At 52.4% G+C, this 71,089-nt stretch overlaps 1 protein-coding gene across 2 annotated transcripts; it reads right to left on the bottom strand.

The window, feature by feature from the left end:
• Window positions 1-10,850: 10,850 nt before the first annotated feature.
• Window positions 10,851-70,182, bottom strand: Fbln2 (fibulin 2). Of its 2 annotated transcripts, XM_052174326.1 has the most exons (18): window positions 70,087-70,182; window positions 48,403-49,688; window positions 32,859-32,970; window positions 31,257-31,386; window positions 29,252-29,435; window positions 26,455-26,664; window positions 25,853-25,966; window positions 25,097-25,198; window positions 23,128-23,268; window positions 19,440-19,574; window positions 18,175-18,312; window positions 17,083-17,226; window positions 16,841-16,969; window positions 16,509-16,634; window positions 14,948-15,064; window positions 14,402-14,530; window positions 13,179-13,302; window positions 10,851-11,769 (listed from the first exon to the last, which is right to left on the bottom strand). In XM_052174326.1, exons 2-18 carry the CDS (start codon window positions 49,673-49,675, stop codon window positions 11,412-11,414), a joined length of 3,666 nt encoding a protein of 1,221 aa, XP_052030286.1. In that variant the 5' UTR covers window positions 49,676-49,688; window positions 70,087-70,182; the 3' UTR covers window positions 10,851-11,411. The 2 variants fall into 2 exon arrangements, with proteins under 2 accessions (XP_052030286.1, XP_052030287.1); XM_052174327.1 differs by lacking the exon at window positions 23,128-23,268.
• Window positions 70,183-71,089: the final 907 nt, after the last annotated feature.

The raw sequence follows: 71,089 nt of genomic DNA, 5'->3' as shown, positions 1-71,089 counted from the left end.
CTGGCGGCTAGCAGCAGGAGAGGCAGGGCAGTGGTCAGTCAGGCCAGAGCAGCCAGGTCTGCACACAAGGATGACCTGCAGTTGGATGGTCTGGAATAGAGAAACTTACGTTACGGAGGAAAAGGGTCAAGTTTTGGAATGCCCTGAGAGTTCGTTCTACAGGACTCACTAGTAGTGTGCATGTTGGGAACAGAGAGGGAGGGGAGGTCAGGTTCTAGAATGTTCTGGGGTCCAACAGATAGAATATGGGAGTGAAAGAGGAGTCATATTTCTAGCCCAAGGCAACAGAGTTGCCAATGGGCTATCTCTCCTCCCTCCTGTTCCAGCTTGGACTACTGTACCCACACCTTTCTCATTCACCCCTCTCATGGTCACCCAGCCCACCCCTGCATGTTGCTCGGGCCCTAGCCTGAACATTTTGACAAACACAACTGTCTAACTAACTGGAAAAGATCTGCCTTTCCCCTGAGCTGTGCGTGCAAAGTTGTTTAAATTCTCTACAAACATTTCTTTGCTTTATGCCACACCTGGTGCCACTAACTGGGACTCAGTTTACCATCAGCATGCCCCCCACCCACCTCACTCCCCCTTCTCTTCCATGCAGAACCCCACCTTACTCCTACCTGTTTAGAGGCCTCATCTCTAGCACCCATGCCTGGAGCCACACGCGGGATATTGTACAAAGCCCATGTGGTCTGGAGGGGACTCCCCAAGAGGACTGGTTAGTCTGGGGCACACATTACAGTGAGTAGGCCAGGGCACGGCTACCAAGACTGTGCTGTTCACAGTGGACAACTGAGGCCTCCCAGCCTGAGCCACAGAAAGAATGGCCCAAACCTGGGTCATGGCATACCTTGCTTTCTTAGTGCTAGTGGGATTTCTCCAGGAGTTCTTGTCCCCCAGTGGTGACAAGATGACACTTATTCTCTTTGGGCCTGACCTTTGGAGGCAGAATGATGTTCAGAAAGCCTCAATCTCAACTACCACCCCTTGGCTTCTGCCAGCCTCCCACAGGGATGGCTCAGCTGGCCCACGGGCGTTGGCCTGGTGACTCGGCTATGGGTGGGAACTGCAGCATAAACCCTGACCCTGATGCCAAAGCCCTGGAGCCAGCACAGAAGCACTACTGTCCCTTCCTGTCCCCACCCTTCCTGAGCTTCAAAGGGTCAAAGTCCTAGAACAGGGAGGACAGAAACCTTAGTGTCAGCCAAGCAGAACTGGCCTTGAGCTTCCGATTTGATAAAATGGGCAGAAAGGAGGACAAGGCTGTCTCTGACTACCCTACCAGGCAGGGCACAGACAGTCTCAGAGGCTGAGCCCTGTACCTGGGGCCAGAGCGGAGTTTTCAGCAGCCCCTGCCAGGAGGGGCCAGGAGCACGTGCTTCAGGGGTGGGGAGAGGATACCTGGGCAACTCTTGTTCCAACTGCTCCACCAACCTGCCCCTTCCACCAGCCCTGGCCCACTCTGGATAGGCTGGCAAACTCTGAACAGTGGGAAAGAGCCGTCTCCTTCCTCCCAGCTAGTTTGTGTTCCAGCAAGAGCACGCCTGCGCTGTTGATTCGCTCAGCATTTATCTGTGCTTGCTCTGCTTTGTGCCTGGTGCTGGGTGATGGAGACTCAGAAGGGAGGCTCATTTGTACACACCCTGAGAAGTGCGACTAGCAGGCACCTAGAAGGCAGTTGGGGAAGCGCCAGCTCTGTGGAGGGTGGGCAGAGCTGGGCATTGCAGGACGTATAGGAGTTTCCAGGCTCTCCAAGCAAAAGGTCCAGAATGGGAAAGAAGAGTGGCCAAGGGGACCGATGCACAGGGGTCAGCAGGAGTGATGACTGAAGAGGGTGGGGCCAGGATGGTGGGCTGTGAAACTTGAAATTTGTATTGCAAGCAGTGGGGAGTCATGATGAGATTAACACAGGACTTGTCAGGAGCGTGCCCTGCTAGCACCTGACAACCCCTTCCTGAGGCAGCAGGCGTGACCAGATAGGCTCAGAAAGACCAGCCCCACCCCAGCCTCTCATCAGCCCTAGCTGAGGACCCTGTGTGATTCTGAGAAGGATATGCAACCTCTCTGAGCCTAGAAGACAGGCATAGAAGGGAGGATGGTTCTGGTGAGGTGTAAGGACACACGTGCAGCCACCTGTCCCTCTCAGGGCGGGGGGGGGGGGGGGTAAGTGGGCCAGGCCTGGATCACTTCCTACCCCTGGGAATGGCCGGGCAAGGGCCTGGGAACCACAAAGGCCAAACCGCACAGAGCTACAGGTTGGGTGCCACCAGCCAGGCCCCCCACGACCAGCATTTACTGAGAGACACACAGACACCAGGTCCTCCAGGCATCCAGTGTAGGACAGGCCCCATTTACTGCCACTGCCCCAGCCCAGCTGTCAGTCAGCACTGCCTGCTCTCACGTGGGTGGCCAGACCGACTTAGCAAATGCTACGGTCAGCACCCCATACTGGCCACACACAGGAGTCACCTTTCCAGAGGGCCTCTCCCCCAGCATGTACACACCCGTGCCCATGTCTGCGCATGTGGGCTGGCAGCTGGGCATACCTAGTATTTCTTAAATGCCAATTACATAGAAATTACAGCTACCAGAATACCAAGAAGGTCATGGTGGGTCTCCAGTGGGCCTCTTAAACCATACGGCGCTCTCCAGCAGCAGGTCTCAAACTAGTGTAATTTCCATAAACAGAGAGAGAAAATGGGGATTGGGGGCTCTGAAGAGCCAGGCAACCACAGCCAAAGCAACAGTGATTCCTCGCCTGAGGGAGGGGTGACATGTAAGTTAGCATGTCCATTAGTGTTTGGAAACAGGTAAAATGTGTCATCTGGGCTGTGCATACCCTTGATCATGTATGTACTCCTGGACTACTTCCCAGCCCTACAAAGGCTAGAATGATGGTTACCCTATCTGCACCAACTGCTAGCAATCCCTCTTTTGGCCACCAGGTGTCACCACACACTGCTTATGACTTGGAGAGGCCACAGTCATGGAGATAACAGGTTCCAAGCTACATGAGAGAGATTGTTGAAGCTCTGTGGCAGTCCTGCTGTTCCTGGGCAGCCAATAGGATCCTTCTTTACCCAGATATAGTCAGAGAAGACAAAGAGAAGCCTTCCAGTTTGAGAAGTCCCAGCCCTTGACTGCCGAGGCACTGGGAGCTGGACTGGCAGGTGTCAAAGCCAGAGGCTGCAGCTACAACACTGGAATCCAGGACTCTGGTGCTCCTAGACTTAGGAGCTAGAAGCTCAGAGCTCTGGGTGCTCATGCTGGAGGCCCATCACCCTGGGCTTTAACCTACAGTGGCCCTGGCACTGGGCTGCTATTGTAACACTAGGCAGCTACCTGGGGGTCACAGCTACCTTCTAGTGGCGTAGCTCCTGGGTGGGTCCCTCAGCTCCTGTAGTGGCTAATGTTACAGCTCTCAGGCACTGGGCAGCCCTGTGATGACCTCAGTAGGGGTGTCTCAGACCCTTGGCCCTGGAAGCTCAGTGGTACCCTGGACTCTCGCTGGGATGGAGACCACAGGTTCTGCCTCAACCTGAGATCTCCACCTTCTTCCACCAGCCTCATCCCTAGTTGTCTTAACCCCAGCTGTTCTTTGAACTTTTCAACAACCTGTATGGTCATTCTCCTGAGGGAAGTGACAGTCTCCCCTTGGTGAATTCACTCAGTCCTCACTCCAAGATCCCCACTAGGAACCCAACCCTGCAGGTAGCCCCGAGTCCCATGGATCTTGTGTTTTTGTTTTATATGCATGCCTATGATCATTTATTTATTAATGGAGCATGGTAAGATGTTATGACAGAAACAATACAAGGCAGTAGCAAGACCATGGAGCAAATGTTATGGGTGCTGTAATAAAAGCAAGGTGACTGCCCTCTCCCCCCTCCTCCCTACCCTACTTCCCCTCAGTCGTAGAGAGCACTTCTTCCTTCCATAAGGGAGCACTCATAGTTCTTCATATGAAGGGAGCACTTATGGATTTTCTTTGCCAGAAGGGAGCACATTTGGCTTCTCTTCCCTTGAGGAGAGCACTCCTAGGTCCTCTTCCCATGAAGAGTTCGATCAGTCACTGTACTGACTGATAAACTGATCAGTCACTGTTTGTATGATAAAATACCATGACTAAGGCAACTCATGGAATGAAAGGGGTTTTGGCTTATGGTTTCAGAGTGGTGAGAGTCCCTTAGGATAAGTATGGCAGCACTCAACAGACATGCTGACAGGAGCAGGAAGCTGAGTGATCTTATTTGCAAGCGCAAGCACAAAGCAGAGAGTGTGTAGAAGCAGAGAAAGGCAGTGTGCTCTCAAACCCCTTCCTCAGTGTAGCTCCTCCCACAAGGCCACACATAGAAACCTCCCCCAAACAGAGTTACCAACTAGGAACTACCTATTTAGATATTTGAGCCTATAGGGGCATTTCCCACCACACCCCCACAGGGGAGCACTCCCAACCCCTCTTCACACTGAGAGGAGCATTCCTGGCTTCTCTTCAGCATGTCCAGGTTCCCGGCATCACTACCCTTGCCCTCTGGAGCCATCTAAGAAAAAGAAAGGCCACTTTGCTGGGTATGGTGGCCGTGCCTGTAACCCTAGTGCTTTGGAAGTAGAGTCAGGAGTCTCTGCCAGCCATTGAGTTCAAGGTCAGCCTGAGCCACATGAGACTCTATCTTAAAACAGTAAGAAATTGAAATTAAACAACAAGGACAACAAAAAACCCAAGATTCATTTGAATGCCAGGACTGGGATGAGACAGTAGATTCCACAACCAAGATGTCAAATGATACCTGCTTGGATGCCATGGCAACTCACATTCCAAACATGACTGAGTGTGAAAGAATGGCATTATGTCACTCTGTTTGGAAGAGGTCTAAGCCAGAAAGTTATGAATTGCCTCTTTTAAATTTTTTATTTTTTTAAATCGATTCTCATTTTACAAATATGGGTGTTTTACGTACATGTATGTCTGTACACCACATGTGTGCCTGGTGCCCACAGAAGCCAGAAAACCTGGAACCAGAGTTGTGAGGTACTGTGTGGGTACTGGGAACTGAACCATCTTCCCTTGTGGGGAGCACTCCGGGCTCCTTTTCAAATGATGGGAGCACGTCCAGATTCTCTCCACCTGAAAGGCCTTTGCAAGTGCAGCGAGCACTCTCACCCGCTGAGCCATCTCACCATCTCACCATTCTTGTGTGTGTGTGCATGCTGTACGTAAATGTGTGCCCCCTGTGTGGGTCAGAGGTTACCCTGATAAAGTCAGGACTCTCCTTCTACCCACTGAGCGTCTCATCAATCCCTGGACTCTTTGTTTCTGGAACTTTCTCTTTAATGTTCTTGGGTGGCTGTTGGTCAAGGACAACTGGCCGGGAAGGCGAGATCTCACGTGAGGGGACTGTGGCAGCTGGGTCTCGCTGGCAGTTTCCTGATGACAGAAACAGGATCTCTTTTCACATGCATATCGGCCATCTGCACGCATGCTTGCTGAGGTGTCTGCTCAGCTTTTTGCCTGCGTTGTAATTGTGTCATTTTCTATTGTTACATTTTAAGAGTCCTTTGTATGTGTTGGACAATAGTCTTTTATCAGCTATGTCGTTTGCGATTATTTTCTGCCAGTCTGTGGCCTCTCTTATTCTTCCTCCTGCTTTGGCCACCCTCATAGAATTTGAATCCTTATATGACCCTTGGCAAGCCAGTACCCTCTCTGGCCATCTCTGGGAAATAGGGGCCGATCCCTCCACTAGGCTATGGTGGGTGATGTGAGACTAGAGCCCCCCTCACAGAGCTTGAAGCATGGGGCTTCTGGGAGGCCCTGGTGAATCTGCATCTCTTCGATTCTCTAGGAGGAGTATGTTGCCCACAGACCAAGGAAGCCCTGTGTCTTCACAAGGGGTTGTATACCAGGAAGACTCTCACGTGTAGATATCCATTAGTCCTAGGTGGAGCAGAGAAGTTGGCTTTAAGATGACTATGGGTCCAGACATATGGTTTAAGTAAGGACTGTTTGACCCAAAGCACTGTGGGTTCCCTCAAGGACCACCACTCCCCTTCCCCACGAGCTTCCCATTTAACCTCCAACTGTCCCCACAGACCTCTGTCCTTGGCTTACACTAAACCAATCCCAAGCCCATCCAGGTCACAATGTGAGGTTTCAAAACCTCCCACGGCACTGAAAACAAATACCTTTCTCCTGAACCTACCTGCCCAAATCCATCTGCTAGTTATCATTGGAGGATTGGCTGAGTTGGGATGCAGCCACGAGGGGGCGCGCTTGCTCCCCTGTGCACCGGAACTCTGCCGGATTGAAGACGCAGCCAACTCAATTTCAGGTCCCAGACCTCCTGCGAATCCCATTCACCGCCCCTAGAGGAAGGGCCGCCCTGCCCACATCTGGACAGTTCTCTTTGTTTCTGCACGTACACAAAGAGCTTTGTAATGACTCCAGGCTATCCTGCAGAAACCATGTGACCTTAAGAAGCCACCAAATCAGAAACTCTCAAGAAAACAGCTTGACCTAAGTAACTCAGGAGAAAGAGGCCTGGGGCTTCCAGAGAAGGTCAAGGCCTAGAAACGTGTGTAAATCTTCTCACTATTTACTTGTTGCTCCAAACTTCTCTAAATGTCGTGTGAAGAAGCCTGGGGCCACCTGCTACCTCTGCTGCAGGAGGAACCCTGGTTAATAGTGTACCCAAGTGGCTTAAGTAGAACACCCCAGGTATCCATGCCATGGGCACCCCTGAGCCCCTGCCGCCCCCCCCTCCCCAGGCCCCACAGTGAGCTAGCTCTGTGCCCCTCAGCCTGTCATAGGAAACACATTTGCAAGCTGCTGTGTACCACGTTTTGCAGGGAAGCCCTATGCAAGGACCTGTCAGAACGTGGACATCCACAGACAACATGTGCTCCTCTGTGGAGGAACCCTCCTACAAGCCTATGCCCACGGTCATGCTGCCCAGGACCCCACAGCTCCAGTCCAATCCTGAGGCTGACCCCTGGCAAACCCAAATCCTTTGATTCATTCCCAGTCCTCAAAGGTGCTGAGATCCGACCAAGATCACGCAGGATAGGCTGTGGTACCCGGAAGGGCTCTGTGATGTTCTAAAACAGGCATGTGGTTTTCATCCATGTTCCTCAGCATAAGATTCGAGCTAGCCTGGAGCTCACTCTAGCTGACAGTGTCTTTGATCCTGAGCCTTCTGCCTTCGTCTCCCAAGTACTGAGTGTGCATCACCCTGTCAACATTCCCAGCAGAGTTAGGGACTAGTCTGGCTCTCAAGGAGTTGTCTCCATGGAGTAGAGAAAAAAAAAACAAAACAAAACTGGGAGTAATGAAAATGTAACTCAAAATCCTCTGACAGGGCTTGGGCCAGTGTGGGCCAAGCGCCCAGCCTCCAACTGCTTGCACTGAGGGAGAACAGTTCCTGCCCTTGGAGCCTCTTCCCTAGGGGGGACAGAAAAATGCCTGCTGCCAGGAGCACAGTGAAGGTCACCATCAGAGCCTTCACATCCACAGGTGAGAGAGAGGGGCCAAGGGGTCACAGTGCAATAGGGGACATTTCTAAATCAGTGCAGAGAGGATGCACCGGGCAGCCCAGTACAGCGCTCTCTGGGACAAGTGAACCAATGGGGGTCCAGCTGCTCTCCAACACAGAGGAGCCCCAAACAATTCCACTTTACTCCAAGTGTAGAGGACAGCCACGTCGGGCATGGGAAGACAAGCAGTGTGTGATCTGTCACATAAGTTGAAAGTTGATCTCGGGGCTGGAGAGACGGCTCAGCCGTTAAGAGCACTGACTGCTCTTCCAGAGATCCTGAGTTCAATTCCCAGCAACCACATGGTAGCTCACAAACATCTGTAATGGGATCTGATGCCCTTTTCTGGTGCATCTGAAGACAGCGGCTGTGGAGTCGCATATATTAAATAAATAAATAAATAAATAAATAAATAAATAAATAAATAAATCTTTAAAAGAAAGAAAGTTGATCTCACAGAGGAAGAGCCTTCAGTGAGGGATGCAGTGTGGTTGAGGGGAAACTATTCTGGCCAGCCATAGCATAGCAGGAGGGAGTGGGGTGCAACTAATTTAGTGTCTCAAAGTAGCCAGAAGAGTTAGAATGTAGTCAGCGTAGAGAAACAATTAACCTAAGGTTGTATACACTGTAACAACCCTGTCTTGGTTACTCCTGTGGTGGTTTGAGTGGGGTGTCCCCCAGTCTCAGCATTTGTACACTTGGTCCCCAGCTGGTGGCGCTGTTCCGCTGTTCGGGCAGGCTTAGGAGGTGTGGCCTTGCTGGAGGCAGTGTCGATAGGAACTTAAAGACAAGGTGCTGTTCCGCTCTGCTCTCTGCTTTGTGCTCGCAGTCCAACACGTGAGCACCCAGGCTGCTGCTCGGGCCACTTCGCTTGCCCTTTGCTGCCACCCTCCCTGCCATGACGACCACCGCCTCTCTGGAAGTGTCATCCCAAAGAAACCTTCCTTTTGTAAGCTGCCTTTCTCATGTTTATACAGCAACAGAAAAGTAACAGGTACACACCCCAATGGGCACACCAAACAAATGATCATTCTGCTGTCTGGGGACAGAGCTCAGAGGTGGCGGCCTGGCCAGCACCTGTAGGGCTTCTTATGACAAATATTATGTGTTAATCAAAATTTTATTTTTAAATCAGGCCTGGTAATACAGTCATCTAATCCTAGCTACTCAGGAGTCTGAGACAGAAGGAAGTTAAGTTCAAAGCCCACCTAGTCAACTTAGATCTGAGGCTTAAAAAGAAAAAAAAAGGAAATAGCTTAATGGTGGAATACTAGTCTTGCATGCCCAAGACCCTAGATTCAATCCCACTTCTTTTTTTTTTTTTTTTCTTTCTTCTGAGACAGGGTTTCTCTGTATAGGCCTGGCTGTCCTGGAACTCACTCTGTAGACCAGGCTGGCCTCGAACTCAGAAATCCGCCTGCCTCTGCCTCCCAAGTGCTGGGATTACAGGCATGCGCCACCACGCCAGGCTTCAATCCCACTTTTATTTAAATAAATAGAGAAAAAATACACACACACACACAACCTCAGCTGTTATGACCTATGATGTATTTGTCAACGGAGCCCTGCAGATGGCTGTCACAACAGAACTGCTCCCTCTGGGAATTTGAAGGCCAAAGAAACAAGGGGTGAGGGGTGCGCCAGTGGCAAGGAAGCAACTTCTGCTCCACTCCTGGGAAGCGGGGGACAGTGAGGAGATGGAAGGGCAGAGAAAAACCACTGGTGATGACCCTCCCTGAGAGCTGTGACTGCGGGGCTTGCCTGGCGTGTGTCTGTTCTGTTTTGTTTCCTTAAGATTTATTTATTCTTTCTCATGTGTGTATGTGCTTTACCTGCATGTGTGCATGTGCACCACATGTGAATCTGGTGCCCACAGGGGCCATGAGAGGATGTTAGATCCTCTGGAACTAGAGTTCCAGATAGTTGTGAGCTGCCCTGTGGGTGCTATAACTCAACCAGGATCCTCTGTAAGAGTAATGAGCTAGACCACTATTATGGTTAAGGGTTACATAACTTTTCCTTTAAAAATAATTGTTTAGGAAGTGTGTGCATGTGTGTGTGTGTGTGTGTGTGTGTGTGTGTGTGTGTTTGAGCATGCGCAAAGAAGCAGGCATGTGCAAGCGCTCACACATGTGCACATGCGTGCTTGCGTGCACTTCTGTGTCTGTGTAACAGAGCACATGTGGTACAGAGAGATGTCAGAGAACAACTTGTGGGAGTCCATTCTCTCCCCCCACCATGTGAGCTCTGGAAACTGAAGCCGGGTCATCTGGTTTAGTAGCAGGCGCTGAACCATCTTGCTGGCCCTCACTCCTGACTTTTGTTTGTTTGCTTGCTTGTTTTGAAGTTTCCATCACAGCTTAAAAACAGAAGAATTTACATCCAAATGTGGTTTGCAAACATGTCTTGAAGAATGCATGGCTCCTGAAGGCTATGTGCCACTGTCCCCAGCAGGCCACTCCTTGGGTTCCACCTACCATTCAGAGCAAGAAAGAATGTCCTATTCCCACCAGAGTGGTGGCACAGACACAGTGTGCACAGACACCTACAGTGCTGTTGCCATGCGTGAAGCATACGGCTGTGTCTACTGTGTCCCCATCACTTGGTTTTCCTGGTGTGGTCCTGGGTGTGGTCCTGGGTGTGGTCCTGGGTGTAGCACTCACACAAACCAATCACATCCTCCACCACTAAGCTATATCCTCAGTGCCCCACCCCCTGTCTTTTGTAGCTCTTTGGGACAGAGTACCATTAACTCTCAATCCTCCTGCCTCAGTGTCCCAAGTAGTTGGGATTACAGACCTGCTCAGTCCAGTCCAGCTTCCTATCACAGTTAACATACTGGCTGTTACGCACCACATGTGACTGTTCCAGACTGCTCCTGGGAATCTGTCTTGGAGGACACCGAGGGCAGCTGTGTGGGCACGCCCACTCTGACCCTCACAGTAGACCTTAGGTATATCCCCTCTGCTCCCGGGGCCTCAGTTTCCACATTCTCATAGCTGCCTCTTTAACTGACATCAACAGAGCTGAAATTCATGCAGGCTCAAAGAAAACGTGGCTCCTTCAGTTCTGCCCACACCCACTCCAGGCCTGCTACTACCACATCCAAGGTGACCCACCAAGCAGCTCGTGTCCACATGGGGGAGAAGGAGGGAGCAGGGGGTAGCAAGTGTGAGCGGGAGGGAGAAGAGAAGGCCAGCTAGCTGAACTGTGGCTCTCACTCTGAGCTCATCTGGTAGGCTGCGGCCCCTGTGTCACTCAATCTTCAGTGTTTTACAAAAGAAAGAAGACAAAGAGGCTGGATAACCTTTCTCTGCTATTTGATCATTTTTAATAATGTGTATGTACTATTCTTATCATTAAACAACAACACCAAAAAAAAACTTTTAAAATGATTTCTTTCTTTCTTTTTTTTTTTTTTTCCTTTTTGAGACAGGGTCTCTCTATGTAGCTCTGGCTGGTTAGAACTCCCAGTGTAAACCAGGCTGGCCCGGAACTCACCAAGATCTGCCTCCCCCTGCCTCCCCAGTGCTGGGATTAAAGGTCTGTGCTACCATGCACAGCTGATTTTTTTTTTTTAATCGAGGAACACAGTGGAAGCAGGAATGAACTGTCAGCTTTAGCCATAGTTGAGGAGAGGAGTTCAGAAGCCCCCTATGGCTGTTTCCAGTTTGCAGGCCATCATCCAGCCTCGGGCGACCTTGGCCTGTACTCAGTGCCTGTTGGGGTGTATCTCCCTCCCTCTAGGGTAGAGACTCAAGACCAACCAGGTCAGCCCGATTAAGTTAAGTTACAGAGTCACAGCAAAAAGCCACTTAGGAGTGGCGCAGCTGCCCACGGCCCAGGCGTCACCTGGAGGGATTGCCTGACATGTCACCTCATGGGGCAAATGTGGTGAAGAAGATGAACATCTTGGCCAGGAAGGTAGTGACAGAGCCCTGACGCCACAGCTTCATCTCTACATCCAGGGCAAAGTCCCGTGGCTCCAGAACAGACCGCTGCAGGGATACCACGCCAGTGTAGGCATTGAGTCTGCGAGTGACAAAGTAGCCCTCCTCATTGCCCTTGGTGATGGTCAGGGAGATGGTGTCCCCAGCAAAGGCGGGAGCAGGGCCAATGCGGAAGATGTGCGCAGGTACCAGTAGGCCTGTCTGGAAGTTGAGCTGGTAGTGCGTAATACGAGCTGGTGAGTTTTGACATTCCGCGATATCCTGGCATGTGGTGCGCTCGCACTTCCTGTGAGGGAAGGATGCTTGGTCAGGGAAGGATGCAAGGACGCTGGGCACCTTCACTCCCATCCCAGATGCGAGACAGACCCCAGCAGCTGGCTCAGGAGAATGGACCAGGGAGCAAATGTGAGCTCTACCCAGAGGAATCCAGCAGCCACAGTAAGTTACTTTCCCCCTCTGGGCCTCATTCCCACAGCTGTGAGATGGTCTCCTGTGGGGGTGTGGCTGACAAGCCTGGCACAAGGTCCCAGCAGGCCTGTCAGCAGCTCTTTTCAGCCATATTTGTTCCTTTCTTTCTTCCCCTCCCTCTTGTCACAGCCCCCTGCCCAGCACAGCCTGCTGGCTGCCACACCCAACCTGTCTCCAGTTGTAGCTCTGGGTGCTCTCTCTTCCAGTTAAGTCCCTTTAAGTACTTCAGCTCACGCATCTGGTGTCCTGCATTAAGGAGGCCACAGCCCAGGCAGCCCTTGGAGAGGCTGAGGAGACACTAAGGTCTCTGTCTACAACATGGTGACTGGTTGCCTGGCTAGACCTTGCAAATGCAGGCCAGCAGCCAGATGATCGGGCAGGAGCAGGAATAGTGTCATGGTGGGCTCAGGAGGCCCTGACACAGCAGCTATCCCATGTCACTGCACTGGGGAGGCTACTGTGGCTGCTGGTCCCCACAAACCCTCAGGAAGTAAGGAGCATATATGGTAATGCTGGGAGTTTGTTACATAATATATAATGCATGTGATGTGTGTGTGTTATGTGTGTTTATGAGTGTGTGTGTGTATGTATGTGTGTGTGTGTGTGCACGCGCATAGGGAGTTCCCAGCAAACACTATGCCTGTGCCAAAGAATCTATAAGGCTGATTAGCTGGTTATGACTCTGGAGAGTTGGAATGTTACAGGTCCTCTAGACAGATTATCTTGAGCTATCTTCAGCTCCCTTAATAGCCACCCAGTGCCCATCTCTGTGTGTGACCTGTGTGTGTCATTAGGTAAATCCTTCGGGAATGCACAAATAGACTCCTAGCTTCTGCTAACCAGAAGGTTAAGAATGTTACCACACAATAGCCAAGAGATTTCCCCAGTTTGTGTAACCTGCACGTGTCCACCAGTGTTTTTTAAAGTGTATTCATTTATAAATCTTTGTTTTGTTATCCTAGAAACTTCATAAATTGTTCTCATGAACATGCTACTTGAGGCAGTCTGAATCCATGTTCCTGGGCCGTGGTCATTCATATCTGGCTGTATGTATCTTTCTCCCTTTGTGGTGACAGTCCTCTTTTTCGCATGGACAGTTCTCTATTTCTTTTCATAGCACTTTATGGAAAAGGGTAGGAGGTGGCCACAGCAGGGACCACCTGACTCTCAGCCTGTGGCCCAGAGGCAGTCCAGGGCCCTGCATCACACCAGGCTGAAGGCACTCACGTTTCTGAGACACGGACATAGTTTGGTGGGCAATCAAAGCGCAGGCAGCGGAAACTCCCCTGGATGTTGTGGCAGGTCTCCGCCTCAGAGCAGTTGTGGGTGCCCAGTGCACACTCATCCAGGTCTGGGAGAGGAGAGTAGGGCTGTTAAGAGAATCCTCATGGCCTAGGAACCCAGCCTGAACCACTTCCTCCAACACGGGAAGCCTGAGCCCCAGGCAGCTGTGCGGCCTAAGAGCACAGCTCATTCCTGTACAGAGCCGTCTGCCCCATCTCAGCATGGCACACAGCAGCAGGGTCCTGGCTCTGCTGGTTTCTCCAAATAAAGTTCATGACTGTCTGCTGCGTACAGAGTTTTTCCACCACAGCCTGGGATGCTGAGCTAACTGCCAGCAGGCACAGCCACTAACCTCAAAGCAGAGCCGCCTTCCTACCCTACCCAGGCCCTACACACTTTTCCTTCAAGACACACAGGGTTAGGGAGAGCTAGCCACCAAGACCCACAGACTCATGCTCACATGTCCATGCTCACGGGGCAAGGCCACCCAGGCTCCTAGTCCCAAGTGTCTCCCGAGGGGGAGTCAAGTCCCCTCCCACACCCACCTTGCCTTGCTGGCTGGCCAGGTCCCTTAGAATCATAGCTTAGAATCCAGTTCAAAGAAACAGTCAAAGTTGCAGATCTGGTCCATCCTGGGGCTGTCTCCTCTACAGCAAATCTGACAAGCTACTGAAGCTAGGGCTTGTGTCCCCAGTGCCAGGAGCCACCTCCCCCACTTCCTGACCTGCATAGCTGTGACAGGGAAATAGCAACCTGCACCAGACTAATGTTGGCCTCCCTAGGACTCCTTCCCCATACCCTGGCCTCTGGACAGCACACTTTCCTCTTCCAATAGGCCCCTGGACAGTTTGGCAGAGATTTGAGGACAGCAGCTCAGATTTCTGAGGCTATCCATCTAGTATGTTCATAGACAGTCCCCTGCCTCCTCACACCAGGGTGAGGTACAGATTCAAGGCCAAGCCTGGAAGATTCTGTGCAGGCCTGAATGGCAAGAAGCCCATCACCTTCCTCATCCCAGACCTGGACACAGCTGTTTGGAACCCTGAGCACAGCTGTTTGGAACACGTGGGCTTAGTGCTAAGCTGGAAGCCTGAGACGGTTCACAGCGCCTGATACATACACAGAGCTGCCTGACCGTGTCTGGCGGAGTGGAGGCTGTCACTCACCCTTGCAGGACCTCCCGTTGGCCATCATTGTGTATCCCTGCTCTGGGCACGCACACTGGTAGCTCCCAGGCACGTTGACACAGCGGAAGGTACAGAGAATGCCAGCGCCCTGGGCACACTCGTCGATGTCTGTCAGAAAGGGTCAGCTGGTGAGCCTCACCCATCCACAGGCTCAGCTGGGAAGCCCAGGGGCCATTAGCAAGGGAAGACAAGAAGGCTCCAGTGGTGGGAGCAGATTGCTCAAAGCCACACAGAAGATGGGGAGCAGAATTGCAAAGTGCTTCACGGGACTGCATACTACTACTAATGACAGCACCATTCAAGAGCTGTTTCGGTGCTGACCCGACTTGGGCGATGGACTCCTGTTGAGATCAGAGTATCATCTCACTACAGAGAAGGAACTTGAGGCCAGAGTGGAGAGACCCAAGGTCTCACAGCAGGAAAGCTGTGGGCTGGGATATGAACTCAGACCCCACACTAAATCACCTAGGATCCCGGCATAAGGGGAAGGGGCCCTATTTCATGTGAGTCCTGGGAGGGGCTTACCTGTGCAAGTGTGCCCATCCTCTGCCAGCTGGTAGCCCTGGCGGCAGTAGCACTGATAGGAGCCGTAGATGTTGGCACACTCCTGGCTGCAGCGCCGAGTCTCACACTCATTCACATCTGTGGGGACAGGATCGTCATCAGAGTGAGTCCTCCCAGACTATATACTGCACTGGGCTGGCTCACCAGTATCCTTGTTTGGAGAGACATTGCTTTTGGCCACCCTTTGGGGAAGGTGGGGCCAGGCAGGACACGCAGCAAGGGCAAGTTTTCTGGCCCCAGAACAAACCATGACAAAGCCTTGTGCTACCCTGCTGGGAATACACAACTACTGGAACTCTTGAGTCATCTAGGTACAAAACAGGCCACCAAGAGCTGATGATACTGTGCAGAGGTGGGGGAGGGTGCAGGAGCTGGTGTAGGGTGAGGAAGAAGGCAGACAGTATCTTCACCTGGAAGAGCTAGCTCACATGGGAAGAGAAGAGGGGAGAACAGGGACTGGTAAACAAGATGGTCAAGTACGTCAAGAGGCGTGGGGAAAGCGCATCAGAACAACAGGAAGGGGTCTCTCACAGAGGTCTCATGTGGGCTGCAGCCTTAGGTGAAGTGGTCAGGGAGGATGTCATTGGAGGGAGAGGGCCATGTGGCCATCTAAGAAAAGGCTCCATAGGTAGTGGGCACAGCATGTGCAAAGGTCCTGAGGTAGCAGGTCCACTCTGCTGTGCTATGCATCTGGCTATCAGAATCCATGCTCAATTCACCTCCAGGTCTCCAACATGCAGCCAGTGGGAGCACAGAGGTGAACATAAGAATCACACCTATGCAGAATGCTGGGGAGGTAGAGGCCCTGTCTGCTCCGAGTTGCCCACACCCAATCTGGTATGAAGCATGCCCACACTATAATGACACTAGTAGGTAAGAGTGATTATCCCAGTGTCTTGCTATAGCCAATCCCACCCCTGACACACACCCCAGGGCCAAAGGACTGGAAGTCCCACAGAGGTCTCGGCAGATTGGTCCCACTTGGAGGAGAGTGAGGAAGAGCGTGTTAGGAAAATGGGGCCAGAGATGCCATCCATGGTCTCTCGGTCAAAGCTCAGCTTCTCACGGAGTCACCTCGTGGCTCTCTTCCCCAATGGACCTGAGTCAGCTGCACTAGGGAACTAACATCTGTGGGAACACTGTGATGTCACTTCCCCAGCTACAGGCTCATCACAGTCTTGAAGCACAGCCTGTGCCACACTTGGTTTATCTCAGTGTGTGCTCCAAAACTTATGCCATCAGCCATGTATACACAGCAGCCAAGTTTACATACCAGTGAAATTCCTGGTTTCTGAAAAGCCAGATACATTTAAACTGCCCCGGGCTTTACTGCCTGATGCCAACATCCATGGGAACCACGTGACCCTTGCTTCCTCACGGCTCCTGATCTCTCCTGGTTGCCCTGTGCCATCTTGGCAACAAACTCCCTGTGATCACAGCAGGAATCAGAGGCTGTCTGTCCAAGTGGGAGCTAGGTGCATGGGGTCTGAGGCCAGGGGTCAGAGGTCAGGGTGGCCAGTACCTTCACAATGCTTGCCGTCTGCAGCCAAAAGGAAGCCAGCAGCGCAGGAGCAGCGGTAGGAGCCCGGTGTGTTCTCGCATGTGTGCTGGCACAGGCGGCCCGGCGAGATCCAGCATTCGTTCACATCTGCAGGGGAGAAAATGAGCAGCAGGCACAGAGTGGGCAGCCAGAGGGACTGTAGCAGAGGGTGCAGAGGCAGGAGACAAGGCAGTAAGAGGGCTACAGCATGGAATCTCAGCCAAGAGGAGAGGGGGTCCAGGCCAGAGAGCTGGAGGGGTACAGAGGGGTAGGCAATTTGTTCCCAGGGGATCCCAGACCCCAGTATCTCTTACCAATGCAGGTCCTGCCGAATGCATCCCTCTGGAAACCAGGCTTACAGTCACAGCGGTAGGATCCAGGGAGGTTGTGGCACAGTTGGCCCTCGCCACAGCGATGCACACCTGTCTCACACTCATTCACATCTGTGGGGCAGGCAAGCAGGACACCCTGAGGTCTGGATGGCCCCAGTACAGGGCCTCTTGGGCAGAGAGGTAGATGGGGAGGCTGTGCAGATGCAGGGAGGCTCCAGCCTTACCTACACATTCAGAGCCCTCCTCGTTAGCATGGTAACCACGACTGCAGACCAGTGGGTTCCTCTGACAGGTGTAGGAGCCCACTGTGTTGATGCAACTGAATCCGGGGCGGCAAGGCTCCAGTAATGATGTGCATTCATTGATGTCTGCAAGTGACAAGGTGATGGGAAGCCTGGCTTGCCCCTCCCCCACTCATCTGGCCAGCTCTGGGCTTTAAGCCTAGACTATACCACCCCTGAACCCTGGCACTTGGAAGTCCCACTTCGAGAAGCCACAGCCAGAGGGCTGACAACAGTCTGTATACATCTATCTGTCCAATGGGGGAAGGCAAGGCTGGTCATGGTTTTATTATTAATTATTATTATTATTATTATTATATGCTATATTATATATAAATTATATATTATTATATTATATAATAGTATATTATCATTATTATTATTGTTATTTATCACAGTATAAATGAATTCCTGGTGTTTTTATGAACATGGCTGCCTATCTGGTCTCCCCACTAAACAGTTCAGCAAACAGTATGGCTGCCCCCATCTAGAATCCTGGAGCATAGGAGGTACTCAGGAATGCTGCCAGCCCTTTACATCTCTGTGCCACTGTCCCCTCTGCTCCCTGTGTTCTAGCAGAAGACAAGTCAGAAGCTGTGGGGACATGGTATGCCCTGGCTGTTTGGAAGGAGTGAGTGACATCTCAGACGTTCTCAGGACATCTGTCACACTGCATGTCTCGTCCATGCCCTGGAGCTAATCTACAGAGCCTCACAGTGGTCTTGGACAGTGAAGGCAACTGTGGGTTTCACTCTGGTCAGGAATCCTGTGACACTGTGTCCCAGACAGTTCTTTCTGTCAGCTGGGTCAAAACACATGATCTGCATTCTTTTAGTTTGGTCCCACAAGTAGGTAAACTGAGGCCCTGCGAGAAACAGCTCCAAGGTGAGTGAGCAGAGCACCTACCATTCTGCACATACCCACTCAATGGGTCGAGACATTGAGGCTGAGAGAAAGGAGCAACCAGCTCGACCCTCCAGGGCTCTAAAGCCCACAGGACCTGAGGAGTCACAGCCCAGCCCTCAGCCTGCTTACCCACGCAGTTGCCCTCAGGGTCCTGCAAGAAGCCATCCATGCAGCGCTGCCGGGCCTGGCAGTAGAAGGAGCCCTTGGTGTTCTGGCATGAGAAGCCTGCCTGGCAGTTGTGTGTGCCCGTCACACACTCGTCCACGTCTGCACACAGAGGCTGGGCATTAGGGGCAGGAGGCAGGAGGCCCCGCCCTCACAGCCAGCAGTGGGAGGCAGGAGGCCCCGCCCTCACAGCCAGCAGCCCTGCCACACCTCCCAGCTTCACAGCATTATAATCTCAGCAGCCACTAAGGTCTGTACCCCAGTAAGGTGACAGAGTAGAGTCACTGAGGAGGCCCACGTTCCAGGAGTAAAAATGACACAACCACACGCCCCACACTTCTCCTTGGTCCCTGCCACTCTGCAAAGCTCGTGAAGTGATTAGATTTACCCCATTCTCACAACAGAGTACATCCTGTGACCGGCCCATTTTACGGAGATGGAAACTGAGGCACAGGCAAGTTTCCATTGCTACAGAATGCCAGGCACGCTGGCTCTCTATCATCCATCACACCATACTGGTGAGGAGCAGACAGAAACATGTGAGAGACTGTATCCCAAGGTCAAGTCACACTGGCCACTGGAGCACAGAGGCTCACTTCCACACCTGAGCCCTTGCCCCGATTCTTCCTCCGTGTCGTAGGCCTCTGTGCTTGCTGTTCCCTGTGCCAAGGACACCTTTCCAGGTAGCCTCCCATTGTCTATGTCTCAACTACACTGTCACTTTCCTGAGAGCCTTTCTAGACGCACACTGGAGACACATCCTTCCACCTCCCACGGTCGCTCCACCATCTCTGTATTCCTCACATCCTCTACCACAAGGTCACAGAAAGGTCACCTCACACCAGTGCTGTTGGTACCCAGAACCCCATCTGGCATTAAAAGAGGCTTAAGAAATACGTAAGACACTGTGGGGGAAAGTCCCTCTTATTAGAAAGCTGGAATTTTCCAGTGAATGAGATATGAACACTCCTCTGTAGGGCTCTACTTCAGTGTGCAAATGGGGAAACTGAGGCAATGAAAATGATTAGCATAGCAATGCTCAGGAGGTGGTAGGAAGGCCAGGGGCAGGTGCTGCCCTTGCCCCAGCTCCTAACCCTAGCCTCAGATGACCCCCACCCCAAGGAAAGCCAAGTGCAGGAATGGGGGGGTGGGGAAGGCAGGGCAGGGTAGGGACATCCCTGAGGTGCAGTGAGTCTAGGGAGCAGATGTGAGGCTCAGCACTTTCTTACCTGTGCACTCGCCATCCGTGAGGACATAGCCGGGCTCACAGGTGAGCGCCTTGTAGCATTGGAAGGAGCCTGGCGTGTTCACACAGTGCTCGGCCCGGGTGCACGTGTGCAGGTCCGTCACACACTCATTGATGTCTGTGTGGAGATTGAGGCAGCTGTCAGGGCCTGCAGGGGCTCCAGGTACATAGGCCTAGCACAACCAGGCACCGGGAGACAGAAAGCACCAGGCTCTAACCTCAGGTACTCACCATGCAGGGAGAAGCACGAAGCTGATGTCCCCTTATCCAAGTATCCCTTCATTCAACAAAGATTTATCACACCCCTCTATGCACCAAGCAGGGCTCTCGGCAAGAGGGATGGGTGAGTGAAGAAGACAGAAAGGGCAGACAGCACCTGCTCTTGGAGCAGATGCTTGGAGATGCTTGCATATGCAATAAGGTTGCTCAAAAGGGACTATGGGGACCACAGCGGGAAGAAGGTGGGCTGAGACGGAGACAGGGCAAGCAGGTGTGAGGCAGGGACGAGGAGCACTGTCAGAAGACAGACATCTGAGTAGGAAGGTGAAGAGGTGACAGCAGGAGCCGCTCTGACAGTCCAGGCAGAAGGAACAGTTATATGACAGCCCAGGCAGGTTCAGGACCAACCCAGAGGCAGGTGTGGCTGTAGGGGAGAGAAGAAAATGTGAACAGATGAGGTTACAACAAGGAGAGCAGGGGAGCCACAGATGGTTCCTGGTACAGGAGTGAGGGCACCCTGGTGGAGCTGGTGAACAGACTAGGAGGAGATACAGTTTATCCACAGAGGGATGGTGGCTGGCCCACTGTGAGGGAGCAGAAGCAGTCAGACCCACTGATGGCAGAGGGGGAGGTGAGAGAGAGAGCCAGGAGATCAGAAAAGCTTTGGGCTGAGCAGCTGGATAGATGCCAGCGCCTGGGATGGGCAGCCTGCCGGAGCAGGTGTGCTGAGGAAGATACCGGAGTTCTCAGGGGCAAGGATGCAGCTAATGACCAACCTAGTCCCCCTACCCCTGGGCTCACTGAAGGAGCTGAGGGGAGTGGTCAGGTGGCTTGAGGGAATAGGTACATGAAGAAGGGGCCAAGGACAGGCATCGGGACACTCTAGGGATAAACATCTGGGAGTAGGGAGATTGAGGCAAAAGGAAACAGAGGTGACAACCCATAACTGCCTTTAGACCAGGGCTAAGGACCCTTCGAGGCTCCACCCAGCATCGCCTCTCATGCTTATACCTGGCAGGTAATGGCGCGAGGCACAGCCTACTTGCTCAGTGCTATACTGGCCAGTGCTTATTCTCCGTCATGTCCCTGTGCCACACAGTGGGTCAGCACAGCCTCTGACCCAAGTGGCTGGGTCAAGGCAGGTAGGTGGAGACGTGGGTGAAGAGGGGTCCCTGGGGTTCAGATCAGAGGGCTGTCTGTCCTGGTCCTGCAATGCCAGTTGCTTCTCAGGGGTAGTAACCTTTGAGTTGAATCTATGAGGGTAACTAGGGGACCAGGTAGGAAGGTTGGGGTAGAGGAAGAGACCTTTCCAGGCAGAGATGGCACAGACAGGAATGGGGATAGGGAAGGGACAGTTTTAAGTCAAGCTTGCCATGGAAGTATGATCAGGCACCACAAAGACATCTGATATGGATAGGCACAGGGAGGCAGGCACCCAGGACCCTAGGAGTTTCCCATAGCTAAGAGGCCTCAGAGTATTGAATGACAGTTCCCACCACTCACAGGGGATCCCTAGGGGACAGGAAGCTACAAGAACTGATCAGACTCTCTGTCTTATAATACACATTTCACAGAGAAGGAGATCTCTCTCCCCAAAGGAATGTCACTGGGCTGAGTTACGCAGCCAGCAAGATGGAATCCAGGATGCTTGCTCCAAGCTACAGCCTTTTCTCACTGCCTGCTTCCTACTGCAGAGTCCCCAGAGCCGAGGCTGTGTCATCCCTACTCCCTGCAGTCCAGCTCATTTGAGGAACTTTCTTAAGAGTAAAACATACAGGGGAGCCTGGCAGAGGCCACACCAAGCTGTTCCCAGCTTCTAGGCCTCAGGAGCTCAGGGAACCCTGCCAGAGTTCCTCCTAGGGACTAATGCATCTGACCGACCTCCACCGTGATCTTTCAGATACGGTGCCTCTTTCGTGGAGGGGTAACTAGAGCTCAGAGCAGTTATGGACTTCAGTGAAGCCAAACTTCATCCAACATGATCCTGCTCCTCCCCTGCCAGAGTTAGTTATTGCACCTGAGCGGAGGAACTGGGGAACCCCCACCCCCCAAGTGATAAGGGCTTGAAGCAGGAGGAGAGTGGCTGATAGCTTGTGCAGAATAAAGGGAGAGGAAATGCAGAGCGTGCTCATAAATCTTGCTGAATGGAATGTATCTTGGCTTTCTCATCCTCAGGCTCATCTTTCAGCTGCTAAGGACCCTGCAGCACAGGTCTTAGCTGCCAAGCCAGGGAGTGGCAAGGGGTGGGGGGACATCCTGAGAAGGGGCTCACATGCCTCCCAACACGTACACACAGACCCAGCCCACCCAGGAGGGGCTGCCGCCACCGGCAAGCACATCAGGAAGGCCATGTTGTACCGTGGGTACAGCTAGGCAAACATGTCGGCCAGCGCTGCTGCCCAGCACTGCAGGGAAGAGGACATGTCCAGGCTGGACATGGTCCCCAAGCACAGGCAAGACAGACAGGACTCTGGCCGCAAGCCCTGAGCACTGTGTGCCCGGTTCCCACCTCCACACCTTTGTCCCAGCTGTCTCCTTCCTACTTTGTGCCTTTTCTCATCTCCAAGTCCTGCCCATCCTTGGGAAAAGGTAGAGATATTCCTCCTCCCCTGGGTGCCCTTGCCAAGGCCCTTTGCCTGCTTCCCTATCATTGCGTCAGCCAGCCTGCCTGACTGCTTCTCTATTCAGTGTTATCTCTGAGATGCAGGAAGCCAGGGCTTTCTTTTTCCCTCAGTGAGAATACCAGGTAACCCAGACACAAGACAGTATGGAGTCCTTCCTTGTCCACAGAAATCCAGAATCCCAGCCTCGGCCTATATAGGCATAGATAGAAAAGAGGCCCAGTCATGTGCAGGTTGTCACAGGGTTCACATCATCCCTGTCCATTGAGGGAAGACTCAGGGGAAAGTGCCATTCGCTTGGAGTCACACAGCAAATGGAGGCTGAACTGGGTCAGCTGGACCAGGACAATCTACTTGCCTCTAGGGAGATTCCAGATAAATCTACGTGTGAGCTAAGTGGCCGAGGTAACAGGCTGCATGACCTAGACTATGTATACACTACACATGCACCACAGTCCTCATAGCTGTCAACAGCTTCCAACAGCTGAGAAAAGACAGGGTCCAGAGCCACTGGGGTCCTGCCTCTCACCCAGGCCTCCCTGCCTCCACACATAGCCCTGCTGCACACATCTGGCCTTCCTGTCTCTGACCCATCCCTGAGATATCCCATTAGCTTTCTGAGTCACAGGCATATCTGGGAACACAGCCACAGAGAACAAGCGGGACAAGACACCAGGACACGAGGGCGTGACACAGAGCTCGGCAGGCTGCTGTGTGGGAGCTCACATGCAAAGGGTAGGCCCTTTAGCATGTGGCACTATATTGTGGGTTGGCGTGGAGCAGAGCAGACAGCCGTGATGTGGGCGGCAGCAGGCAGGGGCTCCAGCTTACCCACACACTTCCTATGTGCATTGAGGATATAGCCCTCTGCGCACAGCACTGTGTGGTTGACACAGTAGAAGGATCCCAGGGTGTTCACACAGAACTGTTTCCAGCTACAATCGTGAGTGCCCATCAAACACTCGTCTTGGTCTAATGACAGCCACGGAAGGAAAAACAGAAAGCCGTTAGAGAGGCGTGGCTGCCAGGGGCATCCGGGGAGAGAAAGATAAAGAACCTGTGTGCGCCTGTCAGGGGACGGCTGAACCTTGGACCCAAGTTGAGTTTGTAAAACTCAAAGATGGTAGAGCTGTCCTTACTGCCCAGTAAGGCCAGATGGAGAGAGACCCAGAGAGGGCAAGCGGCCAGCCCACAGTAAAACCACGAGCAGCAAGCTGCCCAACACATGCTCTGTAATGCCCACGGCTGCAGCAACCAAGGAGATCGCAACAGAAGGGTCTGAAATTTCAAGGGCTCTCGGGTGCAGGCTAGTAGCAGTCACAGAAGGGGATGGGGGGCTCCAGAGGCTGCCAGGCTAAGGGCTATGCAAAAAGGGCCTCCAGGGGAAGCTCTATGAAGTTTCTCCAGAAACTCAAATCTGGAGATATTTTTAAAATTCTCAGGCTGTCCTAGCAGGGAATTCCTGTGATTATTCCTGAGCCTTTGCAACCTCTGCCTTGTACCCTGAGCTCTTCCCCCTGGACTGTTCCAGGGGTGGCCAGCAGAGGCAGTATACTGGGCCTCTGGCAGCAGGTCCCTGGGAGGGATTAGAGCTGAAGACTTCTGAACCAAGATACTTTTCTCAGTCCCCAGAGCCCTGGGGAGAATCAGAGCCCAGAGAACATGTTATTCCCCTGGGCCTGCTGTCTCCGCCATCAGAGAGAAAGGCCAGTGAGTTGCCACCATGCTGTGTGCTTTAGTTGCCTTTCCTGGACTCGCAGGAGGGTGTCACTCACATACAGAGTCTCTAGAGTGATTGGACTTGGGATCTGAGCTTCAGAGAAGAATGTGGGCATCCTTTTGGACAGACTTGATCATTATATGAAGATATTCAGACCCTGTCTTCTGAGCCATACGCATATCCTGGACTTGGTTCTCTATCCTGCTTCTGTCAAGTCAGGAGGGGTAAGGTCCTAGGACCTCTCAAGCTGGTTCAAACAAAACTCACTGAGGAAGCCAACCAGTAGGCATCAGAACCACTGTTCCCATTGTATACTGTGTACTGAGAGGTCTTCATCCATAGTGGCCCCCCTGGGACATACCCTCTCCTATGCTGGTCACTGGGGTAAATGGGATGGACTTTGTGACCATCACTCTTCATGTGCTTGTGAATGGCAGAGGAAACTCACCGTCACCAATGTCAACTCCCCCTCCATGACTGAGGCCCTTCTCCCCACTGCAGGCATGTGGGTTGGGAGTGGGAGAGGTAAGGTCACTTCTGGATGCTGCCCCCAATAGAGGAACACATCACTCCTTTCTCTCTTTCTCCACCTCAGGCTGAAGAATGGATGAACTCAAAGATCACAAAGCAAGTTCAGCCTTGTAGACTACAGCAGCCCTCAGAAGCAGTAAGTTGAGAATGGTCCATGCCTGGCATGGGTCCTGATTAGAACACAAGTTCAGAGCTTATCCAGGTCCCTAATCAGGTTGTCTGGGGAGCCAGCAGAATTCGCAGGAATCTGTGTCCAATGGGCCTTCAGGTGACGTAGGTACAAGTTTCAGTTCTAAGAAGCATTAAGTCCTTAGAAAGCAGCAGAGCAGCCAGACAGAAGCCCAGAGCTCTGGAGCAGCATGGAGGGCCAATACCAAGGGCTCAGTGACACCAGAGGGAACCACCTATACTGACCTGCTGGGGCTCTCTGTCACAACAGCTGAGCCTCATGATCAGGGTGTGTTTGAAGTCCTGATCTCCCCTACCCTAAGCTCTCACCACAGGCCAACCAGATCTGCAAAGCTTAGAGGGTAAACCCAAAGTACTCACCTTCACAGGACACACCATCTGCCATGATGGCGTAGCCAGGGAAGCAGGAGCACATGGCAGTGTCCCCAACAACACGACACACCTGACGGCAGGGCCCATTGTCTGAGGAAAAAGTCCAGGAGTCAGAATATATAGGCCCTGGCCACACTGCTCATCCCCCAGCTCAGAGGCATGGGCTAGAGTTTCCATCGCAGGCCCAGGGAGGCAGAGATGTGAAAAGATGAGAGCTTTCATAGGGTGTGGTCCTTTTCACAAGGTCCCCAGTAAATGGCTCCAGTCCCAGCTGACACAGGAGACAATATTTTGGGTACCTCACACACACTACTAGGATGTTAATCCATCCCTTGAGTACCAGCAAGGACAGTGAGGGACAAAAGCAGAAAGAGGGAAGGGAAAACTTCCTGAATGAAGACTTGGCTTTACAGGAATGAGACAGGGCAGGTGACCCTTCTTGACTAGAGCCACTTAGAGACCCAGAATCCCCTGATGTCACCTCCTCCTCCTCCTCCTCTTCCTCCTCCTTCTCCTCTTTCTTCTCCTTCTCCTCTTTCTTCTCCTCCTCCTCCTTTTTCTACTCCTCCTCCTTCTCTTTCTCCTCCTCCTCCTCCTCACCCATCACCAGGCAGGCCCTTTCACAAAGCAGAGGTACCAGATTGCCTATTCCAACCCGCACACACCCAGCCCCAGAGCCTACCACATGATGTGGCCCAGACCCCTGCAGCTCAGCCCCTGTGGAAGGGCCATCTTTCCACTCACCTTTGCAGGTGTTGGGCTGTGGCACTGGCAGTGGAATGGTGTTGGGAGATACCTGGGCAGACTCTGACCTCAGGGCAGACTCTCGTGCAGTGTCCAGCTGTGGGGCACCTCCATCTATTACAGGTAGAGCATATGCTGGGAGGCAGGCTCACATCTTCTGTCAGGGCTTATACACTCACAGGCAACCATGCCAGGCACTGGTTGATGACATCACTGACATTCACAAGGGAGAATACTGAGGCTCAAGGCACAGACACACTTTGGGCAAGAGCTGTCTCACAGCTACTAGGAAAAGGCAAAAGAGTGAAGGAAGAAATAGGGGGTGTCTAGACTAGAAAACAGCACCACCCATACAACTGGCATGGAGAAAGCCCTGGTGCTGGAGACCCAGCTAGGCCTGCTGAGGATCTCTGAAGCCTGAGCCTGTTCTGGGCCTATCTTCAAAGGGAGGTCCAGACAGTCTTCAGAATTCCCAGAGCTAGGAGCCTCCTCTGGCTTCTGCCAGCATCAATACAGGGGCATCAGGAAGAAGGGTAGCTTAGGAAGGCTACACCTCCATTGGCAGGACAAGCCTGTCCCTGGGATGCCTACATACAGCTTACCTGGGCGGCAGGTGCGGCCATCACCCTGCAGCTCGAATCCCGGGAAGCAGGCACAGCGGTAGGAGCCGACAGTGTTGATGCAGAGATGCTGGCAAAGCTCCCCAGGGAGAAGCAGGCACTCATCCTGGTCATCTCCCGGCAGGCTATTGGGCAGTTCAGCCTCTGTGCCCAGTGACAGGGCCTCCCGGCTTGCCATCTCCGTCTCTGAAACTGGGGTGGTTGGTCAGTACTTGGAACATAACCAGCATGGCCAATGGGTGGCTGAGCCCACAGGATCCAGGAAAGCAACAGGGGCTCAAAAGATGATAAGGATGGAGAAGTAAAGGAGGGGGAAAGGGAAGAATGGATGGATGGCCAGATGGATGGGGAGGTCGGTGGGGGTGGGGCAGGTGAATGGATGAACAACAGTGAACTCATAGCAGCTGGGTCTGAGTCTTCATCACCTGAGTCTCCTTCAATAGGACAGGACTGAGCCTAATTAGGGTTCTTACTAAAGTGCTAAATTGAAGCTATAGAAAGAGTGCTAGCCTGGGTTGAGACAGATGAGGATGTGACGTCTGATTGCAGCACCATTAGTTATGTCAGCAGTAGGTCTCTGGGGCTCTGGACCCTGGGATGCACTGTGTACTCTCCAGAGGGCAGCAGGTAAGTAGAAGAGAGAGCTGCTCTGCGTTGGCCAGATGCAACAAGAGAACAGAATGTTGGCATAAAGTTGCATCCAAGGGCATGTCATGGGAAGGTGGGGCATTGAGCTCCATCCTGAGGAGCCTTAGCTGGTAATCACAGCTCTGTCCTGAGGACTTGGAACTGTGAGTAGACAGAGGCAAGGCCCAGGGCCGAAGACAAAAGGCTCAGGGATCCCTGAGCCCACCAGCGTGTACCTCCATGGCTTGAACCCAGCTCATTGTCATCTGCACGCCCTTCTGACCATCTTCCCAGCAGAAAAGAGGATATGCCTGAGGCTATTTCAAACAGTCTGCTACCAGCACCTGCATCTCCCATATCCTAACTACTCAGAATCTCTACACAGAAGAGACACAATGTTATTGTGAGTGATTAAGTGAGGGGTTGACCAGCTGTGTGGTCTACCTGGTTCCCACCCCCTACCTCACCACCCCCGCCCCAGGCCTTGTTCTAACCTCTGATCCTGGGTTTCTTCCTGAACTCTACCTTAAACTTCCTGAACTCTACTCTCTCTGGGTAATAACTTGTTCTTCATAAATTACTATTTTCAACCAACATCTTGGATGAGCTGGTAGATGGATGGGTGGGTGGGTGGGTAGGAAAATATAGGTGAATGAGTGATAAATAAGTGGAGGTGAATGATGGTTGGATTGGGGGGATGAATGAGGAAATGGAACAATGAATGGATGGACAGATAGGTATGTGGCTGGATGAAGGTGTTTGGATGGATGGATGGATGGATGGATGGATGGATGGATGGATGAATAGATAAATGGATGAGTGGGTAGGAGGGTGGGTGGATGGATGGATAAGTAGATGAGTGAGTGGGTGAATGGATGGATGGATGCATGCATGGATGGATGCACGGGTGGATGGATGATGGATGGATGGATGAATGGATGGATGGGTAGATGGATAGGTGGGTGGATGGGTGGGTGGATGGATGGATAAATGGATGAGTGAGTAGATGGATGCATGCATGCATGCATGGATGCATGAGTGGATGGGTGGGTGGATGGATGATGGATGGATGGGTAGATGGATAGGTGGGTGGATGGGTGGATGGATGAATAGGTAAGTGGATGAGTAGGTAGGAGGGTGGGTGGATGGATGGATAAGTGGATGAGTGAGTGGGTGAATGGATGGATGGATGGATGCATGCATGCATGAATGGATGGATGGATGGATGAATGGATGGATGGGTAGATGGATAGGTGGGTGAGTGGATGGATGGATGAATGGATGGGTAGATGGATAGGTGGGTGAATGGGTGGGTGGATGGATGAATGGGTAGATGGATAGGTGGGTGGATGGGTGGGTGGATGGATGGATGGGTAGATGGATAGGTGGATGGGTGGGTGGATGGATGGATGCATGGGTGGGTGGATGCATGGGTGGATGGATGATGGATGGATGGGTGGATGGATGAATGGATGGATGGGTAGATGGATAGGTGGGTGGATGGGTGGGTGGATGGATGGATGGGTAGCTGGATAGGTGGGTGGATGGGTGGGTGGATGGATGGATGGGTAGATGGATAGGTGGATGGGTGGGTGGATGGATGGATGGATGGATTGATGGATGGATGGATGGATGGATGCATGGGTGGGTGGATGCATGGGTGGATGGGTGGATGGATGAATGGATGGATGGGTAGATGGATAGGTGGGTGGATGGGTGGGTGGATGGATGGGTAGATGGATAGGTGGGTGGATGGGTGGGTGGATGGATGGATGGGTAGATGGATGGATGGGTGGATGATAGCCTAATCACAGATAACCAGATGGAAAATGACATAAGCAGAACATGGTGACCAGATGGGAAAACAGTAGAAGGGTGTGAGGATGGTCAGAGCAGCCAGGTGGTGAAGGGAGGGTAGAAGGGCAGATGGTCACTGGTGATTGGTGAGTGGTACAGAGAACTGTGAGACTGCCAGGCCAGCACAACAGGGTTAGTCAGCAGCCACAGAACTCTCTAGAGTAGAGCTCAAACCTCAAATCACATATAGTAATGGATCAGGGTCCCCACTGTGGCCTGAGACCACCCAGCCCAACCACCCTAGGAGCCCATCTGTCCTCCTTCAATGGCCTCCACCTGGGAGAACAGCACCCACCTCTGTGAGGAGTGGCCTCAGTCTCTGAGGGTGGCCGGCGAACCTCAGGTACTATGAGGGGCTCTTCGCCTTCACAGCAGGAGAGCATGACATGGTTGCAGGGATAGCCCAGGTTGGGGTTGGACTCACACGCCTGGCCCTCGGCCCGCACTCGGAGTCCCAGGCCACAGCAGTCACAGCATTGCTGAGGGAGACAGACCATCACGACCAGGCTCTCAGAGCATGCTTGCCTTCCCACGGTCTATGTGTCTGTGATTCATTCAGGGTCCGTGGGCACAGCCTGGGGCAGGCTCTGTGGTGAATTAACATTGTCTGGTTCCTCTGTCTGCCTGTGTGCTCTCCCAGGGTGGAGAAGGGTAGGACTAATGTTCATTTTCTTTAATGAATGAATAAATGTCCCTTGGAAAGAACTACAAATGAAGACCAGGCATGCTCACCATGCCCCACCCTCAGAAGCAGATGCTAATCCTGTCAGTTCATCAAAGACAGCATTTCCCAAGGGCCCTTGCAGTCCGGGTGACTTCATAAAGTGTTCACCTATATCGCTCCCCCTAGTCATTCTCCTTAGAGTGTATGTGTTGGAGCTCCTGGTGTCACATCAGGTTATGAAGGGACCTGAAGCTAACACTACACGCTGACCTTTCAACAAAAAGACAGAGAGAGGTTGGGTCCCTAAGGATATGCAGACCCACCCGGTCCAGACTGCCAACTGCCATGGGGGAAATCTGGTTTACATTGTCAAACTACAGCAGTGGACTGGGGCAGCAAAAGCCCAGCTGACCAGCCTCCCCGGTATCCACAGGCTGGAGCTCAACAGCTCAGAAACTCAGACAGCGAGCATGCGGCTCTGGATCAACGACTTGCTTTGGTCACTCGGGTGAGACAGGAGTGACCAGGTGCCCATTTGAACCTAGGCTTCTAAAGGTCTTCTATGTCACTATTGCTTCAGTTTAGCATATGCCTACTCCAGAGCCCAGGGTAGGTCTAATGGCAGATCCTAGGTCACTGAGGACACGCCCTAGAGGGGACTTGGAGACACTGGTCTCTTCTCTCTTACATAAGAAACTGGCTCTTCTATGCACACCATACGATGCCATGACACCTCACCAAAAGCAGCAGGGCCAAGGGAGAGTAAATGGAACCAAAGCCTTTCACTCACAAAAGAGATTGTCTCAGGCATGTTGTCAGAGTGAGGAAAGCTAAGCAACATATGTGCTCTCGATCTCTTTCCTAGGGCCCTATCTAAACCAGGCTCAGCCAGTCCATTGTGGGAGAAACTTCAGGGAACAGAGATAGTTCAGCTGGGCCACCTGACTCCAGAGCAGTCACCAGACACTGCCAGCCACACAGACCCTGCCAAATAACCCAGCCACAGGTACAGCTACAGTGAGGGACACCCTTCACCTGATGTTTCAATACCCACTGCCAAATGCCCCATGAACACAAGCTCCAGATGTTGGCACTGAGCCAGCCTGGGGATTCCTTGCCCATGTTTTATACACGGGGAAACTGAAGCCAAGAGAAGAGGTTTGGACTCGGGGTAAAGGTAACCTCAGAAGCAGGACTCTACACCCACCTGCAGCAAGGTCCTCTCCTAATACCAGGCCTTCTCCTCTTACTTCTGTTATGTCCCCTGCCTCTGCTGCAGCTTGGGCTTCAAGCCTCCAGCCTCCAGCACACATGCAAAGGAAGCCAGCATCCTAGGACTTTCCATTACTGGACACCACACTGCTCCTAGAACCACTGTGTGCTCCAGCATGGCCTCCACCCACAGACCTCTTCACTACCCCAGGCACACCACACCTTGCCACATTCAACCTACTCTGCCTCAGGGAGAACAAGATGTCACCTGGGTGACTGATGGAATTCAATACATACTTTGTGGATTTGCTGACCGATGTCATGACTGTTAAGATTTTCTGGGCAAGTGGTGAGTCTGCCCCCAGCCCCACCTCAGGATATGGTGTCATGCATCCCAGTCCTGATTGCGGCCAGTGGGACTTGCCTTGTACAGGGAGACGCCACAGGTATCATTGTCCTCGGCTCCACAGGTCTCCCCCTCCTTGGCCCCCATGACCCCGGCCACACAGCTCTTCTCTTTCAAGTAGGAGATGCAGCATTGCCTCTGGGATATCCTGAAACAGGGGACTACCTCAGTACCTAATTAGTGGGTCCCTCTAGAGGAGGGTGACTGACAGTCCCCACTCACAGGAAGGAGGTGGAGTGGAATGTGGACGAAGGAAGCCCCCACCTGAGGTCTACAGCAAGTGAGGCCAGGGCTGGCAGCAAAGCAGGCACAACCCCCACCAAGTCACATAGGTTCAATTTGGGCCTGGGATCCGTTGGCCTCAGAGCTGTGCTCTTGACCTCTGGAGGAAGATGGTGGCATTCAGAGTTCCAATACCAATGCTCAGAAAGTTATAGAGACACAAGCTCAGGAAGACTGGGGTAGATCTGCTGGGGAGAGTAGTCCCCGAGTCCCTGGTCACCGCCTGCCCCTCTCCACATGAATAATCTGTCTAAGAGGTGGCTGGTGAGTCAGGAAAGCATGGCCATGAGAGGCAGGACTCAGCACTACTTGAGAGGGACACGGGCAGGGGTCAGTTGTCCAGTGATGGAGTTGTGGTAGTGAGCGCCATCTCAAGAGGGATTTCTGTATTTATAATGGCTGCAAAGCTCAAAACTTATGGGATCCAAATAGTGTGCATGCTTCAGTCACTCAGTGACCCCAAATGGGAGTGGCCAAAAGGAAAGAGAAGAGACAAGGTTAGAAGTTAAAGTTCTCTAAAGAAGGCAGAGTGAGACCAGGCATGGTGGGGCATGCCTTTAGCTCTAGCACGCTGGAGGCAACGGCAGCAAGATCTCTTTGAGGCCAACCTGCTCTATATAGAGAGTTTCGGGACAGCAGGGCTATAGAGTGAGACCCTGTCTCAGAACTGGAAGAAGAGAAGAAGAAGAGGAGGAGAAAGAGGAGGCAAAAGAGGAAGAAGAGAATGAGAGGGAAAGAGAAAAGAAGGAAGAAGAGAAAGGAAAAGAAAAGAAAAGGAAGAAAAGAAGAAAGGAGGAGGAAGAAGAAGGGATAGGAGAAGGCAGGAGGAGGAGAGCGAGCAGGTACAGAACATGGTAGACATTAGAAAATAGGGGTTCTAATTCTAGCCATACTGGTGAGCTGTGCAGCTCTAGGAGAATCACATGGCCTCTCTGAACCTCATGAGTAGGCTGTGAAAGTTGAGAAAGAGAGATAACAGAAGACCAATCCTGGCAAGGGAAGCAGAACACAGGTGTCCGAGCCTCAGCAGAGGTAGCAGAGGAGGGTAGAAAGGGATCAGCTCTGGGGCACTCGGGTGACTGAGCTGAGGGAGGGAAAACTGCTGTGAGTGGGGAGTCCCAGCCACCCCAAGGTGATGATGGTCCTTTGAACTTGCTCTAATTGGCACACCATTTACTCACCAAGCTGGCTACAGATCCGTGTGGTCAGCTGACCCTCAGGACCGGCCAGTCTCCCCACATCCCGCCTAGATGGCTCACTGCATTCACTTTTGGTCACCCCCACACATCTGGGGCCCAGGGAAGGCAAGAGCAGTTCTGCCCATCCCAGACCACTCACCTGCAGACGTCACTCTGGGCACCATTCTCAGGGATCTCCTGGCACTCGTCATTGTCAATGGCCCACTGCTGGCCCGCCGCACAGCATGTCTCCATCAGGTCCTTGGTGGAGCCTGTGGGTTGCAATGAGGAGCTGTGGCTGGGTTTGGGGGCCACCAAGTGCAGCACATACTGCAGGCTCTGTGCAGGGGAACCTCTTACCCCAACCCCCACCCATCTCTGACCTGCACTCCCAGCCCTTCTTTTGTAAGGAAGTACTGGGGAGCCTTGGTCCTTTTGCAGGGTGGGTAGAGCAATGGGTAGCTCCAAGAACATGTGTGAGTGTGTGTGTGTGTGTGTGTGTGTGTGTGAGTGTGTGTGTGTGAGTGTGTATATGTGAGTGAGTGTGTGTGTGAGTGAGTGTGTGTGAGTGAGTGTGTGTGTGTGTGAGTGAGTGTGTGTGAGTGTGTGTGAGTGTGTGTGTGTGTGTGTGTGTGTGTGGTGTAGGAGGTGCTCTTTTTAGAGCCCACAGGACTAGACTACACAGGCAACAGCTGACAAATGATTTATTTGTCTAGTCCCAACCCCTAGACTGTTTCTGCCAAGACGTGTCTCTAAATGAACCATTGCAGGCACAAGAAGCCCTAAGTCAGGTTCTTCTGATCCAAGTAGCCCAGATCGGGCAGGAGAAAGAAAAGAGCCTTGGGAGGCTTGTGGGATTCCATTAAGAGCCATCTTAAGTTGCTTTTCTCAGAGATTTGGTTGTAATGATTCAGTCTAATTAATAAAAATTAATACTAATTAACAATTATTATAACACAATGACCAAAACCAAAATTGATGTAGTCAAATAGTGGTTCTTAATACAGTAAAAGAGAAATCCAGAAATAAACCCACAGTAAGCATGCTGATCAAAAAGAAGGACTCTGTCTGTCTCCTCCTCCTCCTCCTTTAAGATTTACTTTACGTGTTACTTTGCTTGCATGTATGTATATGCACCATATGAGTGAAGAACCAAAGAAGCCCACAGGTGGCGTCAGATCCCCTGGAACTGCAGTTACTGGTACTTTTGAGCTGCTATGTGAATGCTGCGAATGAACCTGTGTTCTCTGCTAGAGCAGCAAGTGCTTTTAACCACTTTGTTTGAAACACATACCATGTATGTACACTCTAGTAGAGGGGCAATGTTCTCAAGATGCGAACTCTCCTGTTTGTGAGATACAACTTTAATACAATTATAAAGACCCAGTCTGCTAATGGGATTTGTCAAGGTGATTCTCAAATTCACATAACTAGCCTGGCCTGGTAGAAACAGCCTGTAATTCACTACTAAGAAGGCCATGCAGCAGGACTGTAGTTCAGGACCAGCAAGGGCAACCTTGTGGGACTCGTCTCAAAATGAAGACTTAAAAACAAAGAGGCAGAATTATGGCTCCCAATCAAGCAGGCTTCTTCCTGTTCCCTTTTCATGTATCAAATCTCCTCAGAGAAAGCCTCCCTGGACCTGTGTACCCCAACCCTATCACACCACCCCACTCAGCCTCCATTAACAAAACTATCCAAAAGTATACAAGCCAGGCATGGAGGAACATACCTGTAAAAGAAGCACTCTGGAAGCTGAGGCAAGAAGATTACAAATTTGAGCCTGGGCTCCATTAAGAGAGCCTATCACCAAAAGAAGGAGGAGGAAGAGGAAGTGGATGAAGAGGAAGAGGAGTAAGAAGAGAAGGAGGAAGAGGAGGAAGGAGAGGAGGAAAAAGAAGAGAAGGAAGAGGAGGAGGAAGAAGAGGAAGAGGAAGAAGAGGAGGAAGAGGAGGAGGTGGTGTGTAATGTGGATGTGGCTGAGATGAAGGGATCCTCCACTGACTGAGGACCCAGGCTTTAAGACATAATAGCCTTTAGTGGGCCATTTCAATCTAAACCCTGACACTTGATCTTCCTTTTACAGGCTGGAATCTTCCCTCCCTAAGGCCTTTCCAAGGCCTTTCCTAAGGCCTTATGGGATTACCAGATTGCACCAGATCCTGGGGTCCTGGCCAGGCAATGTATGATAGATGCCCTAAGAGATAACAATGACAGCTCCAATGTGCTGAGCGCCTGGAACAACTTAGGCACAAGGCCAAACACTCCAACTGTTGTTATTCCCTCTGCCCAAGAGGAAGTGGAGGATTAAACAGCCCAGCCTTGCTTTCCCCCTCTTCCCTTTTCCTCTCCAGGCACGGGCAACTTGGCCCAGCCAGTCTAAGAGAGCTCCCGGTGAACGGAGCCTCAGCAGGCAAGTGCCAACTTCGCGTGGACTCAGTGGTCTCCAAGTCTCTTGATCTCAGGCCCGATTCCAGCCCGCACTTGGTAGACTTCCGCTCTTCCCTGGCTTCTCCCACCCTGGCTCTCTCACTTTAAGGGCATCTGGACCTGTGACCTCGTGCTGCAAGGTCAACCTACTTGGAATATGAGAGGGACTGGTCTAATGTGGACTAGACAGCCAAGATATGGGAGGCAAGGGCACAATGAGGTCTCTACCTCACAACTCCCAAGGTGCTCCTGGGGTGGGTCCTGCGTGCCTGCCTGTGCCCCTCCCACACCCCAGACACCCCAGCCCCTCTCTCTGGTGATTTTTTGACCTCTGACTTCTGGCCTGTGGAGTGAACCCCAGGGCCTCTCATCCTCCTCACACTCTGACCTTAGTGATACGCTCCAATCTCTGGGTCTCCCGTATCACCCTGCCTCAGCCACTCCTACAGTTCTGTCTAACCTGGTCACAGGAACTTGCACACCTCCCCCCAGTAGCAGACTTGCTTCAGGTTTGCCCCTAGCTTCCCAAAGCTGGGGCGTTTGTCTCCTGATCCCTACGCTGCTTCTTGTGCCAGTGAAGTCACTCCCTGGCTATTCTGAGGACAGATCTCCCAGAGCGACCTCCAAAGCAGACTGGACCCACCCACCTGTCTCCTCACCTCCCGCTCCTCTGCTTCATCTGTCCTCCAGTCACTTCCAGGATGGCACCCAGGTGACTGTCCACACACAGGAATCGGATGAGGACTCCTCCATGCCTGTGCAGCTCCACGAAATGTCCCTGCCTCGTTCCCCACTTGTCCCTTCTCTCTCTCTCTCTCTCTCTCTCTCTCTCTCTCTCTCTCTCTCTCTCTCTCTCTCTCTCTCTCCACCCCTTTCCCTGCCATCCCCACCTCTACTCTCAACCAGGCCAACTCCTTTCATCTTTGCAGGGGTCACTTTTTCTCAGAGAGGGTCTCCCCGACTTCTGTGCACCCTAACTCTATACCTCAGTTAGTCTTTCTCATACTGCAATGGCCTTGGGTTGCTCTGAGTCATCACTTTTTATGTGATGCCCATCTGCTCTTCTGCTTCCTCTGGTCTCTACGCCTCCCAAGGATGACTGAGGCCCCGCACTCCTGCTGAGCAGTAACATGGCCTGGCACTGTCCTGGCTCTGGACCACTCTGCCATGGTCTTCAGAGTATCAGGCTTCAGGGTCCTTTCAGTCAGACAGTATGATAGATCCTTGACTTCTTGGTCAAACCACACCTCTCACACCTGGGTGGCAGAGAGAGACTGATAGTGTGGAAAACTTGCTCTGCCACCTGCTGAATGGGAAGGTGTGCAAATTCATGTTGCAGAGATTTTGTCAACAGAAAAAAAAAAAAACAGAAATAGATGCCCAGGGGCCCCAGGCCACTGAAAGGCCCATGCTAGAAATGTCTTACTAGGCACAGTCCCAATGCTTCAACAGCTTGCCAATGACAGTCACAATCACCGTGTGACATGCTCCTATCTCACAAGCATGACATGGGGAAGGACACTGGTCACAGGAAGAGACAAAAACAAGAATGGATAAGGTAACAGGACTAGAAAATCTCATAATGAAGACAGTCCTAAGACAGAGATGATAGACACTGACTGAAGACAGCACGTGTTTCCACTCAGATTCAGGGACAGAAAGTAGTGGAGCAGGCCCTGGGGGGCTGGGCTTAGACAGGAATAGCTCTAGCTTGGGAAGATGGGAAGCCTTGCTCCTCTGTGACTGCCTTTAATGCAGTTGAGCTGTAGACTCAATAGCTGTATATTTCATGTTATTTTTTAAAAATGAATCACAGTACAATATAAAGAACTGTGAGCTGATGCTTTCCCCACCAGGAATTTAATACACACACACACACACACACACACACACACACACACCTGTGAACCCAGACAGGAGGGTCCCAGAAGAGTGATGTATTTGTGACAGCAAAGATTCCAGAAATACCTAACGATCCGCTATGAAATAGTGAAGCTGCTCCCAGCCAATCACACACAGGTGCTGAGGAGCCAGGGGCGTATGTGTGCTTGAAATGAAATCATTCCCGAAGGTATTTCAGGCAGAGTTCAAGAGCTATATAAACTGACGTTTGTCTTTAAAAGAATTACATGGATATACACCAGGCTTCTGAGTGCAGACCCAAGACGCAGTCACAGATGGTGTCTCTGGGAGGAGCTCTGCCTTCTGTATACTGCAGGCAGGTATTAGCCATTCCAGAGCCTGCCCCTTGTAAATAGATTTAGAGATCCGGAAGAGTATAGCCTCCTTTGATCACAGAACAATGGATGTCCCAAACAATCCAGGCCAGACATCAAGATCCCTAGACAGTCCTCTTTCCCTGACTTGAAAGCCCTGAAGAATTCTGGCTTTGAAAATGCTACAGAGCCTTTTCTCCCCTGGCAGGAGGGGCAGCAGTGGGGGGTCTCAATCCAGGCCTGCTGAACAGAATGTTTGCTTTGCGGCCTAAGCACAAAGCCCAGAGGATGACTAGGCATTGTGGGTTCCACCAGACTTAAGGGACACAGCGGCATTTACTGCAGAAACCAGGGCCAGCCCTTCGGGCCACCCAGGAGCCCTGAGCATCTTTCTGAGACCTGTAAAGTAGGCAAACCAGCAAGGGTGCTGGCCTCTACTCTGCCTTCTGACCGCCAGGTTCATGGGAGGGGCAGATGAGCCTCTGGGATGGGGGCCTTGCTTCTCTGTGTCTAGGTCTCCGTCCCCTTGTTCTTTCCAGGTGCTAGAATACATGCTCTGAGCCTGCCTTCCATTAGGCTCACTTAAACCTAGTCAGTCCTACTGTGTGCTGAGCTGAGCCCGAGGCCAGCAGTGGCTGCAGAACTGCAGCCTGCACTTGTGGCCCCAACCCCAGGGCTCTCAGTAGAGGGTCCTGTCCCTGCCATTTTTACAGATGGCCAGACAGAGGCCTGTCCTATGTTGTACCACACACACTCACAGACAAATGAGAATAAAAAGGATCAGGAAGTACAAGGAAAGGCACTTGCTGACACCTTTCTCAGGAATGACTTAAGACCGAGAAGAGACGCTGCTGTACACTCAGTCTAGGATGAAAGGGGCTGTAATGGACCCCACCCGCCACGCACACACAGGTAAACTTGGGGCACATAAACTCTGGGGTGCCCTGGCAAGCATTGGGAAACACCGATCAATGCCACGCACCCTCCAATGGGCAGATCCCCGCCTAGGTGTGCAGTAAATACTCAGGGACGCCTCCCGCTCCCCAAAGACACAGAGGCATGCTGCCAGCAGCACAGCCCCCAAAACTGTCCATTAGCATCAGAGCAGATCAACAAGCTATGACTCCCCCCCCCCCCACAGCAGAATGCTACTGAGACATTCCTGTTGCCATCACAACGGGGTGGGGTAGAGGCTGCAATTAACTGCTCCATACAAGAACGTGGATAGGACCCAAAGTGTTTCCTTCCTCCAAAAGAGTCCAGCACAAATCATTCCCATTGTATAAAATAAACTCAAGAACAGGCAAGGGCGTTGGCACGTGAGAACAATGACTTTAATGGGGACAGGAGGGAGTAAGAGCTGACAAGCTGGAGACAGCACCTGGGAACACTGGTGTCTGTCTGAGGGGTCCAGCACAGGTGTTACCTCCCTAAGCTGTCCACCGAGACCCAAAGCGCTGCTGTCTGCAAATTAAGTTCTGATAGGAAATTTGGCAGAGGCCTGTTTCATTACATCACATCAAAAGACACTTGGGAGCAGTGTGTGTATTCAGCGGAGTTTCAGAAAAACAAACCCAAGGGATATAACCACCGAGGTAAACCAAACACTGGCTAATCACCCTTGATTAGATATCGTCTTTACAAAACAAGCTTCTCAGCACACGTGGGGAACAATGAGACACAGCGGGGCATTATTTGGCACCAGGGAATTAACTGAGTTAGACAGAGTATCTATTTTTTAGAGTTTTAAGATACAGGGCCAAGACTGGAGATGGCTCCAGCATGCACGTGTCATGCCGGTCTTTCTATCCACTGACTCTGCGGCTGTGGGCTCAACCGACTCAATACAGGAAAATATTTCTAAAAGACCTGTATCTGTATTGAGCAAAGATGCGCAGACATCCTTCACTTGCTCCCCCAGACAGTGCAGTATAGTAGCTATTAACACATCGTATTCACCCTGTCTATAAAAACCAGTGATCTCCCGGTGTTTGAAGTAGGATTCACACTGGTTCTATGCACAAGTTTTACATAAGAGACACCCTCCAACGTTGGTACCCATGATAGAGAGGGGGTGTTTCTGGAATCAGTTCCCCAAAGATAACCAAGTGGTGACTCTCTGTAAATCTGTAATGAAGCACCATGAACAAAAGCAAGTTGGGGAGGAAAGGGTTTATTTGGCTTACACTTCCACATCACTGTTCATCATCGAAGGAGGTCAGGACAGGAACTCAAACAGGGCAGGAGCCTGGAGGCAGCAGCTAATGCAGAGGACATGGAGGGGGGGGGGGTGATGCTTGCCTTCCATGGCTTGCTCAGCCTGCTTTCTTGTATAACCCAGGAAGGGATGGCACCGCCCACAATGGGCCAGGCTCTCCCCAACAATAACTAACAAAGAAAACACCCTACAGCCAGATGTTATGGAGGCATTTTCCTCAACTGAGACTTCTTCCTCTCTCTACATTGTGTCAAGTTGACATAAACTTAGTCAGGAGGATGCTGACTCTGTATATGTGTCTGTGTGTCTGTGTGTCTGTCTCTGTCTCTGTGTGTGTGTGTGTGTGTGTGTGTGTGTGTGTGTGTGTTGGGTGATGCTGTCTTTATGTATGACAACACTATTGCTACTCTCAAAGTTGCAGTGATTGTGCACTCAGTGCATTCTGTAGGGTGGGCCTAACATTCCTTTGTGGAAGTGAGGCATGAGCCTTGCCCATTCCCCAAGGATGTACCAGCAGTTAGCAATTGCTGCTGGTACACACCCCCTGTTAAGCTGTGCATGTTCTTGTAATCCCGACTAAACCCAAGGTAGACTTGGGTGGAATCATTCAGCCTGTTGTGGTCTTAACTCGAGTGAATACACATTTGTTCACGCCTCCCCAGGAAATGTTAGCACAAAGGTAAGTATATGTGTACCCGTGTGTCTCCATGAGTATCAAATGAGTCTGCACTGGATGATGACAGCCCCACAAACAGTCCTAGCTGCCCTCCATAGTTCGAGTGAGAGAAACCCTGCATCCCATGGTCAAGTGCACACGCCCATGACCCCAAGACACCCCACTAGGCTCCGCTTCTTAAAAGTTCCACCTCTCACAGCACTGAACTGCGACCAGACCTCTCCTCGGGAGGCTCTGGGCAATAGTCCAGATCCTAAGTGTCGGGTGCCCCAGTTTCAGACTCCCACTGGTCACATAGCCTCTCTCCAGGTGTCCACATCTCCCACCATAAGCGGCCAGCACACAACCGAAGGGTATGTTGGTCAGGAAGTGTGCTGCTAGGCCCATACCTGGGAAATGGCACAAGAGAGTCCCTTATCCCTTGCCAACCATGCTTACATGACTACACTCCCCAAAGCCTGCTGCCCTCTCCTCTTTCTTCCAAGTCAGCCTTCCACCCTGTTTAGCCCTGTCCACTGCTCAGCAGAGAAGTGATCTGGAGGGGTGAAGCCTGGCATGACCGTGACATGGGGGCCGGACTGCTTCTGTTCCTCAAGCCAGAATGGATGCTCTAGTGAACTGCCACCAGTCCCTACACCACAGGATCCTATTGGTCCCCTCAGACCCAGTGAGGTTCCTTCATAAAACTGCTTCCCAGGGGCTTTTTATTTTCATAGCTGGAAAGGATCATCACAGAGAAGGGAGCATTGGCTAACAGTCAGGACTCCTGGTTCTACCTCAGAGCTTGCTGGCCTTTGGCAAGTCCCTACTCATCCCTGGCCCCTTCAGAGTGCTGGTTGTGTGCCTGGGGACGGGAAGGAGAAAGGAAATCAACACTCACAGCAGCAAGACTGGGCCCACTGCACGCTTTCTTGCTGCTTTAAACTGTTTGAAGGAACTGCCAATATTTACACCATGGGAGTTTCCCGATGAAATCCCAGATCCCAGGCTTCTGAAGAAAACCCAGAGCAATCATGCTCAGCCTATCCAGCCCAAGAAACAACAGACCCGGAAGTTTCCATACAATGAGATCTGACCTCCCACCAGCACATCATCCCTACTGCCTTGCAGATCAGGAGCCTCCCTAAGGTCTGCAGACCCCTAGCACTGAGCCACAGCTGACCCTATCCCAACAGGGTAAGCCTTCACCTCTGCTCCCTGCAGGTCCGCAGGCACCCAACACCTTACCAGTGACTGAGTGGAGCTGAGAGCATAGGGGCTGAAAGCAAACCAGAGACCATCCCAGCTCAGTGGCTCTCTAAGCGTGAGCAGACAGTCGGGACCTGTGCTCAGCTTCCCACGCTCTACCACATACACCCCAGAGAATCTGGATCCCCGACCCTGGACCGCATGCTATAACAGTGCCCAGGCCAGAGGCTAGAGAAGAGGCCACAGCCTGCCAGCTATGCACCAGCCCTGCCCTGCCCGGTGCTGCCAGTGCCCTGTAATAGTTCCAGAGCCTCCATCTGGACAATAGGGGCACATTTGTTTGCACAGTATAGATGGGCACTCAGAGAGATGGCATCAAGTGGGTAGTCAGCACATTTCTCTGCTTCATTGGCCTTGGGACCTTGGACAGTTCCCTTAGCCTCCCTAGGTCTCAGTCACCCATTTATAAAATGGGTATAAAGATAGCAAACTCCTGAGAATGCCTTCTAAAATGAATAGATCTATACATAGCCACCGTTGAATCCAATACCTGAGACATAATCTAGCCGCCTGCCCTTGTCACCTTGCAGACAGCACACTATAGGTAGAATGGACTGGAGGTTGGGCATCTGCACATAGCTGCCAAAGTGATGCCAGGGAAGTATAGTGTGAGAGATAGGCAGGGAGGAGCACTCAGCTGGAAAGGGAACACAGAATAGGAAGGGTCAGGCAGGGAGAGCACTCACCTAGAAGGGGAGCACAGAATAGGAATGGACAGGCAGGGAGAGCACTCACCTAGAAGGGGAGCACAGAATAGGGAGGGAGAGGCAGGGAGAGCACTCAGCTAGAAGGGGAGCACAGACTAGGAAAGGTCAGGCAGGGAGGAGCACTCAGTTGGAAGGGGAACACAGACTAGGGAGAGTCAGGCATGGAGTAACACTAAGCTGGAAGGTGGAGCACAGAATAAAAGGGTCAGGCAGGGAGGAGCACTCAGCTGCACATCTGGAAACAGCTGGAATGACAAACACATGGGAAGGGCAGGAAGTGTTCAGCTAAACACCCGGCACAACCCCAGCAGGCCTGGCCCTTAGCTCTGTAGCCAGGGGAACAGGCTTCTGACACAGATCGGATCAAACAAAAGCACAAATCCATCCTCCTTGTACTCTCAGAGCATAGCAACCCTGCTGCAGAGACAGCAGGGAACACACCACACAGCTCTGGGCAGCCACTCGGAGCTGGTCATTGTATTCGTAGCCCTAACAGGACTTCCTCCATCTTTCAGATACAGAACTGAGGCTCAGAGAGGGTGAGTCCCTTGCCTGAGGTCACACAGGCAGGAGAAGCAGGGGCTGGAATCCACTCTCTGAGAGTCAAAGGGGGCTCTTTCCAGTGTAATGCAGCACCAAGCTGGGAAGCATTGTGTGGTCATAGGGGTAAGGGCCCTGCAGAGTTTAATCAATGCTGCCTTCCAGAGGCAGATGAAGGAGGCAGTTAAAGCCACACTGTAAACCCCTTTTACAGGGCAGCCACGTGATTTACCTAAAGGTTATACAGTGAGAGAGAGAGCTGGGTCATCCAAGCTGGGGAGACTCTTAGCAGGACCAGAGAGCAAGAACCCTTATGGGGATCAGGAGGAAAAGGCTTTTGTTGTGGGAAGCAAATATGATGGGGGCCCCTGCCACAGGGCTGAGGGCTGACACTCACGTCTAGGGAGAGTCCTCACTCAATCTCCCACCACTGCTCATCCCTCATCCCTGCTGAGGACTTTGAAATACCTCTCCTCCGATCCCTGGGCCTGGCCAGCGTCAGGGCTGGCTATGGATAGCATCAAACCAACAGTGTTGCTAGTGCTGAGTCTGCACACAAGGACCACCTTGCACTCCTCAGCTGCACATTAGGATGGGCTGGGGCAAACCAGTCAAGCATGAGAGACCATGGAGCACAGATGAGTCAATGTGGGTCAAAGACAAGGCAACAGGGAGCAGGGACAAGACAAGAGAATAGAGAGGAGACCACAGAGCAGAGACAGGACCGTGGGGAGTAGAGATGAGACCAGGTGCGGCAGGCAGAGAGAACATCTGTGAAGAATGCCAGAAAAACCAGCCCACCCCACAGCCCTGGGGGTGGCACATGGCCTGGAACCTCTGGTGGAGAGGCTTCTGAGTATCCTAGAGCATCTGGAATCCACACTTCCAGTGGGCAAAAGGGAGGTAAGCAGCAGCCAGAGACTCTGAACGCTGGGGCAGGACATGGTGTCTCTAGCATGATGGGAATATCCTGGAATTAGATTTAAATGATTTTTGCATAACTGGGAAAATACTAAAAGCCACTGAACTGTGCCTTCAAATGCAAGGGGCTTTATAGTTGTAAATATGATCTCAATAAATCCATTTTTAAAGAAAGACATTAAAGAAACAGAAAATTTAGAGACACCTGGTCCTGGTGGAGTGGCAGCCCTGGGAGACACCATGGGGACATCCCACTTATGGAAATGGCAGAAACTTTTAGAGAAACTTTGATTCCCATGGTCTTGATGCCTCAGGCATGGCGGAGTGCATCTGTGCTGGGTATAGTTTGTACAATCAACCTATCATAACCTAGGGAATTTCCTTGGGAAGAGGGAATTTCAACCAACCAGACTGGCCTGAGGCCATGTCTGAGAGAGATTATCTTGATCGATGATGTGGAAGGGCTCAGCCCACTGTGAGCAACACCATCCCCAGGTGGGTCTGGACTACATAAGAAAGCTACCTGAGCATGTGTCTGAGTTTGAGTCAACAGACAGTGCTCCTTTATGGTTTCTGCATACATTCCTGCCCTGAATCCTTCAGTAATGTACTGTGATCAGGAAATGTAAGCCAAATAAACCCTTCCCTCTCCAAGGTGTTTTTGATCTTGGAATTTACCACAGAGAGCAAATAGGATAATACCTATAATCCCAGAACTTGAGAAACTGAGGCAGGAGAATGGCAAAGTTTAGAGCCAGACTGGGTAAAATTCTGTCTTAAATCAAACCAAACCAATTAAAGAAATGCAAGCTTTGGCTTCAGACCCTTGCTGTAGGGATGACTGTAAAACATAACCAGTACCTATGGGGAGGGTGGAGCCTAGGAAATCTAGATGAGCCCTCCATGGAATCTAGAACCCGCTCTTCCCACAGGGAGGCAGGGTCTACTGCAACCATCTCTGTTATGACCTCCAGAAAAGCTCCCTGACCTGGGATGACAGTTTCCCACTCTATAGATGGAGTATCCTCGTGGTGTTTTCCAGAGCTGTCTCTTCACACTTCAAACAGGGTCTCAGAGTAACAAGCCCGAGTCCAACTGCCAACCACTGGCAGTAACACCAGAGCTGAGATAGAGGGCCATCAGCAACCAGTATGTCCAGTGGGAAGGGCAGGCTCTCTTTGCCTGCCCAGGGGCTAGCCTATGGTATGTGGGTCCAGCATGGCCATACCTGCCTATCAGTCAACAGCACCAAGCAGAAGTGAATCTGCTGACATCCTGAATGTCATCTCATGTCCAGTGTCTGCAGTCCATGGTGATCACATGGATGTTTGGTACAGAAGCTGACAGGTACACCAATGAGGGCAAAGATGGCAGGTCAGCAAACCAGAGGCAGGACACCAGGATCACACTGCCCAGTCATCCCTCAGGATCCTCAGGGCAGTGGGCCCAGGAAACCCCTGCAGAGCCCCCAAATAGCAGGTGCTCCAGTCCCATACATGAGTGCCATACATGAGCCATACACGGCCACCGTATGCTCTGAATCATCTCTAGACCACAGTCACGGATAACTCTGCAGTGTGAACAGCTGTCACATTGTTGTTTAGGGTATAAGGACAACATACCGCTACAATTCTTTTCTCAAATGTCTTGTATCCCAAGCTGGTGGATTGTGAGGTCCTCCGTGTCTCCAAAGCCTGGAGAAGCCCCGGACTGCTTCCAGCACACACACACACACACACACACACACACACGCGCGCGCGCGCGCGCACACACACACACACACCAGCAGCCCTGTCACTTCCAATGCTCAGGTCCAGTGAGCTGGCAGTAGGGAGGTCAGAGATTAGCAGAGCCCCAAGTTCCCTTTCCCCAACAATTCTTCCTCATATAAGCCACAGGAGTTCCATTTCAACTGGCTGCAGAGGCTTTATATAGACACTCCCCGTGCCTGGAGAGCCCCCTCCAGTCTCCCAGTGACCACAACACTAACACAGTCACTCTCTCTTCCAGAAGGCCTCCCTATCCACAGAAGAAGTCAGAGCTCTCCCAACCCCATATGGGCACAGGGCACTGCCACCTCATCCCCAGCCTCTCCTCACTGAAGCCTTCACAGTGGTGACTACTGAGCCCGGGACAGCAACAGGATCTCCCAGAGCTCTTTCAGGGCAGAGATGTGAATTTCGCTCTGCAATTTTTATCCAGCATCTCAGAACCTAGGTCACAGGACAGAGCAATGCAAGATGACTTCAAGATGACCCTGATTCTGCCATTTCCTGTCACCATGTCCACGGGCCAGAAGGCAGAGATCTCTGGAACCCTCTGTGCTTTGGTGGGGATGAAAGGGCTTAATACTCACTGAGTACCCATAAGATGGTGCCTGTGACAGAGAGAAGTTGGCACCTGGACTTAAGCACCAATGTATAGACACCTGCCCTGCAGAGCAGGGCCCCAGGAAGGGACTCTTTCCTGCCCGGCTTTCTGAGAGCCTCTTCCAGGTCAGGGCCACCTCCTGCTGTTTCTATGGCTCCCTCCGCTACATCTGCACAGCAGAGACAGCACCCTTCCAAAGCCTCTTGACTGACAGCAGAAAAAGACGTCAGAACCCTTCTCCATGGCCCGGAGAGGCAAGCATGTGGCTTCCATTTAAGCCACATCTGGACATGCTCAGAGGCAGGGACAGCCCAGCTGAGGCAGCGGGATCCCTGGTACAATTCTGACTCCCAGTCAGGATCCCCACCCCAGCTGGTCCTGGACGATGGAGGGAAACCACCTTCTCCAGGCCCCAGGGCTGCCATGGCAACTGGGCTGGGGTCATTTCCGGCCTGCTTCTCAGTAAGCCCAGAGGGTCGAGTGTAAGGCAAAACTGTCTCTCCAGCCCCTCCCCCACACAGGCCCCCAAACTCCCGACCAACCGAGAGCAGCCTGAAGACCCTATGTTCCAGACTCCACTTTCTTCAAATGCTTGGCAGGCCATCAAGAGCCCCACCCACATAAGGCCTGCTGTCGCCCACCCTCACTAGCTGCATGCCCCGCTGGCTGCACCTTTATTCGTTTAATGCACTCCTCTCTGCTAGGCCCTAAGGGAAGGCTAAGGCTGCCTTTTTCTCCTGCTCAGCCCCTGGCATGGTCAGGGCCCCACGAACGCCTGATTAAGGAGGGAGCTGTGGCTGAAGAACAGATGGGAATAAAATCAGTACCATATCTCATAATCCTCGGTGAGCACTCAGCTCATGCCAACTACAGCCACAAAGGAGCTCACTGCAGCCTCAAAACAGCCTCAAAGCAGGGCATCTTCGCCTCCTGCAGATGGAAAAATGGAGGTATAAAGGGCCAGGCCGTTCGCCTGTCATCATGGAGTCATGAAGTGGTGGCGATGGTGAACTCAACCAAAGGAGAAGACAGTGGCTGAGAACCCTCTCCAGCTGACACCTCAACGCTCACCTACCTGCTCACTACAGTCTTCCCGGCCTTTGCATGAGCTGGGTCCCTGCTAGGACAGCCCTGCAGTTGACAAAGGTACTCCAGGCCTAGCTTTCACCAGCCCTCATCAACACCATAACCCGAAGACATCTGAGAAAGACAGGCACAAAGATTCCCCCAACTGAGCAGGGCTGGTCCCAGGTCCCACAGAGCCACTGGCCACAAACAGCTAGAGAAGCCAGGGCTGTTTCTATTCTGGAAACCCAGAGAATGCAGGCCAAGAGCATTAAGCACCCACACACCGACACACACACACACACACACACTCCATTAGTCCTTCCCTGATCCCTGCACTTCCAGGCTCAGGGCTGGGTGGAGAATAACTTGGGCCTGGTCCCAGGCAGTCACAGGCCTCCCCTATAGTCACGCCTCTCCGGCAAGCTGCAGGCACGGAGTCACAGGAAGGAAAGCAGGCTGGAAGCAGAGGTACTGGTGGTATGAGGACCACAGGAGCCAACTGGTGTGAAGAGGAAGAGAGGAGGAAGCCTGGGTCTCCCACCAGTTCTGTCCATCATCCAACATTTATAGAGCACCAACTGTGTGCAAGTAGCACCAAGTCATCCAGACACCTCCAGGAGCATCTCAGGCAAAAGCAGGCGCAAGCGCAAACGCCCCTGGGTCAGAGGCTGCCTGGCCAAGAACCCAGTGGCCTGGGCTGACTGTGGGAGTGCAAGGGGCTGGGAGGAGAGGTGAGGAGGCCACTGGGCAGATGAGAAGGACAGGTAGTCACCACAGGGGCCTTAGCTTCTACTTTGTATAAGGTGTGAGCCACTGGAGCAGCACCGAGAAGAGGACTGATGAGTTAGCCAGACTCCTGCTAGAAGGAGCAGAGTTAGAGCTACTACAGAGCATGCCCTGTCTGCCACCAGCGCACAGCTGGGCTTCCGTAGGAGGGCCTTCATAGGCAGTTGAGCATCTGTGATTACTGCTAAGACACCCTTGGACTCCAGTGGGCAGGATTGGGCTCTACCCTAATGAAGAAACCCTCCTGTGCCTTCAGCCAGAGCCCACCAGAGGCCCTGTACCTCCTAGAACAAGGACAGCTCTGTGCCCTTCTGCCTCAGATCTATGAGAGCAGCTGCTGAGACCTCCCCTGGCCCAGGCCACTCTGTTTTAGGCCTTCAAGAGAACAGCCCTGAGAACCTCTACCAACTCCTACTGCCTTGTCTCAAGCCTGAGAGACGGCGGTGCAAGGAGCTAGCTAGGACAGTCAGCGACAGTTCCTTCCAGGTTCAGCGGCCCTGCAGGAACACAGGAAAGGGTCTTACCCTCAAGATCATCTCTGGGGACAGAATGTACTGAGTTGGGGTCTGTGTCTTCTTCTGCCCGAGATCGGGGTAGCAACTGCGGATGCTGGGGTAATTCTTCAGGCGTCTCTGGGGAGGGTGAGACCTGGGCTTGATCAGGTGGCAGTGTAGATGGAGTAGGGTGATTGCTGGACTTTACTGGGTCCTCTGAAGGGCTGTCAGTGGCCAGCGATGGGCTGAGACCAGCTGGGCCTGACCTAGGCAGAGGGTCCTGCATGACACTTCGATGAGTGGCCTGAGCATCAGGAATAAGGTTTTCCTCAGGTCCTGCCTTAGCTTCAACCTCCTTCTCCTGGACAGGAAGGCCAGGTCTGGCTGGGGATGTTGTGGGCAAGCTGTCCAGCCTTCCAGGACTGCCCACCACTGGTGGCTCAGTGGCTAGTATTTCCTCCACTTCTTCTTCCTCCTCTTCCTCTTCAGTGTTCAACGTCACTCTCCTGGCTTTGGCCTGCACAGGTGCTGGGGGACCCAGGGCAGCAGCTGCCGTGGGCCTGGGGAGGGCAACTGGCCAGGGGGTTACTCGGATGGAGGACGGTGGCAGATTCCCAGCTCCCAGCGCAGCTGGGGGGCCCTCTGCACCTGCCTGGACCTCATTCACAATGGCCACAGTAGATTCCGCCTCAGCCACCTCCTGGTCATAGCTGTAGGGGTCTTCATACTGCCTCTCGGAGTCACCCTCCTCAGCATCTGAGAAGTTCCCATGGCAATCAGGAAGCTGGTAGCAAATGAGCTCACCACCAGCGTCAGGGCAGTGGCAGGCCCGGCAGGATGAGAGTTGGACGGTGTGGCCAGCGGCATACTTACGGCCACTGTGGACACAGCCCACCTGGCCGCACTGCGGACAGCTGTCAGCTACTACCACAGCCTCAATGCAGTTGGGTGGTAGCTCGGGGCACAGCATGAACTGGCAGCTGATCTTGCCACCACCCGGTGGGCAGGAGCACTCGGTGCTGCCAAAGTCCACAAAGTAGGACTGGCCGGCTGGTACGCGACCATCCACAAAACCTCCCTGTACGCAGTCGTAGTACTGGTAGCCTTCGCAGGCGCAGCCCTGCTGCACACAGGTAGCACAGCAGGCTCCTGGCTCCAGCGACTCCTCGATGCAGTTCTCCAGTGGGGGACAATCAGCACCTGTGCAATCCTGCCACGGGACAGCGATGCTTGGGCTCAGAGTCAGAGCCGTGACCAGGGCCAAGGCCAGCCACACTCCTGCAGATTCCTGGAGCAGCAGCATGTCTCAAGAGGCCCTAGAAGGATAGAGAGGAAGTCCGTCACACCAAGGACACACACAGAGAAGTGAGGTGCCCACCCCAGCATGTCTACACACAGCACACAGCCATCTCCTCCTCTAATGCACACTCATGCACCCCTCGGCCTGGCTCTCTCACACACAGACAAACACAGACAGGAAGATACAGGAACAGGAACGCATGTCACTCAGCAATGTGGCTTCACACCTATGTGATCAGGGGGGCCTGAGCCTTCTGAGTCATCTAACCCACAGTCTCACACACTGCTAAAGCTAAGCGAGTACACAGAGTGCACGCTCACTCAGTCTCCCTGCCCAGGCCTCCTGCACACACACTCCCAAGCCCGTGTCCACACACAGCCGCCAGAACAGTTTTCCTCCTCCAGACCCTTGACTGCTTGTCAGGGGGCGAAGTTAGAGGTGCTGAGTAGGAACAGACCCCCTGCAGGGTGGCACAGACATCCAACCTTGTGTATGCTCTGGAGTCTGTAGCCCTCAGACTCCAGAGCTCAAGACCATCTATCCCATGAGACCCTGGGACTTCAAGGCCAACCTGGGACACTCCTGCCACCTCCTCGTAGTGTCTCACTGTCTCTCTCTCTTGGTCATTGCCAAGTCCGCTCTCAGTGCTCTGCTGCTCCACACAACACCGCCCACCTGCCCTGCCTGATGCCCAACTCATCCAACTCCTCCTCATGCCTCCCTGCCTCCCTGCCTCCCTGGACACCAGAGTGGCCTAGGAGCCACTTCCATACGTACAGCCTGTGGTTTGCAGGAGCCTCGCACTCCACACTCTCCTCAAAGTCCTCCACAACCACTCATATGCCATCTCTCCACCAATCCTCCCTCCTGCAAAAGTTACAGGTCTCCACAGGCAGTGAGTGACTCAGCATCAGGGCAGCCCCTGGACGGTACAATCCCCTGAAATCACAAATGGGGGCTCTTACACTATCAGTTTTTTCTGATGGTACCTGTCTGATGTGTGTGTGTGTGTGTGTGTGTGTGTGTGCGCGCGCGCGCGCACATGCATACAAATATTCTGGGGGGAGACATCCGTGTGCACACAAGCATGTCTGTTGCACATGTGTTTGATTGATTACAAAGAACAACCTCAGATTTTGTCCTCAGAAACACTGTCTACCTCCTTTGAGACAGGGTCCCTCACTGGCCAGGAACTTGACAATTAGGTTAGCCTGGCTGGCCACTGACCCCCAAGGCTCCTCCTGTCTGGCTCCCCAGAGCTGTAGTTACAGGGACATAGCACTGAGCCCAGGCCCTGATGCCTGCCTTACTAACTGGGCAAGCCCAGCCCTATTATTTATCTTTCAGAAAATACAACAAAGTATAGTCCCTGAACCTCAATAGTCATCCTTTTTTTTTAATAAGGGAAAATATTTTTTTTCTATTTAGAGACAGATCTCACATTGTATTCATAGATGTCCTTGAACCCTTCCTCAGCCTAGCAAGTACTGGGGTAGTAACCGGTCTGCACCACCACACCCTACTCTCAGGTCAAACGTTAAGAAGATGCGGACTTCTTGAAGGTCTGAGGTGAGAAAGAGGAGCAGAGAGACTGCTGAGCTTTCTGAAGAATGGATGTGCTTGAGTTGCCAAGCTTCCTCTGAGACCAGCCAGGGTACCATGGTCTGTCAGCATGGCCGGAGCCCTGAAGGCAGCACTGGAGTAATGCCAAGCTGGTCACCACCAGCTGCAGGCACCAGCTGCAGGCACCAGGGACATGTGCTAGGCATGTCCAGAGACTGGGGTTTTGTCAGCTAGTAAGATGGGCCACCTGGCTGACCTCCTGTGGGGCAAGAAGAACTGGTAAGGTTGAGCAAGCTCAAACCCCAGGGAATCTCAGAATTGAAAATGGCAGGTGTGGAGCCAGCTTCCTGCCAAACTACCTGATCTGCAACATGTAACCCTGACACCCCGCTGAGAAGACCATGACAATCAGTCATGTAGCATAAAAATCTGGAGTTCTCCATGCTAATGAGGCATCTAGATAGGCCCCCGAGCATCCCTTCCTGGGCATTCCTTCCCACAAAAGATATTTAATCCCTGGTTCACCCTTAGTAAGGTGTATGCATTTACATCCTCCATCAAATAAAACAGTTTAGGTGTGCAAGGACCATCTCTTTCATCAAGGATCGCAGTGGGGGAGGGAGCTTCATTGTAAAGAGTCACGCCTAAATCTCCTGGAGAAGGCCCTCTCTCTCTTCTACCGCTCAGAATCAAACCAGATTCTATCCCCATACCAGGCTCAGCCATCCCCTTCTTGCCTGGCAGGAAGACACCCTGAGGAGAAGCTCAGACCACAGATCCCCCCCACACACTCCCATTCCCAACTCTCAGAGGTACCCCAGCAGTATCTGGGCATACAGGAGACTGTGAACAGCAGCATCCAACTGACACTCTGCTGTTTCTCACACGGGGGAACACTGACAGGGACCCCTCTTACGGACTGTGTTTTGCCTCCCCTGAGAGACTTGCGGTGGCACTCGGGCACCCCATCGGCAAGGTAGACATGCAGCCTGGCAACCTCCTATAGCAGACGGCCCTGAGGGTGGACAGTATACACCGACCTGTGCCAGGCACTCATGGCTCTTAAACAGTAAATAAAGAGAGAAATGGGGAAGGGTGGGCGTGCAAAGACTGCTATCTCTGGGAGCCAGGGAAAGTTTCTGAAGGTCTCAGGAGGTGGCATCTGACCGAGGCTGGACGGCTTGCTGGGGCAAAGTGCTTTAGGCTCTGAACAGCAAGTGCACAGCTAGAGGCAGGGGCAGAGGGAGGCAGATGAGGAACTTGGATGAGAGGGGGAGCCTCGGGGGACCTGGCGACAGGTGAGCAAGAGAGAGAATGGCAGAAGCGGGCCAGGCTTCTGCTGATGAGGGACATGTGTGGTGCCGCAGCCGAGAGGCCTGACAATGACTGTGTGGCTGCTCTGTGCTGAGTGTGGCACAGGTACAGACAGAGCGGCAAGTGTGGAAGGTCCACGAGAACAAGACTGAGGGGGTGGGGATGGGAGGTGCGGGTCGGGGTAGAGGGCTGCTACTGTGAAGATCAAGTCCACAGAATTTGTGGACAGACAGGACCTGGTCAGACAGGTGAAGGACAAGGGTTCTGGAATCCTAGAAGACAGAGCAACAGATGGAGGTCCATGGATACACTAGGGGATGTGAAGGACTGGGCCAGGCGGGATTTGGGAGTCAGGAAGCACACATATCATAAAGATAACACTGGAGGAAGGAGCTGTGCCCATGCCACACACAGAATCTGAAGGATCTTTGGTGCCCTGAGGGTTCACCCCAACTGACAAGTCCTCACCCCTCCAGAAGGTGTCAGAGGAGGAAGGGAGATCCAAGCAGCCTCCACAAATGTCCAATGAACTCGACAAGGACAAAGTGCTCCCGAGTAAGGTCTCAACCACACATAGCCGGAGTGTCCCAGAGTTTCCCCTGTGGGCCCCACCCTCCAGAGATGACGTGCAGATAGGATGGATGCTAACACAGCATCATATGAGAGCAACTCCGTCCCATGTGCCCTGAAGCCACCACGCTACATGGCATCATATGCAGCTGGCACACGCTCCGCACCCAGGGAGCACTAGGCTGGTCTGTGGGATGACAGCACCACTGTGTGAGATGAGTTACTATCTGGATGGCTGTCTATCCCGAGCTGTGCTGCTCTGTGCCAGGAGGGCTGGACTCAGCTGCAATCCTGTCTTAGTTTTCCAGCTTTCTGTCCTGACATAGAGAGAAGCATAGAGGCTGGATGTGTCCACTCCTCCCTCTGGACCTTTCCCCATGGTCACAACTCCGCTCCCCAACTCCCTCCTCCTTCATAGATAGTATTGGTTCCTCTTGCCCCCCCCTTTGTTCTCCACACCCAGGTGGCCACAACTCCATTTTTGTCCTGTCTGCAGCCTGACATCCACACCCTTTGATGGACCCTACACCATGGAAAGCAGGGATTCAGTGTACCTTCAAAGTGGACCGCTAAGTGGGAAGGGTAGGAAAAAGAACAGAAACCCAGTCACTGTGACAGCCCAACACGTACAAAGCAAGCGTGTTCCTGAGACAGAAGGACACACTCAGGAAGCTAGAGGCTGGGCCAGCCTCAATTGTTTCCCAAGCACAAGGACTTCAGTTTGATCCCTGGGTCCCATCTAAGAATCTGGGTGCAGTCACACATGTCCATAACCCCAACACTGGGGAAGAAGAGACAGGAGGACCCCTGGGGCTTTCTGGCCAGCCATTCCAGCTGAATCAGCGAGCTCCAGGTTCAGTGAGAAGCTGTCTCAAAAAGTAACGTGGAGAAAGAGGAAGCCACCATCACTGACCTCTGCCCTCCATACACATGCACACTTACAAATGTGCACATTCACAGACTACATGCACACACAACATTTTCTAACTTTTAGACAATTGTTGACTTCACCATGCACAGGGCCTTATGGGTAGGGACTCACTCAGCAAAGTTCTCTCTCCAAGGGCACACAATGGACACCCTCTCTCCACACCCCTCTCACACTGGCCCCTGCGTGAGCAGGATGCTCAAGAGGAGCAGGTCTCTGTGGTACCAATCACAGGTGCTCCAGGGCATTTAGACTTCTGCTGGGCTCTGTAACTGGGCACAGCTCCCCCTTACATCCTCACTGTTCCCTGACCCTCTACAAACCACAGTCCACCAATGAAGGGATTGACAAGTTAACATCTGCACTGCTGTACAACTCTGAGCTGTCAAGGACACTGGAAGGTCATAGTGTCCCCAGGAAGACATACTATTGCTACCATTGTAAAAGTAGGATCTGCCCCCAAGGAGAGCAATGACCACTCTACGGCAGTCCCCAGCAAGCCCCCCATCATCTGGGAGAGCATCCCTGGATCCCCCAGGGGTGCCTGAGACTTCAAACATCTCCATGTTTGTTGTGACTTTAAATGGAAGCACTTTCAGCAGCAGGCAACCTTCCTCCTTTACTGCAAGCCTTACTCCTGTCCCACAGGCAAGCACACCGTCCCTCGCTGGCGTACCAATCACCACTGTCAGCTCTTGTGTCAGCACGTCTGTGCTTTGGGGCTATGATTAAGTGCATGGGACAAAGGCAAGCTCCACAACAATGCCACCGCCTATGAAGTGACTATCAAGAGGGTAGTGAACACAGTGTGGATCCGCTGAACAGAACGGCTCAGGTCCCAGGCAGGAGGGTGCTAGATGTCGTCGCTTGCCCCAGAATCCACACCATTTCAAGGCTGTAATGATCTCTGCTGGGACTTCCTACTTGGTATTTTGGACCATGGTTGACTGAAGATATAAACTGTGGGAGTTGAAACTGTCAACAACATGTGATTTGGGTTACACAGCAAGATGAGTCCTTTGCTTCTCCAGTTCTGACAGCTTTTGACTCTGACAAGAAGAGGCCTGCTAGAACTAGAAAATAAAAACCCAGGGCATGCGGTCCTGCTGGGATTTCAGAACAGCCATGTGCACTAACTTAGGGTAAGTAAGCTCTTGCGATATTTAGGACATATTCATTCTCTGTGTGTCTGAAATCCTGCTTTAACTGGTAGCCTGCACTGGATGGGCAGCTCTAGATGAAGACCTCAGCCTGGCGCCGTATGCCTTAAAACTTCTCAAGCATTTGGAGGGAATCTCCCTTAAATGACAGGCAGCTACAGAAAACCCTGGGGCTTGCAAACAGCTGGGCTGACAGCTGGGGAATAAATACATGCAAGCCCTTTTTGTTAGCTACTCAGAACAAGAGAAATCAGTTCGACCTGGCCAGGGGGCCACCACCCAAGGCTGCTAGACCCATCCCCACATGCAGCCAGAGGACAGCAAGCCAGCACCCAGATTATTTGTGCACAGTTCCACCCATGAGACCTTGTATTATAACACCAAACTGTCCACACCGTCACTGCTGCTCTGGCCAAACTTAGCCTCACTAGCTGTCTGTGAGCTCTGAGAGCACCCAGTCTTGACTCCACAAAGACTTGGGCTTCTCCTCTGTTTGAGATACAGTCTGCCATGTAGCTCTGGATAGCCTAAAACTCACCGTGTAGACCATGATGGCCTCAAACTTCAGAGTCATTCGTCCTGTCCTTTGCCTTCCCTATCCTCTTCTCAGTGGCCACTGTGTCCAGCCTCTCATCACCCTCAGTGTGTCAGTCTCTTCAGATCCAACCAACAGCCTACAGTTCCTCAAGACCCTCAATGGTGAGAGGGTCCCAAGACCCCATTGGCCTCAAGTCTGGAATATGGATGTGTATGCATTGCATGCCTCAGTAAGCCATAGCTCCTGGGGACCCAGGGTCCCAGCCTCAGTGCAGCACTATGCTATCAATGGATCCTGCAGGGTAAGGGCCCTAGAGCTCAGTCCTCACCCTACCAAAGACCAGGGAGAGGTATGCAAAGATGAGGAGACACCTGGCAGCCAAGAGCAAGCAGCTGGAAAAGATACAGATGTGAGTCATTAGTGGCCAACACTTGGCAACTGGGGAGACAGCAGGTGGAAGGGACTGGAGCCATGCAGAGCTATATCTAGTGTACACACAGACACAAAGAGACAAAAGCAAACACATGCCCTGCACAGACCCACACATACAAAGACATACAAAGGCACACAGAACATACACACATACAGTCAAACACACAGGCAGACACACAGAGAGAGATGCACACAGATATACAAATGCACACATACACACACAGACCCACACATACAAAGACATACAAAGACACACAGAACATACCCATGCACACATACAGTCAAACACACATTCAGACACACACATACACAGAGATGCACACAGAAACACACAGAGACATGCAAATGCACACACAGACACGCAGAGAGACATACAAATGCACACACACACACAGAGACATACAAATGCACACACACACACAAGCAAAAGCACTGACAATGACTTGGTTCTAAAATTGTTCAGAACCTACTTTAAATGCACAGATTATCCTGGGTTCACCTAAAGTCCAGAAAGATGAGACCATGTCTTTTAAACAAATCCCAAATGCCCACACTAGCCACTGCATGCTGTCCACTGGCAGAGACGCCAGTAAAGACAACCCACGTATCCTGACAATGGACTACCACCAGCCTCAGAAAGGACATTCTGGCACAGGCCCCCATGTAGCTGCCCCTGAGGACATGATGTCCAGTGACAAGCTGGTCAAAATGGACACTCACTAAAGAGTCCACTTACAAAACTACACAGAGCAGCTGGACTCAGACAGAATGCAAAATGGCAGGTGCTAGGACATATGGAGGGAGCTGGTACCGGGTGGCCAGAGTTTCTGTTCAGGATTAAAGAGTCTACAGACAGATATGGTGAGAGCTACACAACACTGTAGCTGCTCTTAGTGACACTGAGCCACACATGCACTCAAAAATGACAAAAATTGTGTGTATATTTTACCAAAAAAAAAAAAAAAGCCCAACACACACATGCACTCCAAAGCCAAAAGCCAAAGAGAGTGACTAAGTCACAGAGAGGGACAGGGAAGACCTGACAGGAAGCCACCACTGCTCCTGAAGCCTGACTTTAGTAGTAAGCTTCCTGGCAGCCAGTGCCAAAAGGGAAATTAGAGGATGACCCGGCACTCCTCATCTGATAAGAGGAAGTCATTAGTTCACTGAGAAAATAATCTTGTTCTTGGCACAGACCATTAGTTGGGAGCTTTGAGGTTAGTCAGGTTCATACTCACAATGCCAGACACCAGGCTGCGGGGGTCTGGGCATGTTTATCTCATTTAACTACATTCGCTGTCGAGACCCACAATCAGAAAGGCTGATAAAGGGCTCTGAGCTCAGACCTGAATGTCAACCAGAACCCAAGTCCCTCAGTTCAGCAAACAGCTCTCCACCTCACCCCCATCAGCCCTGTGCCAGATGCCAAGATGGGACAGTGAACAAGAACAAGAGCAGTCCTCCCTCTGGGGGCACAACTGTCATCCCAGCACTTTGGAAACTGTGACACAAGATCATGAGTTCAAGGCCAGCCTGGGCTACAAAGTTGGACTACCAACAATAACAACCAGAAAGCAAACAAATATAGAATTTGCATGAGATAGATAGGGAGGGAGGGAGAGAGGGAGGGAGGGAGGGAGGGAAAGAGGGAGAGAGGGGGAGAGGGAGAAGAAAGAGTGGAGAGAGACAGAAAGAGAAAGAGAGAGGGGGAGGGGAAAGAGAAAGGGGAGGGGAGAGGGAACAGGGAGAGGGAGAAGGAGAAACTGATTCTGACTTTTATGGAACCAATAACCTAATGTAGAAAAAAAAGCAGGAAAGAAATCAGTAAGACGGTTGGGGCATTGTGACAGAGAACTAGACACACCCTTAGTAAAAGAGGAGAGAGGAGGCTGAGGAGGTGACATTTAAACTGAGATCCAGCCCCCTTCCAAAATGTGCAGCCATCCAAAGGTCTGGGGGATGGCAATGGGCAGAAGAAATGCATGTGCAACGGTCCCAGGGCATGAATCAGTCTGGCCCACTGTGGGTGGCTGCAAGAGAGACAGCAGGAGATAGGAAGTGGGAGACAAGAAAGCAGTGGGTCAGGGGGTCAGGGGGTCAGGGGAGAAGCGGTGTGAACGACCTCAGTCACACAGGTCAGTAGCAGCATGCTTGGAATTCAAAGAGAAGCTGCACACATCTCCTCCCAAGGTCTGAAAACAATCCCAGTTCTAGAAAGCAGGAAATCTAGAAAAGCCCAGTCTGCCAAGCGGGCATGTCCAGCCTCCAGCCTGCAGGCCCTATGGTTCCAGCAGATCTGTGAATGTAGCCCACACACTGTAGGCGACAACGGCAAAAAGCTGGACACCCCTTTTATAGGCTGCCATGCCTCCCTGTTGCCAAGTCTCCTGGAAGAAGGGCCCACAGAGCCACGGTGCCTTCCAGGGAGAGGCTCTTGATTCATGAAGATGGTACCACCCAAGGGTCTGCTCTCCTGCTCTATCCCACGCTGAAACACATTCTGTACATGTGCTTTTCCTCCATAAGATGCTTCACAAAAGAAAAAAAAAGCCATTTAAAAATGTATCAAAAGGGAGCAGGGAGCTGGGGGATGGACAGAGGGGAAGAGATGTGAGCCACACACAGTCTGCTAACTGTCATTGGGTCGGCCTTCCATCTGAAGCTCTACTTCCTTTCCTGTGACCCAGCGTCACAACTCGGGATGGTGTCACCGACCAAGCTTGGCTGTGCTTGGAAGGAATCGGCAGGGACTCAGGGAAGGGTCTGGGGTCCTCCAGGGCACAGAACTTGAGCAAAGGAGTAGGTCAGGGAGTACTGTGGAGGCTGAAGACGGTGAGTGAAAGGTTACGGGACACCCAACCCCCAATACCCTGGGAAGAGGAGGGAAACGATGGGTCCAAATGCAAGACGTGGATTAAGTCATGCCCCAGAGTCAGGCATGGTGGCACATGTGTATGGTCCAAGCTTGAGAGGCTGCGGTGGAAGAAATGCCTGAGCTCAGCTGTTTGGGGCAAACCTGGGCTACATAATAATACATTAAGTTGTTTGGGGCAAGCCTGGGCTACATGATAACACATTAAGTTGTTTGGGGCAAGCCTGGGCTACATGATAACACATTAAGTTGTTTGGGGCAAGCCTGGGCTACATGATAATACATTAAGTTGTTTGGGGCAAGCCTGGGCTACATAATAATACATTAAGTCTTAAAAAGAAAAACACAAAAACTGAATAAGCGTGCTTGGCCCCACGTGAGATTCAGGGTGCCAGGCAGTTCCTCACCCACTCTCCAGACCCTGGGCTTTCCTTCAAAGGGGTGAGCTCATGAGAATGCTGTTAAAACAAGCTCTCAATGGAACAGCCAGGCTTTGCCCTCCCTTCCCACTCCTCCCTAAGAGAGAAAAGAATAAAATTCTGCCAAGTGTCGGGTGAGGGTTGACCCTTGGCTTCGTAGGTATGAACTGCTAATCTCATAACCAGGTCAAGCAGGTGAAAAATTACACAGCTTTAACGCCCAGCACTCTTCATTAACCTTCGAGAAAAGAAAATGTTGCTTTTGGCTCGAGGGCGCTCCATCCATGCCTTCCCCTGTTACTAAAGCCTACGAAGCGGAAGCAGTCCCAGGGTGGAGCAGTGAGGAGAGTTTGCCTGGGCCAAGACTGATCTCAACATTCCTACCTGGGGCTCCATCCAGCCTACATCTGTGCACCCTTGACCCTTGTCTAGCTCCAGGTTCTCCTGCCTGGGCCATCTCCACTGATCCCACTCAGTGCCCTCTGTAAACGGTGAAGCTCTGTGGGGCACAAAGGACGGATGTGACTACCTAGCACACCCCTCTGTAAGAACAAGCCCTAGATGCCCCTCTGGGGCCCACTGCATGCCAGTCAGCTCTTCTCATTCCCCACACAACAGTGCTCAGTGGTGGACACCAAGTCAGTCAGAGGCTACAGGACCCAGCTCAGGGAGGACAGTGGAGAACAACCTGTCTACCGCCCTGTATGAGGCATCAAGAATCTCTGAAGTCATCCTGTCCTCAGAAGGAAACTGCGGACACTGGAGCCAGTTCTGCTGGAAGGAAGGAAGGAGGTGGGGGAGCATGGCCACAGCTGCCTAAAACCTGCACTAGCTACACCTAAAGTTAATTGAAAAGCCAAACCTTGCATGAGCTAACCCAAGCTAACTCCAACTGAGCTGTCACTAACTCACAAGTCTTAATAGACATACAGGTTAATTCTGTGGAGCAAGCACTTGTGCCTGGCCTCCCAATTAAAATGAAAAAGTCCAAAAATCACTCTCCAAGCCACCCATCTCTCCCAAGCTGTCTCCTCCCTCTGAAGCCCTCCAAAGAACCAGTTCCTAACAAACCAGAAGATTCTTCCTGGTTCCCAAACCCTCCTCTTATCGTTACCCTAACCTGAGATGTTTCTCCTCTGAAGTTGCAACCCACTAGTCCTATCCCATGCTTAAAGCAAGCCCAAAGGGTTAGGAAGTGGCTAAAGGGGAGTTAGTAGATAGTCGTGGGTGGGTGGATGGATGGATGGATGGATGGATGGATGGATGGATGGATGGGAAAGTGGATGAGAGGTTAGGGAGGTGGGTAGATGGATGACTGCATAAGTGGATAAGCGAGAGGATCTATAGGTAATAGGTGGGTGAATTGGGTGTCTGTAGGGTATATGGATATAAGGGAGTATTACTGGGTGGGTGGGTGGGTGGGTAGGTGAATGGGTAAGCAGATGACTGAACAGGTAGATAGTGAGTGGGTGGGCCAACAGATGGTATGGTGTGGAGTTGAGTGTATATGTGGTTAGGTGAGTGGCTAGTTAGCTGAGAGGATCAGAAAAAGGATAAATGGGCGAAAAGGTGAGTTAATAAATGGGCACATGAACTTATCCCCCAGAAAAGTGGATAAGAAAATGGATGCTAGTGAGCATGGGAGCCCGGTAGGTGGGCTGCTCATGAGGGGAGGACAGATTGACAAGACGATAGATTCATGGGTGGCTTAGAACATTTGTGGGTGGCGGTTGGGTGGATGAGGAGATGGAGGATGGAGGTGGGTGGTGGCCAGGTACATCAGCAAGGGATGAACAGTCATAGGCCAGTGGGCAGCAGCTGGATACATGGGAGTAAAGAGCCAGGCTTGCTTACCCATTGGCATTACAGACCAAGGGAAGTCCTGAGTCAGTTCTTGACTTCCCCAACACAGCTAGAGGCTCCACCACTGGCCAGCACCTCAGACAGCTCCCTGCCCTGGGGACCAGCCCCAGAGCTCAGGCCCCAGAGTCAGACAGGCCTTGTCAGGTGCCAGCCCAGCGAGCTCCCCTGCTGTATGTCTGCAGGTGAAAGGCTGTGGCTCTCTGAGCTCAGGCCCCAGCCCAGTGCAGAAGAACACCTCCATCCTCACGGGAGACCGAGAATGAAATGGAAAAGCCTTTTAACAGAGGCCAGCGTGAGACAGCACAGACAGGGCCCCTCAAAATTTCCATCCTATTAAAGGATTGTTTTAAAAATTGCTCCAGGCCTTGAAAATGGAATGTGCCTCCCCCTCCTCCCATTATAAAACCAGGAAAATCCTGAAATCTAAAGCAGACACAGACAGTACAAGAGAAGACCTCATGGCCCACTCCCCGCTAAGGCATCAGACGCCAGAAGCCACACAAGGCTGGAAGTCAGCATGGCTCTCCATACTGCCAGGCAAGAGCTGAAAGAAAATTCAACACAAACATCCCTAGATGCTGAACTAGGAGCAATAAAACCCAACTCTGTGGAATCCAAGCCTCTGAGAAGGGCCAGCCCATCTCTTCCTAGAAAATGAGAGGGATGGGGTTGGAGCCAGCATGGCCACTAATGACACGGACCCACAGTCTCTCACAGTCCAGGCTGTGGAGCCAGAGGCCTCCCCCACCCACAAATTGCAGGTCCAGCAAGAGCACATTGTGTGACAAGCTACTCACACATTTTTTGGGGAAGGAGAGCCCCTCAGGGCTGGGTCAGGCTCTCACCTGCCCTGGCTTTCTCTGAGTTGTCTTTCCTTTTTCCTCAAAACTTTTTTGAGAGAAATATGAAGATTAATTCTAGGGTCATGTATGAGTATGTAGCCTCACATGTGATGGGCTCCCGTTCACCTGGCCACTCCCCACCTTTTCTGAGTAAGAGCCAGCTCTCCAGCCCTGGTTGTTGAGCATAGCCACTCCCCACTCCCCAGACCATACAACCTTCTGGGTCCTTCAGTGACTGACAGGCTCTCTGCACCCATCTCCCTCAGCTGCCAATACAGCTGGACAGAGATGCCAGCCAAGGGAGATGGCAGCTGGTTTCTCTACAACTCCCAAAGCCCTTTGCCGAGTAACAACTATTGGCACAGACCTGGAATTTGGGTATTTCTCAAGATTTCCAGAGAAGCAAGTGGTGTGCAAAACCCAGCAAGATCTAGACCCAGTCGTGGTACAACCATCAGGATGAGGGTCTGAGAAACCCTACCCTACCTCCCACCCTGCTAAGAGACCACCACCGCTGAGGCAAAGACAAGGGATCAGGACCAAACTGGGTGCTCCTGAAGATGGGGCTCAAAATCAAACCCATGGTTGCTAGGCAACTGAAAGTAGGTGGCCTCGTGAGGATTAGGAGGCAGTGTGGAGGCTGAAGAACCCAGTGGCTCACTCCATAGGCAACTGCACTCACATGTATGCATACAGGGACATACATAAATAAAATTAAAAGAAAAGGGAGTGTTTGTCTATGGGTACATGTGACTATGGGTGTGTGTTCCTGTGTGTTTTCTTATGATCATATGTGTGTGTGGATGTCAGGGACTGGAGTGCATTGGTAGATTGTGTTTACACGATATTCTATGTATTAAGACCACCTGTCTCGATGCCCTGATCCTTGGGTCTCGGGAGGGCTTCCCCTTTGTCTACCTACCTTTCCACACGTTCCACACCATTCTCCCTCTCCCTCTCCCTCTCTCCCTCTCTCCCTCTGTCCCTCTCTCCCTCTCCCTTTCCTTCTCCCTTTCTCTCTCCCTCTCCCTTTCTCCCCCTCCCCCTCTTTCCCCCTTGCCTCCCCTTCTCCCTCTCCCTCTGGCTCCCTCCCCTCCCCTCCCCTCCTCCTCTCCATCTTCCATTTCCTCCCTACCCTCACCTCCCTGGTTCATCTCACTTACCTCAGCATCAGTTTTCACAATATAGGTCAGACTCAAGGGAACTAGTAGGGAGGGTGCTCAGAGCTCCCAAGGGTTCCATACTGCAATGTCTTTCTGATTTGCTTTTAGGTTGAGAGGACCCCTAAAGCCAGAAGTTTCTAGATTTCCTGAATGTTCCCTTGGATAAAAGTCAAGGCTGGACATTCATCCTGGGGGTCACAAGTAGGGGATGATGAACTCTGGGGACACCAAGGATCATGAAGCCAAAGATGAACTTGACAGTAACACCTCAGCAACCAGAGGAATGAACGGTAACAAGAAAGAAGCCGGCGTTCCGTGCGGCCCACCTGCCTAGAGTGTGTTGGTGGCAGGGCACGCAGATTATGACAATCCTTCCATCTCCATCTGCCTCTAAGAGGAGGCTGTCACTCAACTCATTCCCCAGATGGAGACTCTGAGGCTGGGAGAGGTACCTTGTGACTAAGGCCAAAGGCAAGTAGCCAGCCTTCTCCACACATCCCACACACCGCCCGGCCCTCCTCACACTTCAGAGCCTCTTTCCACATGCAAGCCATCCTTGAGTCCAAAGTCAGCAGAGCCAAGGGCGTTATTCTCACCTCAGAGATGAGCCAGCTGAGGCCCAATGGGATGAGAGACCTGGGGGGATCAGGCCTGCCGCAAGCACTGTCCTCCTGTGGATGCAGTGCATGGTGCTCAGTGCCCCAGCCCCCACCCCCTTGGCCTCTGCCCAGGACTGGTGGGTGGCACCATTTCCTTGCCAGCTGGAAGACGTGGGCGGGGACCCTGGCCAGGGACAATACAGTCAGGCTCCCACCCCGAGGAAGGAAGCAACCTTCCCCTAGACCTGCACTTTCTCTGCAGCAATCAGTCCAAATGCAGAGGCATTTCTGTACCGTTTCCAGGTTACAGTAACTTCGAAGACAATGGCTGTAAATGACGCACAGCCTGACCCTCAAGGGACCCTGGGAAAAGACAAGCCAAAAGGAGGCTGGGAGCACCCACCACTGAGGACGTGAGGGAGAACAGAGCTGGCTCTTTCCTCCTCTCTAATGTGACTGCCATATCATGTCCTTTCAGAGCCTTGGTTTCCCCGCCCTGTCACCTCAGATTTCTGGCCTTTTCCCTCCATGTTCAAAGTATTTTTAAATGCCTGCCACTGGCCCTTTGCCCAACACTGGGGGTTCTCTGTCCCCAGGGTTCTTCTAGCTACCTCCCTTCTCATGATCAAACCACTCACCAAGAGAAGCCAGACTTTCTCAGGGACCCAGTCTCTTTCATTCTTTCTTCCCATCGAAGTGGGGGTTGCACCCTGTCCAGGAAGCTCTCCAGCTCCCTGAGGCTCGTCTCGATGTGGCTGCCTCCCAGGTCAGCCTCCAAGACCTCTGAACCCCCTACACTCTCCTCTAGATTGGCTGTACCTAGGTTGAGTGTGCTGTAGCCCACAACCCTCAAGACCGCCACAAGAGATAGCTTGTCTTCCTCCCTTGGGGCACCTGGTTTGGCAAGGAAACTTGGGGAGCTAACACATGAGCCCCAACTCCAGCAAGCACCTCCCTGGACATTCGTACAAAATGCTCACTAGACTCTCAACCATTCCTAAGTTTGGCCAACAGTTTCCACTGCTCCCATTGAGGTCCTCATCCTACAGTGTTCAGTTACTCCATCAGTATGCAGAGCCACCCTGCAACAACTGTAGTAGAGGGTAGGAGATAACCTGATGAAGGGGAAGAGATAACCCAAGATGTCACCTCCAGCCTCTTCTCCCCATCACAGCCATGGGGATCTTGCATTTCAACCAGACCTGGCCTTGACCCATCAGAGTCCCCTAGCAGTGTGGCACCTCCAGTGGCCAGCCCTGCCCACCTCCATAACTACCCACTTCCATAGCCCTTGGTCATGGAGTGGGCAGAAGTCTCATACTGTAGCTGGTTCTGGCCACTTGTTCTTGACAGGCCTTCTGTCTCCTGCCAGCAGTACCCAGGACGGGGTCCCTAATGCTGAGTCTCTGTCCTAGGCATCCTCACCTGCCCATCTGCTCACAGGGGCATGTGTAGTAATCTGCCTCCCATCTGTGTCTCCCACCAGATCAAGCTCTGTGATATGGAAGAAGTGGCCTGGGTCGCTGGGACAGCCTCGGCACTCAGAAGCATTGCACACACAGTAGGTGCTTCTGTTGCGTGAAGGCAGCATGTCTTCTCTGACAAAACTGGAAAAGGACAGCAATGCCTAGTTTACGGTTAGGAAACCAATGCTCAGAAGCTAAGTGAGGTAATGAGCCTGAAGAAGCACACTATTTGGGCAGCAGAGCTGTGAACCTCATCCCAAGCAGGATCATTTTTCTGAACCAGTGTTTCCCTATGTAAGAGTCAGGTCTGAGCTGCCCCGCTGGGCTGGGTTATAAGCCTCGGACCAAGTGAGGACATGGGCTTCCAACCAAATGCCAAATGCCCATTCCAGACATCCCTCAGGGATTAAACAGGAGTGCACACCCCAGGAAAGGAGGCAAGAGGAAGGGGGGAGGAAAAGAAGGGGGATTTCCTTTGGCTCACTGGCTAGACTTTGCAAAGCGTGACTTTGGCACCACACAATGTAATCATGGTGGAAACTTTCACAGGTTGTGCCAGGGAGAAATCCGTCTGTTCATGGAGGTCACGAACACAGGGATGCGATAGCCACCCTCACTCGTCACCCAACACTTCACAAGCGAACACCCGCTCGCCGATGGCTTTCAGCATCACGTACTGTTTGGAGGTCTGTTTTCTGTGTCACTAGGGGTGGCCCCCAGGGCCTGTGCACTTGACCCACAGGCTCTGCTACTGATAACACCAACCAGCCTCTCCTGCATGTTCTGAGCCTACAGCAGTGACGAGGCCCCAAACCCCAAATGTAACAAGGCATACAGTGGGAAGTCTCACCTCCCTTGCACTGCCCCTCCCAGGTGGACACAGGTCACACATTTCCTCTGGGGTAGTGGCCACTGCTCATGCAGGCCCACGTGAATGTGTGTTCTGATCTGACAAAAGCCAGCATGGTTACACAAGTGACAGCCCCTCGTTTTCTTCTTCAAGTAGATCTTCTAGATCTTTCCACATAGCCTATCCTCTAATTTTTACAGTTATATAATATGCCACAAAAGATGATGCTTGACCAGCTCATATCATGGGAAGCTTAGTGACCCCTGCCAGGCTCGGCTCCCCATTCGCATGTTTTCTCAAGACGAAGCCTGCTCTGAGCCCAGGCCTGGCTCTAAAGAGGGCTCAGTGGCCACATGGTACCACTCTGCAGAGGCATGAGCCTCTGGAACCTGCATGTGTCCAGAGCATCTTTACAGGGCCTGCATCTCGGGGCTTCCTGGTTCAAAACTTCCAGGAACTTCTGGGGCATGCTGGCACACTCCTTTAATTGGAACACTAAGAAGGCAGAGGAAGGGGGATCTCTGGGAGTCCGAGGTCAACCTGATCTACATAGTGAGCTAAGGCTAGCCAGAGCTATATAGCAAGACCCTGTCTCGAGAAGCAAAATAAAGCAAGCGGAAAAACTTCCAGGAAATTTCAAACTCCCTGCTGTACACCCCGCACCTTCTCTGTCCCTCTGTCCCCTTCCCACAAAAGCCCCACCTCCTCCCTTTCTCTCCCACACAAACACCAAGGAGAATCTCATCCTGGGCTTCTTGCACTAGCAGTCACTACTGCTCATCTCTCAGTTTAGAAATCCCTCCACAAAGAGCTGTTTAAGCCCATCCCTAAGCCTAGGCTACAGGACAAGGTCTAGACCAGCCCTTTGCATAGCAAGACTCTGTCTCAAAAAAAAAAAAAAAAAAAAAAAAAAACAACCGAACACACACACACACACACATACACACACATACACCAAGTCCACCTGGGCATATGTCTGACTGTCTTTCCCTCTTTCTACAACATGTTCCCATCTGAATCCCACCCCACCCTATCTCCTCCAGTTAGGAAATCAGCTGCAGAGTAACACGCACAGCATCTGCTCCCCCCACCCCCAGCTCCCATGAGCATCTGTACCCTGGCCAGGACAAAATGCTAGAGAGTCATCCCCATATCTGCCTCCTCACTGTAAGCTCATGAGCACTGGAAAATGCCAGAAGACTCTACTATACAAAAGAAAAGACTGAGACCCAGGGGATGGGGTGGGGGACAGAGCAGGGCCCCACCTCTAGATTACCTCCCTAGCAGGAAATCACCAAGAAGCACCAAGGAGAGGCCAGTGATTAGCTGTACCCACCTCATGTCCCCTGAGCCATGGACAGGCAGCCACATGTCACAGGGGTGCTTAGCATGCCTACGATCAGCCACATGTGGAAGATGAGCGTGGAAGACCACAGAAATTTCAGCTTAGAATAACACAGCGGCCACCATACCCTGAGCCACCTATCAAGCAGCTGCCTGCAGGAACATGAGCTCGGTTTGCTGGTATCCTGAGTCCCTCTCTCAGGGCATCTTGTTTGCCAAGACCAGCAAGGGAAATAAGAAAAACAATTATTCACTGCCTAGCTTCCAAATATAAGTCACAAGGCCAGAAGATGTTCAAGAGGCCGCACCTGAGCGGTGCCATGGATTTGCCCTGACTTTGTGACCTCCACTTGAGGGCCACAGGAGTCAAAGCAAAGGGGGCTGTACTCTCCTCAGACATCAAAGGGCCACATGGGCCAGGCTGGGTGTAATCTGACTCCTGAGCCCCTGGTTCTGCTCCACTGTGATCACAAGGAGCAACCGCCATGCCTTACACATGCCAGGAACATTTATTGAGCACCTACTGTATGTCAGCTATGGACAAACTCAGGAAACTCCAGAGTCACTGACACCCAGGTCTCCTTTTCTCAGGATTCAATGCTGGAAGGACAGAGAGCTTTGTTCCAGGGTTGTGAAAATGCTCCTTGGTTTGCTGAATTCTTACTGAGCCTCCCTTCTCCAGTCAGAAGAACCAGTATGGCCTCACAGAGTGGCTCTCAGAAAAGGAAGGAAAATGCTACATAAGGCCTATCTCAGGTCCACCAGGAACTCTGACCTTCCTCCTATGGGGACACTAGGCCATCACTCCCACAGACCAGCACAAAATGTCTACCCTATCACTAGGATCCCCTGTCAACCTGAGTTCTGGACACTCCTACCTTTGTAGTGGCCAAGGTCCTGAATGCAGGAGGCTTAAGGCATGACAGAGTCAACCCTGGGCTCACCCTTGAGATAGCAATGGATTTAAAGGACCACAACCAGAATAGGTCTCCAAAGGCCAGACGGAGCTCAGAAGGAAGACCTAGTAGAGGCTGCAACCAAAGTTGCCCCCGGCCCATCCCTAAGGGAGGCAGCCAGCAGCACTGGTTGAAGCACTCCACAAAAGCACATGAATCCTACGCCGCCGGAGCTTGCGTTTTTCAAGAAAAGACGGAAATCCGGACTTTTCTGTGAAAGCTGCCAGTTAGTAAATGCTGGCAGCTAATTAAATTTTTAAAAACAATAATAGCATACTGAGAGCCAAGCAAAACATGCAGAGCTAGTCACAGCCAGGGCTGGCGGGTCTGTGCCTCCAGTCATGATTCCTCCGCACTAGATGAAGGGGTGGGCGAGAAGACCAGGGGATGCCCTCCCTTGGCAACATCTCCCCTCCTGCCTTTCCTCTTGGAACTTCCCCCACCCCTACCTCCACCCCACACACTCACTTGGCACCTCTGGAAGGTGAGGCCCAGAGCTCCAATCATTCCATCACAACTATGCATTAGCTCCACTCAATGCCAAGCCCAGGGAGCTCTCTGCTGCCACCCGTGTCACCCGGGCTCTCCTGGAGAGGGCGGGGTTCAGCACCCTCTGAGCAACAAGCACCCCCACCACAAAGTCCTTTCGTGTCTCTAGGCTGTCACAGAACACCTGCTGGCTCAGAGCAACTTCTGACTGCCCCAAGTGCCCATCCCAGCAAAGCAGATAGACAAGATCTCAGGATGGTTGAGGAAGGAAAGATGGACCTTTGCCTAGGAGACAGGGAGGTGGGGAGAAACAAAACGTGGTGAGGAGCCAAGCCCACCCCTGAAGACGTGGCCCCTCCTGGGCCCCCCAGGCCACTGCCAAAGTGAGCTAAGACGAACCCCAGCAGCCACCTCCTTCTCCCTAGGCTGAGGCTCCCACTCACCGGGAGAAGCACAGATGCTAGAGACCATGACACTGCCTGTGCACCTGAGTGCCGGGCTCTCTGTGTCCAATGCAGGCCTGTGTGGGAGATGTGTGTGAAATAGCGGATGGGGAGAAGTGTGGCACCGAACCAACCGGCATTGAACCAAACTCTCATAGGATGGTGAACGCACACGTGCTTAACACAGACACATCTGCTTGTCTGAAGGATGCCTACAACAGGCAAGTGTGTGTGAAAGCACGCACGTGCAGAGGGATGTGGGAGAGGTGAGGGTGCACAGCCCCTGCAAGAGAGATTCTGGACTAGGAGTTGGGGTGGCCTGTGCCTCTGCAAAGCTTGCAGTAACTTCTGCTAGCGCGAGTGCATGTGTGGCAGTTTGTGACTGCGGGTAGGGTGGTACCAGACGAGAGAGGCCCAGTCTTCCCCGCTGGGGGCCGGGGGTGGGGGTGGGGGTGGGGGTGGAGCGGTTAGGAGGAGTGACCCTGGGAGACCCTGAAGGACAAGGCTGGTGTATGGAGGGCCAGAGAGATGCAGTCAGCGATCAAGAGAAAATGACCGACCTAGAGGGAGCGCGGTGTGGAGACCCAGGGACTCTGTACTCACCCGGCGCTCTGGGTTGAGCTGTGCTGCGGTCAGTCTGTCCGTGCACCCGCCGTCGGTGAATCCAGAGCCCGGATGGCTTGCCGCGCGGGGTGGAGAAGAGCGGGACAAGTCAGGCCTTGAGGCCCCGCCCCACATGTCCCGCCTCAGGGCGGGGCCTCGATTTTGCTAAGACTTCTCCCCACCCAAGGCTCAACCGCCCATATAGGAGCCCAGGAGCCGGCGCTCTCCTGTCCGGGTCTCTGATCCCCTCTTTCCACTCCCCCTCGCCATGCTCTGGCTACACTAAGACTCAGATGTCTCAGTACTGAGCCACCCTTTAGTTTCTTCTCCTGGACCCAGCACCCTGCGATGGCCAGAGTTGCCCAGGCTCAAAGCTGCCCCGGGACAGGTCTGCAGAAACCAGGAGTGGGCACGCTCCCTTCTCAGTTCTCCGCGGTCTAGATTACCCTGCCCCGTTTCCTTCTTTTTCCCCCCTTCTTTTTTTGTGTCCCTTCACCTTTGTGGGTAGGGAGCTGTGGAGAACACTGTCATCCGCAGCACAGTGCCCAAGAGACAGTCAACAGTCTAAGATATAAACTCAAACATATCATTACTGGGCCCTTGGCTGCCTGCCTCCCAAAGAAAGCAGGTATCCTAGTGTCTGGTCACCACTGTCCACTCTCAGCAGGCTCAGGGCCTGTGCATGGTAGAAAGCCAACAGCGAGCTTCACTCTCTGAGATCCAAGACTACAAATCACTTCCCATACCTGCCAGAGGCCCCTACAGCCTCTGCCGTCATCCTTAGGAGCAGCTGTGGCCCAAGAGTAAGACCCTGTAGCCCAGAACAGATGTGAGGCAGCCAGGAGTAAACAAAAACAGAGAAGGAAGGTTATCTGTCCAGGGTTACATGGCTGAACCCAGAAGGAGCCAGGGAATCATAGAGGAACCAGGATGGGAGACCAGAGTTGAATGGAAAAGTCTGACCCAGCCTGCCTCCGTAGGGCCTTTGTGCGTGCTGCTAGCC

The sequence above is a fragment of the Apodemus sylvaticus genome, chromosome 2 (assembly GCF_947179515.1).
Source record: "Apodemus sylvaticus chromosome 2, mApoSyl1.1, whole genome shotgun sequence".
Taxonomy (NCBI): domain Eukaryota; kingdom Metazoa; phylum Chordata; class Mammalia; order Rodentia; family Muridae; genus Apodemus; species Apodemus sylvaticus.
Note: the sequence above shows the minus strand (reverse complement) of the source record. Positions and strands in the feature narration are given on the sequence as shown.

Excerpts from the sequence above, each read along its gene's own strand:
- Fbln2 (XM_052174326.1), bottom strand. The coding sequence starts at position 49,675 with ATGCTGCTGCTCCAGGAATCTGCAGGAGTGTGGCTGGCCTTGGCCCTG. Across the intron at positions 25,199-25,852 it reads ACAGCCCAACACCTGCAAAG|ACAATGGGCCCTGCCGTCAG; the intron begins GTGAGTGGAAAG and ends CTTTTTCCTCAG. Across the intron at positions 11,770-13,178 it reads TATGTCCGTGTCTCAGAAAC|GAAGTGCGAGCGCACCACAT; the intron begins GTGAGTGCCTTC and ends CTTCCCTCACAG.